We start from the raw sequence: 72,089 nt of genomic DNA on the forward strand, positions 1-72,089 counted from the left end.
TGGGATTCCATTTGAAAGCATAGACGTCTAAATGCTGGTGTCTCTAAGCGAGGTAGGTATCTGTATTCACATTGTAGTCAATGGAGATTAACAATACAATCAATGGAGCTCAATACATTGCTTACTCAGTACGCTTTGACATAGTTGCTGATCACCCATATGGGTGGTCACACACCAGTTGCCATTCCAGGATCGCATGGATCTCCCAGAGGTCTTGTGTTACCTCTTGTGTTACCAACTGGATGTTTTGGGTACTCTAATGCATCTTAAGTGTCACAAGGCACCTAAGTTTGGGTTCAAAGCATTTTAGAAGGCAATTCAAGTAATGAGAAATAGGAGTCCAGTTCAGGGTGAGCATTAGCACTGTATGTGGAAGTCTCAAAAGAAATTCCCTTTTGGTGGCCAAACTTGATTCTTATTCTCAACTAAATTTAAAAATTTCCTTGAAGCATTTCTGGAGAACAGGATTTGGGTGCCTATATGTTGTTCCTCGATACGATATGAGACACCATTGAGTATTCAAGATATCTTCCTGGAACTAGCAAATATCCATCTGAACCAATGAAGACCACTGCTAAAAGATAAAGGGCACAATAGGTGGAGGCATAAGTAGCAAGAAGTAGAGAGGTTCTTTCTTGGAACATTGGGTTTGGATCAGAGATGTCCCACATTAGTCCACACCTGGGCAGCTCGGTTCACCTCAAATAATTGTGTAAATGTAGACTGGATTTTGATTTAGAACTTATTTTAGAAATATTCATTTCAAGGTGGTAACTTAAAGGAAGAGAAGACAAATTGCATTCAAAGTATCTATCCACTGTGGAAAGTGTCTGTCTCAGATTTGAAATGAGTGTTCTTCCTCTCCATGTCTCCATACCCTTCTTTTCACTAAATTCATTTAACAAAATACTATAATTCACATCAGAAAGCAGGAAATTTTAAAAAATTTATTTTAACTGGAGCTTGGAATCCTGTGACTTTACAACATTCCTATTTGTAAAAGCTATGCTTAACTAAGAAATCAAACAGATAGCAAGTGCCTAGAGCTCTGTAAACACTACTGATTCAAGCAAACCTCCAAAGGAATTTTCATTTACTCCTTTACCAGAAATATATTAAAAGGAATTTATCCTGTCCCTTACCTTTTTACACTACCAGCCTCCGAGTTTTTTTTTCTTTCCTGTACTAAGACTAATGTACTGCATCACAGAAACCTTGTATTAGATTAGCAATCATCCATATGGAAAAAAGATATATAACCCTCATATCTTTTGTAGGGTACTGGAGAGGCACCAAATGGAAAAGATATGATCAGAGAGAATATACACATAAAATACTACAAAAGTGCTCAGTGTTCATGTTGCTTAAAACATATAGCATGACACCAGAATTGTGATATGTTCATGCATTTTATAATCTGCACTGTGCCACGAAATACGTTAAAGCATAACAGAAACACAAAGTAATCTTACAATATTTTAAATGCATCTGCATAATGTCACATGTACTTTAGCATATGTGCAACACATGTTTTCCTATATTAAATATATGGAAAATATGTTACTTTCAGTGTAGGAGGATAGGTGATGAATAACGAGTTTTGCTGAGTTCAGTGCCTGAAATACAACCAGTGCATTAAACTGCTTCTTACTTACAATAGATAGATCTGACCTTTAAAACTTAAATACTGGAGGGTCACTGATCCTGAAATTAAATGAGAAAAAGCAACATATTCTGATAGCTTTCACAATATTCCGCAAATATTTTTAGGTCATGATATGAAAGACCACAAAGGCTTTTAATTTGTGCCTTTGGCCCAACTCCTTTAGAAATCATCTGACTTAAGATCATCTAGGACAATAAAAATAAGTCTTTATATTTAGATTATGTGAACGGTGTCTTCAAAGTTACAAGAGTGAGCTGGACATCAAATTTCCAGTATTTTGTCACTGAAATCTTGCAGTGCGATCAAAGCCTAGAACATTTATAACAAAGGCTCACATCCTTTCCTGTTTGAACACAGTCTGATTTAGTTCATTTCCAGGATACTGCACTGGCTCCTGTGCTGGTATTAACAGTCTTATGTTCTAAGCTGATCAATAACCATTGCAGCACCAGCTGAGGATCTGACACTTTCATTAGCTTTTTTCTTGAGCATGCTCATTTTGAGGAGAAAAAGACTCACAGACCTAATCCTACTCTGATAAATTTTACTGGGAATTATGCCACTTAGGTAAAGGGGAACGGTGTCCTTTTCAAAGATTCAGTGCCCTTTGTAAGAAAAACATGGATAATTCTTTGAGGGTGTACACTTAAATTTTTCAGTTTTACACATGGAGGTTGGTATGGAAATGTAATTGAAAACATAAATAATAAATGTATTACTGGCACAGGAGGTAGGTGTAGTTTTTTTGAGCTGTTGGCTCACGCCTGTGGGAACAGCAGGGTGGCATATTTTTCATGTGGTTTAAAATCCAAGCTGTTTTAAATATTACTGAGCACCAAACAAATTAGTAACTGAAGTCCATTAGGCTTCCTAAGAATTTCCTTCATGGATTTTACCTGAGACTAGCCAACTAAAACCACACTAGCCTACTCATTCTTCTGGAATTACTTAGTACATTTCTAGGCTTTCTGATGTGCTCACTTCCATGTAAGCTGACAAATAACAGGTTTATTCTTGTAACATAGACATCTCCATTTAACTACACAGCACGGAGGTTCAGAGTGGCTTATTTAAATCACATACAGTCGGTAGCAGGATCTGGAACAAAGTCTGGAACAAAGATCTTCTTAGGCCTAGGTCTGTATCTGAACCACAAAACAACTCCTACTTTTCAGTGATGAATCTAATCATAAGAAATACTTTTCCCTTGTAATGGCCAGTGCAACCCAAAAGACAGACTTACGACTTCTCTAACTAGATTCTACTAACCACCTGGCAAATATTTTCAGTGTCAAGGGCATGAGAAAGCAAAATGAGTCCAACCTCACAGCAGCACAAAAGTGGCTAGCTGCCTATAAGCCTAGGAAAGTTCAGAGGTTCAATTTGGAGACCTACCAAAAAGTTCAGATACTTATACAAAGTTTATCCAAACGATCTGAGCCCTCAAGAATGCAGACATGGGCCTCCTGAGAACAGAGCTTTTAGTTAGATTTCTATTCATCCCTGTTTCCTTTTATGTCAGATATGCAACAAAAACAGCTTTTGTTTTGGTATTTTTTTACTTCAGAGTTCTAAGTGGAGCCAGAAGCACCACACAGGAGCACAGATTTACATTGAAGCAAAGTGCAATGGGGAATTTATTGAAACTCACCAGAGTTTAGTTGGAATTTGTGAGTGTACATATGTTTGCGTGTATGTCTGTGTGTGTGTGTGTTTGTGTGTGTGTGTGTATGTATACCTCTTATTTTGTCTACTGGTTGGTCCAATCAGAGGGGATGCTATCACAACTACCTCCACCCATTAAAAAAAAATGAGAAAGTCACCACTTTATGTCCCAACAGGTTGCTATTGGAACATTTTTCATTAACATCTAAGAATCCAGCCCATTCAGAAATTACTTCTAAAATCTGATTGCCTGTATAAATAAAGGAAATCATAGTTATTGGGTTTGATGTCAGCAGGTCAATGCTACTCACTTATTCACATAGTTCTGAGGATCTCTGCTGAATGCTGAAGGAGGAGTTTCTGACACAGTTCTTAGAATTATTATCCCTAAATCATAGTACTACAAATAGCCACTGCATTGGCATCATTCATTCACTGTATATGAGCATAGGATACCATGGACATGCCTACGCTGAATGACAAATTAGGACTGGTTCATTACTTTTTCAGTTTATTTGGTAGTATAGAATCGTAAAATGCCATCTACTGTAGAGAGCACCAACTGGCCAACTGTTGTTGAATACTTGTATAAAATACAAGTCTTTATTTTTCTTTGCTTGTTCTTTTATTTTTGGTACTTGCTCTCCTCTGCCACATCCTCAGTAATAAAGGCTGTTTTTACAAAAAGACCTAGAAAAAAATCCTATCTTTGGTTACTGAGACATTTGAGAATCCCTCTTCCACAATCACAAAAGTGAGTTCACAAATGAACATTTTCTAGTGCGCTCAAGCAGCAGCTGGAATCCTCCTAACCAACAATAAAAGAGGAAGTAAAATGCACCATCACATTTGTAGCTTCTGTGATCTATAAAAAAAAAGAAAGAACTAAATTTTTCTTCAGGGTTTGGAGCAAAGAAAGCCCAAGAGGTACTAGATTAGCTATAACTTCTGACAGTATTGCCCATGGACATGTGACTAGCAGATCGGCACTATAAACAGTTTTCTTAGCATTTCTCTCATTTTTAATAAAATTTTTCAGTAAATATCACAACCTTTTAGCACGAAAAGGGTATAAGTTCTTGAAAGTGACAAAACTAAGCATAGAATAAATTTTAGAAATGTGCATTATCCTGTTTTGTAGATATGCAGCCTAATCTTTCTCTTCTTAGATTTTCTAAATTTAGCTGGTTTTATTCAAAATTTTGAACTTAATAGCCTTAACACATTGTACAAAAATATTTGCTAAGGTTCATTGTTCACATGCATTTTCCTTTCTCCCATCCCTCCTGCCCCACACTTTCCCTGCTTAACTAAACACATAGGAAATTAACAGAGTCTGTGACCTAACAAGTGGCAATTCATAAATTCATTAGATTAAAACAGACTAGTAACATAGCAATTCCTTTAATAGGCTTCCTTCCAATCTCTAATTTACATTTCTGTCTGCCCTGGCAAAGATATTACTTCGTTAAGACTTTACTTTTTTTTTTTTTTTTTTTTCCTAAATCAGAGAAATTTTAATGACTTCTCTTATTTATTGCTTCCATATGCAAGTAGTTATCTTTCTTGCAAATGGAAATGAGACCCAAAATTGCAACAAATGGGGCCAAGCCGCTGAGTGCATATGTTCCTTTTTGGAGAAAGTACACATGCCTGATTGAATTAACTTTAACCTCTCTGTCCATTGAACAGACATCCTCTAATGTGGGGGCTTTTAAAACTGTTCTCGTTAAATTTATTTTGAATCGCTGAGAACACTCTATCACAGTTTCAGCAAATAACCTCTGATAATATTAAACACCTGGTAAGCACAGTACCCAAGGGACCCTGTGCTGCCGTGTTTGACCTGTGACCTCCTGCAGTGAAGTTCGGCCCTTGTGATCCACTTGGATTCAGACAAGAAAGCTATTCTGAGGGAAAACACCTGCTTGCAAGGGCTGACCCCAAGCCAGTGCATAGTTGAAAAAAGTCAGCTGAGTAGAAAGAGACCAGAGCCCCATGCAGGTGTTTCCTACAGCGCCGTACAGCTAAAAAACAAGAGAAAATAAAGGATAATGTGGATAACAGTTAGGTGCTCCCTCAGCTGTTTATTTGGGTTTGCATAGCTGGAGCTTCTCCGGATAGAAGCTGAGGAAATGAAGAAGAACCTACTGGTTCTGAACTTCCAGGACTGCAGAGGCAGCCTAAGCAGGTCCCCAGCCTGCAGGACTCCAGTGGGATTTATGGCCATGGGAAAAACCGAATGTGGAAAGAAGGCCGAATCCCTTCTTTCCTTCCCACTGCCTCTGCTGCTGTTTATATCCAGAAAAACAATAAGTGGATGGTTTCTTCCTCAGGAGAGTCTTTTGAGTCTTATTTCCTTACTGAGATGTCTTGTAATCTACCCTTACATAAGAAATGTGTTGTAAGCAAGGACTTGAAAGAAGCAACAACAAAACCTCCTGCTAGGAAAGAGGAAGAGGTAAATCCTTCCCTAGCTACAGTAAGGTTTTTATGGTGTTTTATTTTATGCAGTACGATAATGATTCTTTTTAAGTACAGTGGGCCCCACTTTCATTCAGCATTTTCTAGTCAAATGTCACATTACTCATTTTTGTCAACAGGTCTGCACAATGACAGGGTAGTGAGAGGAAAATATTTAATCTGTCTCTTTATTTATTAAGCGAGTATCATGAAATAAGATGACAGGGATGGAAACCAAGCCCTTTTGAAATTTTTCCATTAATTTCTTCATACACTTTTTCCCAAGGTCAGTGTTGGATGCAGGACTTGAATGTCACTCACTCTCACACTCAAGGGCTGTCAACACACCTCCATTCACCTGATGAGAGCACCTTCAGCTAGCACCCATAAAACCCTTCCATTTCTGACAGTTTCAGGTTCTGGAGCTCCCAGATATTAAACGGCCAATTTTGGCCCATTTAAAAAGAGAAGGGCGAAGGAGATAGGGGACAAGGAATGACTGCTTCTGTGCTAGAAGAATTCAGCTACGACTTGTCAGAATTCATTTCAGCTTTACTTTTTATAGCCTTCAGATCTGAATTGCTTTCCATCACTCTGGCTGAGGCAGGATTCATATGCCTGTCCTAGACGTGAAAGGTCAGTGCAGTGTGCATTGTGCAAATGGTCTCATTAATACAACCAGATTCCAACAAAAAGGAAGAAGGGAAGAAGAAAGGAAAAAAGAAAGACAGAATTATTGGCAAGCAGAGTGGCACTAACAATTTGCCTTCATCTTTTGCCCAGCATCTTGGGCTTGATAAAGACCAACATCTGAAAACAATCATTGGAGCATATTAGGTTTTTTTCCAAGCCATATCAAACTACAGCGTAATAACAAGACATTTATTCTGCAGCATTTTAAGATTTAAACAATTTGCAATCTACTTCCAAGATGACTGAGATGGAAGCAGGAAGAACACAAGTTCTTTAAGTAACTTCCTCACTGTTCCCTAGTCATACACTGGGAACACTTGACACCCAATTGCATTTATCCTGCTGGAAGTAAATGCAAGTCATCACTTCGCATAAGGCTGTTGGTATGATTTCTGCCAGGGCTGATAACAATGTCCTATTGTTGATGAGCCTCTGTCAGTTCCACTTAGCAGTGAGAATGTCAAATTGTCAAGTGTTTTTAAGACTGGAAGGCGAGAGACAACCAGTACCAATTTCACTTGGAGCCAGAGGGTTGAATCCCCCCCCAGATGTCCTCACTATACAGGGTAACACAATGTGATGGGAGGCTATAGCCACTAGAAAAACAGTGAAGACATTTTTTAAGATTACACTCCTGGAAGCGTAAAAGGACAATACTTTTGCTTATTCTTTAGAGCAACTCCAAGCTGTCTCTAACAGCAGCATAAAAATTAAATTAAATCCAGGCATTAGGCCTGAAAATTTTCAGCCCATCTATAAGTCTTCTTTTCTTAGGGGACTTCCTTCTAGCTACCTATAGCATTGCTGCCACTAAAACTTCATTAGTGTTCTTCAAGTAGCAGTTCCGTAAGTTATTCTGCATATAGGGAAATCCAACTCATAAAGAATCACAACAGGTAATCAGATTGCTTACTCAGTGGACATGCAAAAATGTACTGACAGTCCAAGTCCAGGTCCTAACAGACAAAAGTCTACATTACAGTGCTGCCTAAACCATGACTACTTATTAGAGACTCTGGGCTGGATGAATGTGGAGACGTAAGGCTGGATTAACCCGCCTGAATTCCACACAAGTCCACCATGCTTCCTGCCAGTGGAGAAAGTAAAGTGCCTCTCAGGTTTCTGATCATTCAAGGAGTGAGAGAAAGGACCTAAACAGGGAGGTCACACAGAGAAAACATTTGGCAAAAGGACTGGAGCAGAATTTAGGACTGCTGAAAATAGCCTGTATCCTTCTCCATATCTTTGGTAGTTCTTTTGGGCTGAGTCAAGAAGGAAACCAGCTCACTAAGAGCTACCCTCTGACTGCTCTGCAGATAAAAGGGATGTCAGTTTTCAGGACATTTGGCTTTGGCACATTTCACAGGCACAACATTAACTATGAAGAAGAAACACTGAAAAAATAAATTTCCTTTATGCTTTATTAAACCTTGTCTTCTGGTTTAATCTCAGGTAACCAGCTTTCAGCACTACCTGTTTTAATAGTCCAATATTCTGCTCTCCACTGTGAGCTGTCTGTTTCAAACTGCTTCTGCATGAGCACTAGCCAATTACAGCACACAAGACAGCTAACCTGATTCAGTCCCAGGGCTCTCCCTTTACTTCCCATGTCCTTGATCTTTGTTTAGTTTCCTCACTTTTGTGCCTTGGTCGTCTGTGTTATGCCATGGCATTTTCCACGTGGCATTCTCTGTTTCCAGCTGAGCTCTAATCCTACCAGCATGTATTCTATAAAGTTTTATTCACTGTTTTGCAATCTGAAATGATTATTATTGTCTCCCAATTTTTCAGGTGTTAATGAGAATTATGGGGGTCAGGGGAAAGAGTAAATCATAAAGAAGTTGTGTTTTCCTCTTTTTCTATTTCTTTCTCAAGTGCTGTGATTAAAGTGTTCTGCTGCATTTAAGAAGTTTTTTTTTTAATTTACTTTAAATGATTTTTTTCCTGTTGTTTTGTTCTCCTGAGAAAGAAAAGAGAAACAGCTGCTTTAGATAAAATCATCCTCCACAACAGCCACCTGGTAATGAGACTATTCAAATTTTTAATGGTAAGGATAAATGGCAACTAAGAGTTTCAGAAAATATATCAATTCTCTTGCTCTTGGACATACACCTAATGAACTACCTCTAACTAATGGAGGTTAAGTTTGGGGCAGGGGGAGGGAGTCCTCCTAAAGGTAAATTATTCCAAACCTGATTACTGCAGAGTTTCAGCCATGTTCTTGTGAAGCAACAGGTTCCAGATACTGAACAGCAGAACAGTGGGGCATTTGGTCTGATACAATATGGTTACACTTGCATTACTAGGATTTTGTCCAAGGCTGATTTTAGGGGTTAAAAATGTTTATTGAGCAACATTTTGTTGTCCTGCTGCACTGTCTGGAGCTGGCTAGAAAAAGACAAAATAGTGCTCTTATAATACTTAAAAAGGCATTCTGTATTTCTGTTTTTCTGTATGTCTCAAGGGATTCCCACTGGGATCTCATTTATCATGTCCTTTGATGCACCATCCCAATTTTCCAGTAACACTGGGATTTCTTATCTCTTCTCACTGCCAAGAAAACTGTACTTGTACAAATGAAGAGTGGGAGCCAACCACAAGAAGATGGGACAGTCTTAATTTTACTGGTAAAATATGTGTTCATAGCCAAAAAGGAAAAAAAGAAGAAGAAAAAGAAGAAAAAGTAAAACTCATTGGTAGGCCTTGAAAAGAAAAGCAGCACCTCTTCAGTTGTTCTCTAATCAATCCCAGGTACAGATTTACTATGGGCTAAGCAGGGAAGCAGGGTTTCTTTTACTATTGGCTGCCAAATGCGTAATTGTTGCTGTTTAGGAAAGAATGTTCTCCTTTTTCCCAGCTTGTTTAAACAGTAAATTACCCTTTCCTTAGTTTTGTGGAAAAACACATTCTCTTTGGAAAGCAAACCTGAGAGTATACACACTTTGATTTTTATGCTCTTTCTATTAAACAAGTTTGACTGAGTAAAATGTGATCTCTACACATGTGTATAATCAAGTAGTAAAGAACCATGGTTCTCCACATATCAACATGCAGTATTTTCAAATATTGCCTTATTCAAACTATTAGTGATGAATTTACAAAAGCTCTTAGTTGTCATGCTGGAAAAGTTCACTCAAGCAACTCTGAAAAGACAAAGAAAAAAAGAAGGAAAAAGAAGGTGTAAGGAGGTGCATAAATTATTGCAGCCCTGCGGCAGTGTGTGAGTTTTACAGGGCTATTTATTTTGCTTTTCAATAAAAATGTGTAATAGACCCACTGGACCTATTACTTGCCCACTGGACCCATTACCTCTATTGAACAAGGGTAGTGTAGCTTAAAGAGAGGACTGATTGGCAGCCCAGCCTCCTCCAACCTAGCCCGGGCTGTACCATGGCTGTGGCCCTGCTGAGTCTGGTTCACACCTTCCCTGAAGTGAGAAAATGCAAAGACGGATAGATAGGCTGCAGGAAGCCCTGGCGCCAGAGTGGCAGCATGGAAGTACATTACCGCCACGAAGAAAAGCAGGTGTGAGCTTTTTGTTGTTCAGCCAACTGTCTTCATAGCCTGAAATCGTTTAGCAGGCCAGGTTTGGCCAGGCAAAGTATGTCGTTCAGACACAGCTGGGACAGGGTGTCCTCAAGTAGGAAGGGATTAAATGGTAATCTGTGCTTCTTGAACTCTTGATCTAGCAAGGCGCTGAGCACCGGGATCACAGTCCTGCAGAGCACAGAAGTACAGGCTTGCACTTTTAAGGTTAAGTACATACATAAGTGCTCTGCAGCAGCTAAATTCTGATTATATTCTCAGCATAGTGTCCAATATCTTTAAAGTTAAATACTTCTCATCTAAAGAACATATCGTTTTGTCATTTTATGCAAATACTTATACTTCCTTAAATAATTAATCACCATAAACACAAAATGTAGATAAACACTTTTAATATAGATAATTATAAACAAAATATTTCATATTAATTAAGTCTCATATCACTGATGTCCAGTTTGTGGTGGAGTACACTGATGTACTCCAAGACAATAACACATTTTGCTCATACTCCCAAGTGTGGTATGTGACAGGAGAGGGAAAGAACCCAGCAGTTTCCAGCAGAAGGTATCAAGGACTATAGCCTCCTTATCAAAAATAACATAAAATTAAGCTTATGACATCCCCGGTAGCGTGTCCACAGAAAACATTCCACTCAAAATCTCTCTGGCACTTCATGAGGTCAGAATGTTCAGGTGGGTTTCTCCCAGAAGGAAGCGGGGAGAATTTGATTATAACAACATAAATTCTTAATGTAAAATGAATAAATAAAAGGGCGGATTTTTTCATTTTCTTCAATTTCTTTATTTTTATTTTTAAAGTTAGCCTATTTTATCAAATATGTATTTTACTTAAACACCATACCAAAATTTAGCAGAATAGTTAAATGTTCATCTGTGATCATAACAATATTACTGCACAATACAACACCACCATTTATGAAATTCTTATCATGTGTAGACCTTAAAAACATTTCCTAGGAAGATAAATATCATTATGTATCTTTTTCAAATGGGGAAAGAATGAGGAGAAGTGGTTTGCTTATCCAAGGATATATTTATTAGAAAACATAAGAATGAAAATGTTTGTTTGAAAATTTTATTCCTTCAGAACATGGAGAAAGCACTTTACTGTTGCAAACGGCTTTTTCAGAAGATTCACAATGCCAAATCCTGCCAAAAAGTTCCTCTGATTAACTTATGTTTAGGACTCACCAAGGAGTTCATGGTAGTTATGTATGTAGATATCTCAGGATATCCTGATACGCAGAGCTGTTTCAAGACACCCTGGTGTCTTCACCATAACTTGGCCACTCTCCCTGATACCAGTTCCTTCACAGACACTGCGTAGTTTGATCTGCACCAAAATCAGACACTTATGGTGTCAAGCTTGAAGCCTCTACTGTACCAAATCCCACAATCAAGCCAGAAGCAGTGAAGCTGCACCTCAGGCCCAGTACTCATACACAGGGAGAGAAGCTACATACTCTCATATATTTGGCATCTTCTTCAAAAGGAGATCTGCTCACTACATCCCTACTACAGCATTTTTAAAAGTAAAATTAATGGTCTTGAGCTGCCAGAACTTGAGTTGCTTAGCTTTCTCCTGTGGTAATTGATGTCACAAGAAACAAAAACTCTTGAACTTCCGTCCTAGCCTAGCATATGCCCGTGTAGGATTCTTTTTCTTTTTCTGCTTTAATTCAGCTTTTAATTCTTTTTTTTTTTTAAAAAAAAAAAAAAAAAAAAAAAACATTTTTCATTAGTGCTGTGCAATTTGTTATAGGTCCTTCCCATCGTGGCTCACCTGTAACAAAATCTCATTGGTATTTTTTTCTGATGCTACTGAAGCAAGTTGGAGGAAGAGAGAGTGCTGGTGTTGCTCTTTGAGTTCTGGTGTGTATTTATGCTAGAACTCTATAATTTTCACAGAAAAAACAAGCTGATTTTTTTCTAGAGTGTTCTTGGGCAGCTTATGAACTGCAACAACTGAAGTCTGGAATTCATTTTGAAATTACATCTTATTTACACACTATTTCTTTTTTTGTTGCATAAAACAATCAAAGAGGGGAGAGTGCTATTTAAGTGCTAAGTAGGCTGCCAATAGTGATTTGTAGTTTAATCTTTTTAAATATTTCTGGATGTTTTTGTCTCTATAAAAAAAGATTGTAAAAATTGGATGTAATGTGAGCATGAAACAGAGGATAAACTGGAAAGAAATTCAGCCCCTAGGCCAGATTCTAAAGCTGTAAAACAATCCTTCCTGGCCACTGTCTTGGCCCATAGATTGGGAAGGAAGCCACTGAACTTTATATTCCTTCTTAGGGCAGTGAGAATCATTCACACGCAACTGCCAAACCAAAGTTTTTTTTTTTTTTTTTTTTTTTAATTGGCTCAGCTTGAACTAAATTAAACAGGTTTTGTTTGTTCTTGAAGAAATGAAAAACGAAAAAGTGTTTGGGTCAATTGAGAACAGAACACTTCATTTAGGGGCATTGGATAAAAAAAACAAATGAAGCGAAGAGCCAGACCCCAGAAGAAAGTAGATTCCCTCCTTTTATCCAAGAGTCTAGTAGTTAAAGCACCATATAGGACACAGGAGACCTGCATTCCACACTGCTTCTGACAATTTAATGTATACTCTAACTCCTAGACTATAGCTACTTCTGCCATATGTTACTCTCATTTTCTCAACTGAAGAATATTGCATGGAACTGCATCCCCATCCAGTGATGCAAGGTCATGGGCAACATGGGGATGAAAGGACTTGGTCAATGAATCAGGCCATAACACAACCATATATGTTGGAAAGGATCTCAAGAGCTGTCTAGGCCAACCTCCCACTCAAAGCAGGACTATTCATATCACAGAATCACAGAATGGTTGAGGTTGGAAGGGAGATCTCTGGAGATCATGTAGTCCAGCTCCTCTGCTCAAGCAGGGCCACCTAGAGCACATTGCACAGGATTGTTTCTAGATGGCTTTTGAATGTCTCCAAAGAAGGAGACTCCACAATCTCTCTGGGCAACCTATGCCAGTGCCCAGTCAAGTTTTTCCTCATGTTCAAACGGAACTTCCTGTGTTTCACTTTGTGCCCATTACCTCTCGTCCTGTCATGGGACACCACTGAGAAAACTCTGGCTCCATCCTCTCTACACTCTTTTTTCAGACACTTATACACATTGATAAGATCCCTCCTGAGCCTTCTCTTCTCCAGGCTGAACAGCCCCAGCTCTCGCAGCCTTTCCTGATATGAGAGATGCTCCAGTCCTCTAATCACCTTGGTAGCCCTGCGCTGGACTCTCTCCAGTAGCTCCATGTCTCTCTTGTCCTGGGGAGCCCAGAGCTGGCTCCAGCCATGGCCTCACCAGGCTGAAGAGAGTGGGAGGATCACCTCCATCCACCTGCTGATGACATTCTCCCCAATGCACCCCAGCATACCATTGGCCTTCTTGGCCACAGAGGCACATGGCTGGCTCATGGTCAACTTGTCCACCAGCACTCCCAGGTCTTTCTCTGCAGAGCTGCTTTCCAGCAGGTCAGCCCTCAGCCTGTACTGGTGCATGGGGTTATTCCTCCCCAGGTGCAGAACCCTGCACTTGCCTTTGTTGAACTTCATGAGGTTCCTCTCCTCTCATCTCTCCAGTCTGTCCAGGTCTCTCTGAATGGCAGCACAGCCCTCAGGTGTATCAGCTACTCCTTCTAGTTTTGTAGTAATTATTGAATGTCTAGGTATTCAAAAGTACTAGACAAATAGCTACTCTCTGCTTAATAAGTCTGTGTATAAGTGGCAATTCAAATCAAAAGTAAATCCCCTAGTCTCCTCATACAACTTTTACTTTTTTGTAGTGAATTATTAAAGTATTTATGTGGTCAGTGAGCTTTGTCCTCCACCTTATTCTACTCTGTTATATATAACTGCTTAATATAATCATATCAATGGACAAGTAAGAACAGTATGGCAAACAGCAAAAAGGGATTTTTAGTTTGCTGAGAAGCTGGGGTAGGAGGGAGGGGCAGAATATTTTGGATTAATTGAGATTAACAAAACGTTAATACTTCTCAGAACAGCAGAATGTTATAATCTTTAGGAATAAATCATGAATTCATGTCAGAGCAAGCAAAAAGCAAAGCAAATTGTGTGGCACCTAATGACATGCATTCAGTCAGCATCCCCTGAGGAGTTACTGACACTACTACAAATTGCTTCATCATTTCAGTTCAGTTACAAATGCAGCCATGCAAAGATGGCTGGAAACCTCTCTCTTTCACACACTCATACATGAACGTACATGCACATCTCTCCCCTCTCGCACACACAGACATCAATGTATACTATTAATTTCCATAATGTGCTTAAGGATATGAGGAATTATTTTAAAAGGCTAATTACTATCACTGCCTTTTTTGTACTATCCTACAGATTGCAGAGACTCTTTGAAAGCTGAGTTACTCTTTCATACCTTGCCTTCTGATAAAAGACAGAATCACAACTTGCAGAACTGTGTCATGTTTTTGTCCTCATTTAAAAGCACTATACAAAGTCACTGTGCACTTTTGTTGGGGAGACGGAAAAACAAATACTGCACCAATATCCATGTGTTATATGTTGTATTTCAATAAACAGCATACTAATGAAAGAGGTGGTATGGTTGATCATATCATAGAAATCTTATTAAGTGAAATACGGCTCATATAAAGAAACACAGCATATCAGATGGGCACTGAGAAATTCATTATTTCTTTTCCACTGAACTCTATTAAATTGCTATCAAATACAAAACAAAAGTCAAAGCATTGGAACAATAATACTCTAAATGATAATAACTTGCTCTTTATATGAGAATTTTCACTAAAGCTGGATCTATGAATAATGTGCATATAAGCAGTATACATATGGGTGCATGTATGTTACATAATAAGTACGTGTATATATATTTATACATACTTACTTCCAATAAAATTGAAATTAGTCTGTTCTAATTTATGTAAGTATTGAAATACGACAGAAAACAGGATACAAAGCATATGGGTCAGATATTCATAAAGTTAAGGGAATACTAAAAATATATCTGTCTCGTCTGGAATCTCAGCAGCATCATTAGCCTTAACAACCCTAAACCTCAAATATTTTAACACTGCAGAGGTACAATTCGGGAGGACAGCATGCACGGATATAGACCCGTCAGCTCTCTTTCACAAATTGATTTGTGTGGACACTGACTTCACCTTATGCTCGTGAACAATAGATGATTTTCAGTAGTTGAAAGACAAACTTTGCTGTGACTGGGCTGTGCTGAGAGGATCTGATAAACAAAGTCATCAGACCCAGCAAATCTCCCCAGCACCTTGTCTTTTGGCTATAATTTGGGGCTTGCCTCTGAGCTGCTGACTGGTTTACCTGTTGAAGCCATTGTACTGACTGCTGCATCACCTGTGACTAGCATTAGGCAGAAGGTTGACAAATACAGTATCTGAGGCTGTATCTCTGCTTCTCTCAAAGAGGAGTTCTTTTTGCCTCCTGTATACATAAAGCATCCCTGCCAGCAGCCCCCATCATGCAAGCAGCCTGTTGACATTTTGTCTGGACATGTTTAAGTAAGGTGTGCAAAATATACAAAGTTTGCAGAAAGCCATCTTATGGCATATTAGGATGCGCTTGGGCACACAGAACCCTACCTGCTCCAGGTGGTAGGTTATAGTAATATTGAGGATTGTATCTGTAGGCTTGCTTGCCAAGGTAATGTCGACTTGGGTTAAGACACTCAGAATGCTATGCAGGCTTAGCTGCAATGTAAGCAGTCATACTTGACAGAAGCAGTGATCTAAGGGTTTAAAAAGGAGAGCCTTCCATTCAAAACTAGCTTGTTATCTTTCCTTTTTCTTAGATAAATTTCTATTCCAGTTTTCATTAACTGTTTTCTCACCTCTTTCCACGCTATTGTGGAATTAAGGAAAAATAGAACAAAGAAGTTCTACATAAGATGTGTAAGTCATATATTAAGTCTATAGATTCTTTTCAGGCTGTCTTTAAATGTTTTAAAAGGCTTAATGTATAACCATTCACTGATCTTGATGTTCATAAAACACTGGCAACTTACTCATGACCAGACTAATTCTTTGTAAGTGTTCTATGGTTGTAATTTGTTGTGACCATCAATGGTATTCACTGAGTTTAAGGCAAACTAATATTTGATTGGTAAAGTTTGATGGCTCTATGGCCCTCATTTCTTTCCACTAAGCTGTTCATTTACTTTTAGTGACACTGCACAAATACATTTAACCTACAACAGTATCTGCAAAACTGGGCTATGACTCTGTGCAAGTGTGTGTGTGTGTGTTTGTGTGTAACATTATATGCCAGTGTACATGTATACATATAACACACACACTGGGCCATGTCTCACATTTCCTTGGTCTGTCACTTATCTAGAACTAATAACTTGTTTTATCTGAATTTCAAGCACTTATGGGAGGACTAATTAAGAATCTTAAGGTTAACTTTGGACTGGCAGGTCAAATTTTGCCCACAATTGCATAAGTGTAATGAGAAATACAGAATTGACCCTAGACCTTAATTCAGAACACTGTCTAATAGGCTGTCAAGAAAAAAAAAAAAAAAAAAAGAAAAAAAAAAGAAAAAGAAAAAAAGAAAAGTTCAGTTCCACAACTGTTCAGCATCCAGTGTAAGCTGGACACTTAGGCTGCATCTGTTGCACAGGAGGGAGCAATGAACCTTCAGAGGGCACATCATCCAAAAAAACAAGCATCTAATATAGGTAAAAGCTTCAAAGGGCACTTCATCCAAAAAATAAGCATCTAATATATGTAAAATGGACTGACTCCAGGCCTTTGCCCATGTATGTGTGTATCTCTCGCTATGGTGACTACAAATGGAGCCTACATGACCAGTTGAGATTGGATGCCCAACCTTTTAGATGGCTAAAATTAGGCTGAGATGTATCCTACCTTAAAAGAGAATTTGCTGCCAAGGTAATATAATTCACCAATGTCATGACATGTGTCTTTAAAGATAACATACATCATCCTGACATCTTAGGAACCTCTGTTGTGCAGAGATTGGTCTTAAGAAATTCCAAGACTGGGCTGTAAGAAGTAAGGAAAGTAGTTAGAAACCCTTTAAAATGAACCTATTAATGTCTCTCTCATTGTTTCTAAGACTAACCCATAACAATCTAAGTTACTGAAATTTAATAATTTTCTGAGCAACTTATGAAAATCACAGATAGAAGATAGCATTACCATTTAACAATTGCCCCTTAATAGAATTTTCAGTATTCATGTATTACTGGAGGTGATAAGAAATGCCAGTCGGAAGGCAACATGACAAATGAAGATCCGGACATTGCAGCACACATTGCTAATACAGAGCAGTGAGCTGCAGGCTTCAGGAAACCTGTCTCTAGAGGGAAAAAATTGCAGACTTAAAGACATAGGGCTAGAAATGACCGATGACATTCAATATGATCTTTTGACGCTCCTGGCAACAATGTACACTGAAAATCCAGTCTGGACTAATTTCAAAATACTTTCCAGTGTTAAAGAACTGTAGTAAAAAAAGACCTTAAGTCAGAAAAGTTATGAATGGCAAAAAAACAGGAAAAAAACAGAAGACAAATCAAGGTCATTGTCAATGTGCTAAACCCTGGAGATCAAACGACCAATAAAGAGTTAAAAAGATTTAGGAGGGGCACAAGAAAGGGTCCCTGTCCAGAAACTGTATAGGCAACAGAGTATGTACATATGTATGTATAAGAGAGAGAAGGAGGAGGGAGTCCAAAGGCAGTCGAAAGATAGATTTGAACCTGAAATTCTGATTACTTTTTTTTCTAAATACCTAATGCTTTGCGATAAACAATCTGTTTATCATTGTTTTGAGGGAGTAGACACATTCCTGGTGCAAACATATTGTAAATGACAGAGTTTGGCAAACTACAGCCAAGTCCAGGGGGGACACAGAAAGCTGTGACCAGAAAGCTGCATGTCTGACAATACAGGGCGAGTCTAGTCCAATTAGTTTTGCAATTGGGAATTTCTAATGGAAATGAAATATTATATCGATTAAAAAGGCACTTAATAAGCATGAAGGCAAGAATATTCCAGAGTCAGAATCTTGGCTTGAACACAACAATAACTTATGCAATTACTTAATTTTGCACTCCAGTGACTTCAAAGGCGTAGTCAGTATGTCAGCTAAAGCACTTGTGTGAATCTTTGCAGGATCTAGAAACTCAGTTAGCACTGTCCTAACTATCAAACAGCATACGAAGTCCTCACTGAGTTTGGCAAAATACAGGAGGTTCATGCTCCAGGAAATTAGGCCATTTATATTTAGATGCTTATAGCTGCTTTAGATGCAAATACCTGACTAAGGAACGCAGATTTTAAAATTTTAGTCAGTGTTACACCTCTGGAACTCCTCTGGACCATGCTCAGATATCATATACCATACCTTAGGGTCAGACACCTAAGCAACATTTCTAGTGGTTGTTTTGATCAGTAATTTCCCAAAGTATTTAGGCTCCAGCAAATCTATTTTTCTTTGCTTCATTTCCACATTGTAAAAAGTGAAATGCTAATTACAACTTTGGAAAAATATATCTTAGGTCCACTGAATGAATATATTGTCATTCATGAGCTCAGATTTGTGTTCACATTATGATAAAGGAAGACAAAATAATTGGCCAGAAAAGTTATGAGGAATTAGATAAAGGTCAGATGCCAAATAACATCAAATTATAAAGAAAGGTACTTCCTGTGATTTAATGTATCAGTAAGAGAGAGATGCATATTTTACCATTTCTACTACTAACGTAGAAAAAAAAAATGAACAAAGATAATCCATGAAACTTAGCTTATTACCATGAGCATATATTTCAGTCAGGTTCATTCCAATTCAATCTGCTTTAGTAAACTATAGGGACAATTGCCTAATTACAGGCAATTAAAGTTTTTTCTCTATCAAAAGAGGTGACATGTGATATCTGATTTTTAATTATGAATAAATCCTGGTCTATTCATACCTGTAGTCTCCTAATTAACTTCTAAAATATTTATGAAGGGTTTAAGAAAACAGCTCGGAATGTAATTTTATGTTTCTTAAATCATTACAGTAGTACTGTTAATATAATAATAGATATTATATAGGGAACTATTCTAATTATGTAGTTATTTGGGTATAAAGCAGTGTGACTACTCAGGAAATGAAAAATGTCCTAGAGAGCAGAACCTCAGCTGGTATAAATCAGTATTTGATCTTATAAGCTTACTGACTGGTGAATTTCTCTCCATAAGTAGTTTTCATATCTGAATAATATTCTTGTTGCAAAGAAATTATAACACAAGTCATCTTTAGGTTAGATTTTTGTTTTTATTTATCATTAGAGGGATTAACAAAAGCATTTTATGATAAATATGCTAAACAATCTATTAAATTTTATTATATAAGTATATAAAATTCAAAAAAACAAATTTCTTTAAATGCTTATATACTTGTACACACATACAAATTAATAACAGACAGATTTATGTGTTTAAAAACTGTTCATGGATCTCCAATATATTGCAGCAGGTCAAATTATCAACAAATATTTTACTAGCCAATAGTAGAACATTTTGTAATCAAAAAGAGAAGACTTAGTTCGAAATCTACAGTACATCCTTATTGTACACATTTTTCAAGTATGGATATGATGACAGCACATATTCATTATTTGTGCAGACATACCATTTTCAGCAAGCTAAGTAAAAACATTTAGCAGCAATGTGTGGGAAATTATTTTACATACAAGAGTTCATTTTCATATGGGTTCATTTTTACGGTAATTTTTTTGGGGGACTAGCAGAAAAAAACGTCTGGATAAAGTTGATTTTAGCCGAGGTTACTTCTGGGGAAAAACAAATGCACAGACACCCAACTGCCAGTGAATAATATTGTTTGGTTTTGATCAACCAAATATGTGTGCTTGCAAAAACATACCATAAATTTTATTTGAAGAAAAAAAATGATCAATTTGGATACTATTTCAGATTTTTATTTTGTTCATAAAAACATTTCTCAGAGACTGCAGAGTTTTTAAGTCTGACAGTGTGTATTTGCACATAGAAAGCAAATGAAAGTCTGAAAGATGAATTCTACCATTCACAAACAATCTAGAGGGGAAGTATGGAAAAAAGATTATACTGTTTAATATATTTGCATATAGCACATACAAAGGACTATATAAGACTGTATTCCGATTTTATAGAAATATAACATCTCAGAAAATGATATTATAACTTAGATGAATCCACCATAATAATAAAAATGACTTCTCTGATTTCAGGGAAATACACCCAGAATAGCTGAATCACAGTAATTTTCAGTGGAAATACCAATAAACAACATGGTTTTACATGCATATGTAAAAACTAAATACCTGTTTAAGGCTAAAATGTGACTAAACCGTTTTAAATGCCTTCTCCATTTCACAAACCACAAGCACCTACAGGAAATTAGTCAGCTACGGCATTCAATGTTTCTTAAAATACCAGAACAATAACCATAAAACCTTAACCTCATTCTTAACCTCATCCTGCCATGCACTTAACCTTGCTATACATATATATGTATTTAGTATAACTAATTGTATTGATACTACTCTATCATTCCTCCTCTGTTCCTTGTTCTTGCTTTAATACAATATGTCTACTCTCAGACTTCACTCTAAACCCAAATCACAGTAACAATGTCAAGCAATGAATAGTGTTTTCCTACATTCATACATCTACAAAGAGCTCACCAATATTCTGTATCCTCAATGCTCAAGTTACATCTTCGGTTTAGGTGCAAGTTACTCAAAGGTTTATCTGCAAGCTTGACTTTACACAATGTGGCTATTTCTATTGAAACCCCTGAGCTTACCTGCCACCCGTAATGTTAAGCATGTGGCAGGTAAATGTCAGCAAGAGTAAGACTTCAATTCACATCTTAATGAAAAGGGCCCAAAGAGGTGGACGGAGGGAGAAGAAAGTAGATGGAAGGATGGTTTCTTTGCCACCTTCACCAGTGAATGCTAAAGCTCACCTATGGAAGCCAATAAACAGCTAACTTTTATATGCTTTCGCAATACAAATCCATAGCATTAACAGACAGTAACGCAAGGCCACGGACTTTGGTGGCACTCCACTTCAGCATAAGGGGGTCTGCATGTTTTAGCACATACTAGGGCAGAGTCAGGGCCTAATGCCAAGCCACTGAAACCCCTTCCATACCCCATTAGCTTTGCTTCCCTGAGCGCTTAGATGAGCAATTGCCAACTGCATGCCTGAAGGCTGGTGGGAGTGGGCTCTCTGCTTGCAAAGCTCACAAGGAAAGGAATTACAGGTAATATTTTCAAAAGCGCTTACAAGCTTTAGGAACATGCAATGGGAAGTTCCAAGCACACTAATGGTCTTAGTTAAGAATACCTACTAAATGCAGAATAGAGCTTGATTAAAGAGAAATGAGAAAAACATGGCATAATCTCAGGATTATTAATTGCAGGATAATGATGTAGCAACACTCAGAAAACCTTGGTGATGCACATATGAGTTAATGCAACTTAAAGTCAAATTAATATGCATATTTTTATTAAATTAATGTACATATATGTTAATATGTTATTAATGTACATAAAATAATGTAGCTATAAAGCCTCACAGACAAAAAGGAATATCCATCTGGATGTATGCACCTGTGTGCATATTTGTATGTGTATATATAAGGGTAGATATATATATGGAAAATTGTATGTGTCTGTCCACATGTGCTCGTATACGTACATAATAGCCGATGAAAAGATTCTGTTCAAAGATGTGAACAGTTTAATTTCCAAATGAGAACGTATTGTTTTTCTGGGTTGGCATGTATAATCTTTGATCACTGGTAACTGTAGTTAGATTAGAAGCAATTCTGAGACTGTATTTTTTTAAGTACCATATGTCTTTTTAGACCTCATGCTATGTGAATAATGAATGTGTCACTCACACTGCAAAGGATAAACCAAACTGCAAATATAAACTTTTTAAACCTCACTGTTTTTCTCTAAAGGAACTTTAATCTGTGTTTTGCCAGTCTATGCTCTTATTCCTAGGTGTTGAGTAATGCGGCTGTGCTTGTTTCAAGTGCTTAGCCAACGCTTACAACCTAAAAATCAATTATATGAAAACAATAAAAAATATTCTTATTGCATGCTATAAAAAAAAAAAAAAAAGATACAAAAGGTTAAGCAGAGCAGCCGGCATCTGCACACTAATGACATGATTGTTATGATAGGTGTTTGCTTTACCCTGGAGTGGTAACATTATAATTCATCCACCTCTGAATGAGTGGGGACAATTAATGCAGTCAATGTGTCCCACGTGTTCCCTGTAGCATTAACAAGGCAGCTCCAGGCCCCTCGGCAGACACTGGGCTGAAAATTGAGCCGGCTTCCCGGTTGAATGTGATCCTGATTACCTCAGCGGGGGCCACCTGCTGCTTCGCGCCTGCTCCTTTTTTGTGCGTGCTGGCTGCCTCCATTTGTAGCGCCTCGGGGGAGCGCAACCTTCGGGGCGCAGCCAGCTGACACCAATCTGGTGAGCACCGGCGAACAATCAGGGACGCGCCGGGCGGGCGGACGGACGGACGGACGGACGCGCGCACGCGACGGACGCTCTTCAGGCGCTGCCCCTGCTCGGCCGCTCCCGACAGCGGCCCCGTGCGTTTTCCCGCGCGGAGCCCCCCGCCGCGCAAGCCGTGATTTATGGGGGGAAATGCTGCTGCTCCTGCTTTTGTTCCTCAAAGCGGGCATGGTTCCTCTGGTTGGTGTGTCTTTGTGCGTGCGTTGAGTTGTTGGGGTTTTTTGTTCGTTTTCCCTCCTCCTCCTCACCCCCCCCCAAATGGTTCTGGCCCTCGAGATGCCTAATGCTTATGGGGCTGAAAATGGGTGACCCCCAGCGAGCAGATGGAGGCTGACTCTTCGAGCCCTGAAATTTGTCCGTGTTTCGTGGTAACGGAGATGTCGCTTTCGCAGTTATCCTGGTGCTAATTAAATTAAACCTAGGAAATAAAACGAGCCCCAGTTTGCCTCTCTGGGCCCGCACTGCTAAGGCTGAAGCACGTGAACAGGCCTGCACTGAATTCCCCATGTGCTTAGGTATTGACAGGTAGGGACTACACTTAGAGAAGCAGCAGCTTGGTGCTTTCATCCTCCCAGGCTGGCTCCTGGGGAAAAGGAGGGTTTCTGAGAGACCGCGATCTGTTATGCAGGTCTACGCTGCTGGAGTTGTGGTCAAAAGGGCAGTCTGCTGGCGGCGGGGATCCGCACTTAAAAATAGGAGGAGGAGTCAAAAGGGAAGACAAAGATGAAAGAGCTCAGAGGTGCCAGGTTAGGGCTGTACTGCAGAACGGCAAACGCAGGCTTCATTATTCTGTAGCTGGAGCTTCTTAAACAGGAAGTTTTAAGGGGTTTAGCAATCTGCTTTCCTTTGCCCTCTTCTAAGTGAAGGGCATTTGCTTCATGAATATTCCATTACCCTGCTGTTCCCTACAAGTCCTCAAGCAACTTTTGAAAATAAACAAGAATATGCACTTCTAGACAACATCAGCCAGGCCTCATTTTTTCTCTAAATAATAATAATAATAATAAAAAAAAAAAAAAAAAAGTTGGCTTTTGCATGTAATTCATAATCTCTCAGATACACCCTAAGGAACTTGCATCTTCCCATACTAGGTTACTCATCTTTGGTTTATGTATTTACTTTATTTTCCAAAACTCACTTCTTCCTTAAAACTTTCCAAGAGCCTTGGAACTTCTTTCAAAAGTATACCATGATTTCTGGAGAATGTACCATCGACCAGCGTTACGTGTTTGAACTCTTACTATCCATGTTACGTTCCAAACCAGTTGGAAGGTGGTTCGGATCATTTTCTTTATTTGTAGACCACACAGCACATAGCTAGCACTTCAGAAATGGGAACACTTAAATGTATTATTCGTATTATTTATTTGTATTCATCTAAGGCTAGACTTGCTGTGATACATATTATAGCAGATGTGTTGTTGGCATGAATATGCAAGAAGCAGAATTTCAGTTCTGCAGATATTTACTTTCCATTCAAGATGGGCACAATAGCCCCTTTCTGAAGATAACAGGGGAAAAATGCTAAAAATGTCACTTCTATGTGCCCAAACATAGTTTACGATTCTCAAACTCACTTAGACACCTAATTAACAGTAAGCATTGCTGAATCAACTAAATATCAAGGATCAGAGAATCTAGATTTCTGTCTCACCTTCCCTTCAGGAAAATAGGTAAGAGCACTGCTTGCCTCAGAGAGAGAGTTGGAAGATGGACATATAAATTCAACGTGAAGGGCTCAGATAATGGCATGTCTGTGTATTTGTATGCAGACAAAGAATATTTGATGGAAAGTCTCCAAAAGAAGCAAGAACATGTGACAACATTCAAAACTTAAGTGAATAAGAGGAGCAGGGAAAGGAAGATGATTCCTCCAACAGTAATAAAAAGAAACTGATAAGTAAAATACCAGCTTTGAAAAATAAAACTTTTCTTTTTCCTTTTATTTACAGTGTAATGATTTTTTTTGATGGAAAAAAATGATTTCAAAGGAAACAAAACTGTGCTCTGAGAATTGCCGCTTATAAAAACTACTTCTCAACTGGTTCTGCGAGTGCCAAATGCCCTAATTCCCAGACCAGAGCCCACCCACTAAGTCATCTGCCTCCCCAGTGGAAACGGATCATTTTGATGCCATGAAAACAATTTTAGTGAAAGAGACTGAGATTCCTATGGATATTAGTCTTTTCACTCCTGATTTGAAAATCAAATTTAGATCTGAATAGCAACGAGCAAAATTTTTTACTATGTGATGGCTGTTTAATAACCTACTAGAAATGAATTTATTGGCTTCAGTCTGGCTGTTACTAGCTGTTATGACAAGTACCATCTTTGCTAAAATTAGAGATTTTGGCAGGGAAACCTGAAAGCAGGAGCCACTGAACTTTGTGTTATAAGCTATGCTTGGTAGCTGGAGGCTATAACTGATTCACTTCCTCTAAGGATTGAACAAAAAGTTGAACATACAGGGCTGTGATCAACTCATTATACCACCATCACAGCTACCAGTCTGGTCAAGAGGCCCAGAGAAAAGGTTAAGGTAGACTTGTCAAGGCACATAGTCCTAGTCAGTGCTAGAGCCTGGTCAATTTGTTTTGAAGATTGCATCACAGCTTGGACAAGTACACAGTACCAATAACCATGCCGTGGCAGCTTTCTAATATCTAGAAATGTTCTAGTCAGGCTTCTCAGTCTAGGAAACAAAACTTGAGTGTGAATAAGATTCAGACTTTTCTTTTCAATCAAACCCTGGGATATTTGAGGTTTTCCCCAAGCTGCGTCAATTTGCATTGAGTTCAACAGGAGCAGAACTGAGCTGAACAGTGCTCAGCTTCAAAAGCAGGTCCTAGGAAATGGGAATATCAAATGTTCAATAACCAAAAGATATATAAAAAGTGTCTAAAATGTATCACTAACAAGAAGAAAAGTTAATCAATCTTATACTGTGCCATTGTGAGATATTGTGCCTTCTGAGTACTAACATTACAAAAAGGCAATATTAATTTATTATAAAGGTCATTTTTTTTCCCAGACGTTTATGGGATCGGTGAGAACAGCAGCTTGAGAAAGTAGAAATGCATTGATCTATTCAGCATTCATTAGTACTTTTTCTTTCCTTAATTTTGATTTGGATACATTTTGAATATGTTCCATAATTTTTTGTCAAATACAATCCTGGATCCTAACTTGAGTTCAAATTGGCATTTGCACAACTTTCCTCTAAAAATGTGTCTTCCTCCATTTTTTCTCCATATCGAAACCTATATCCAAATCTTGTGGAAAATGTCAAATTGGATTCAAAACACTAAAGATCAGGAAATATTTTCTTGCTGTTCAGCTTTACTTCTTGGTATACTGAGCTTGTTGAGAAAATTTTCTTTGTTATAATTAAGTGAATGTTGGCTATTGGATTTTTCCCTGTGTGGTTATACTAGACACTCGTACAGAGGTAACCTTTGTCAGGCATATTCCTGCCTCCATAATGCCCATTTGATAAATTATACATGGGTACTTAATGTACTCTCATAAATTATTATATGCTCTTATATCCCTGTGTTTTATGGTGATGTGTCACAGCATAGAAGTAGACAATATATTGTCCCAGAAGATGCCATGGACTCTGAGATGGCATTAAAAATTCTGCCAGTATAAAATAACAAATTAAAATCTCTAGAAGAAGAATACTTGACAACGCCTCCCTTAATTGAATAAAACGTTACTAATGAAAACGAGTCATTGCAGCAATCGGTGCAGTGTGAGTGAGAGACAGGGTTTGATTTAGGATCCCCTCTGGTTCTCTTGTTCCCGGAGCAATCAGGAGCTTTGAGTGCTCAGTCCCTGGAGAGGAGGAATGTCTTACATCACTTACCAACCACGCCTTGCATGATTAAGGGAAGAAGTAGAAGCCTTCTAAAGGATTTTTGTCTGGTCTTCCTCACTAGGAGGATGCTGAATGATAGCATCAGACTGTGGGTTAAAAAAAAAAAAAAAAAAATGAAAAGAAAAAAAAAGAAATGTGGGATGAAGAGATGAAGAAGAAGGGGGAGGGGGTCTGAGAACTACAAGATACAATAGCTATATCCTGTCCCATGGGCAAAATGCAATGAGAAAACTGAGGATGACTTTAAATGGGTCTATTTTTTTACCTCAAGATTAATTTTCATCATTTAGGATGCAATTCTCAAATTATGTTACATCTCTACCTAGAAAGGATTGTTGACTAGACTCAGGAACAGATCCTATGCAGTGTCAGGAGGACTGACAGAACTCAGCTGTAGTTGTCTTTCTTCACCCAAGTACAAAAATAATAACTGACAGAAAGGCGTCACATTTAATTTTAAAAGTCGTAATTATCTGAAGTTCAGAGGATGATGGAAATATGGAAATATCTCTTTTAAATGTTGACATATCTTAAGATTTGGAGGGTTTTTACGGATTTTTAAAATTTTAAGTCACAGGCAGATTGATCTTCATCCAATTTTTCTCAAACACATTTTAACTGTTCAGTAGAACTTCACTATGGGCTGAGGAAGACTTGAGGTCAGGAATTGTAAAACAACAGTGGCTAAAATAGTTCCCACACATTTTAATGGACAGCGCTTATTCTTTTTCTTTTTCTTTCTTTTTTTTTCAAAAAGCTTTTCCTTACAAGGGATTATTTTTTTTCCTTGAAAAAGAAATCAAGGTAGTTGATTTACAGGAGAAAATTAGAAGTTGTAGGGAAGATCAGCCGTTTCCAGAGTAAAATGGAAAAAAATAACCCTACATTTTTTTTTACTACCTACATAAATCACAGCATGTCAAGTCAGCTATAGGAAAAAGAATTCACTCGTCTGACCTAAACATTTATTACTGCGGCTCTAGAATCCTAGTGTCAATTACAGTATGCTCGGGACAAGGTGTGTGATGTAACCAAAAATGCCATATATAGGATGCTGAGGAAATTTTTTACCACCAAAAATTAAGAATCACATGTCATGTCTTCCTGGGCGGTTGTAGAGGTCTGCAGATTTTTAAAATATATTGTGTTAATTGAACTCTAGTTGACCGTGTGCTTTGTTTTCTAACAAAAAAACAGTTCTCTTGACAGTATGTGGCTGCACTGTAGTCTTTATTTAAAAACCCTAGTGCTTTAAAACTTGGGTTGCAGATCCTATCTTACAATATGCCAGTGGATATCTGACTTTTATAACAGGGATGTATGTATTATTTGGGTTGTTTGTGTGTTAAAATCCTGCTGCAGTTAGCACTATAATCAGGGACATCACTTTTTCATAGGAGCAGGTATACAAAGGAAGTTCAGTCATTAGAAATGAAGTGGTTACTAAGGCAAGGTTATCTGGTAAACGTGGAAATTAATACAATAGCAAGTAAAGTTGATATAACTATGGATAAGAAGCATTATGTGTTTTTAAATGTTATCCAAGAAATAAGCATTAATCATTTACTTCTACATCTGTAAATAAAAGAAATTGAGACACAGGAAGAGGTGACTTGCATAAATGCAGTGATAATAAATGCAATGTCATTTCCTGACTGTCTTCTGTGGATTAGCCGATATGATTAGTTGACAGTCAGACATCAGGAGAAAGAAATGGCCAAATAAAAAGAATCAGTTGATTAAAAATAAATGCACTGGAGGTACATACTACACCATGCTTAACAACATGTTAACAACAGTGCTTCATACACCAGAGTAGGTGATACAGGAAAAAATAGTTAGGTGAGTAGAATCATCCTTTCAATACCATCTGCTGATTTTTTAGCAGGCATAGATGGCCCTTCTTTGAAGATGTGAATTTCCGTTTAACTTACAATCTGTTGCAATAGTGCCATTAATGCAAACAGATATACCTAAGTCAATGTGAAGCAGTAGGCATGATGCAACCAGGCACTCACCTGCAGCCTTAGTGGTAACATAGACCGATTATGGTTAGATAGCTATTTATAATGGTGAGGGTAAAATTGTTTCAACAATGCAGTTTGTAAAGGTGGGAAAGTTAACATTATGCAACAAACTGTAAAAGAAAGAGACAAGCTCAGGAAGTGCAGAACACCAGAGGGCTATGGTGAGAGAGACCTGGACAGGCTGGAGAGTTGGGTCTTTCTGGACATTCAGAGAGAGCTGGACAGGCTGGAGAGTGGGGCTGAGGGGAACTTCATGAGGTTCAACAAGGGCAAGTGCAGAGTCCTGCACCTGGGGAGGAATAACCCCATGCACCAGTACAGGTTGGGGTTGGGGGCTGACCTACTGGAAAGCAGCTCTGCAGAGAAGGATCTGGGAGTGCTGGTGGATGACAGGTTGACCATGAGCCAGCAATGTGCCCTTGTGGCCAAGAAGGCCAATGGTCTCCTGGGGTGCATTAGGAAGAGTGTTGCCAGCAGGTGGAGGGAGGTGACCTTCCCCGTCTACCCTGCCCTGGTTAGGCCTCATCTCGAGCAGTGTGTCCAATTCTGGGCTCCCTGATACAAGAGAGATGTGGAGCTCCTGCAGAGAGTCCAGCACAGGGCTACGAAGAGAAGGGACTGGAGCATCTCTCATATCAAGAAAGGCTGCGAGATTGGGAATGTTCAGCCTGGAGAAGAGAAGGCTGAGGAGGGGGTCTATCTTATCAATGTGTATAAGTAGCTGAAGAGAGGCTGTAGAGAGAATGAAGCCAGACTATTTTCAGTGGTGCCCAGCAATAGCATGAGAGGCAATGGGAACAAACTGAAGCACAGAAAGTTCTATCTGAACATGAGAAAAAACTTCTTTACTGTGAGGATGACAGAGCACTGGAACAGATTGCCCGCAGAGATTGCAGAGTCTCATTCCTTAGAGATATTCAAAAGCTGTCAAGACACAATGCTTGGAAATATGCTCTAGGTGACCCTGCTTGAGCAAGCAGATTGGACTAGATCTCCAGAACTCCCTTTCAACCTCAACCTTTCCGTGATTCTGTGATTGTATGAGTGAAGGGGAACAAGAAAGCTGAGGTACAGCTAAGAGGCAGCAGTACATAATACCAATAACAACTTTTACTATGTCATCAGTTACTGGTGACAGTTTTGCAGACCAGCACCTTCCAGGTGAGTGGAAGGCTGAGATACAGTCAGGGGAAGTACTTCTTAGTTGCGAAACTGTTTCTTTCTTATGAGCACAAAAATGTACAACCAAACTTTCTCTGATGCATGCTTATAAAGCCAGGGACAAGTTTCCAAATGGACAAAGACATAGTTTAATTACATCTGGAGTCTTCTTCAGAAGAAATTTATCAAGAGCTGACACGGGAACATTCGAAATAGTATTTCTCGGGGGAGGTTCTGTTTTTTCCCAAGTGGAGAAATTAGCTATAATTGCCCCCATATAGATCCCACTAAAGTTAGGCCTTTCCACAATTTCATTGGAAATTGGATCAGGCCCAACCAATCTAGAAATAAAATAGTATATGGGGAAAAAAAAGAAAAAGAAAAAGATGAAATAGCAAGTGTCCTGACTGTGTACTGTAGAAACAAAGACTAACAAAGGAAGGCTGGTTGGGTTCCCTTTAAAAGATGATGTATGAAGAATAGATTCCTTCACTGCTTCTAAATACTCCTTATTTTATCTGAATATAAAACAAAAGCCTAATGTGAGATCTACAAAGAGACAGAGGTTTTTTGTTTTCTTTTGTTTTGTTTTTAATGGTGAGCTGGAATAGTTCCAGGAACATTAGTCAAATTAAACTGATTTCTTGAAGTTAAAGAGCTGGCTGGCTCATGGTATCTGTAGGGCAATTGCTTTATGTGACTACAGTCCCTCTGCTATCAATTTTATCAAAATATACTGACATCATGGCAACAGAAATTTCATTCACTAGTATATTTTTAGTCTTGAAGAATGAGCTAGGCAAACCAAGATTAGTAACTTTATCCAACTGACTCTTTATATCTGTCCATGTAAACATGATGTTTCCAATTTTTTCATTTCTACTCACTAAAAATGTTGATGACTTTTGCAGAGTTGTTGTCCTCTGAGTGATCTCTCTCTGTAGTAGAAAGGAATCAGCTATTTCTTCTTCTTTGAATGGCGGGTACATTTCAATAAACCAAAACTCATGCAACTGCTTTATACCAGCAATTACTGAAAAATAAAATAAAAATAAAAATAAAAAAAGACTATAGTGGTATTTACAGCTTCCTATGAGCACTGTTAAATACGAGTTCAACAAATCTAAATTCCAGTCACAGGTGGAAAGCAACTGGAAGGGTTGGAAGATGGCTGGTAAAGACTTCACATTCCTTTTGGCTGTAACAATGCTACCCACAAGCAGATGGGTGCCATTGCAAATGCAGGAGGTACCAAGAAATACTCTGTTCTGTAAGGAAATTCAGAACAAAAAGATAGTTAAAAATTGCTAGAGACATGGTACAACATTATTCACAACACCCAGCACAAATTACTTTGTGCCAAACTTTCTGTTGCTTGCTTGTAGCTCTGCAATATTTAACTTTTTGAAAAATTTCAGAATTCAGTTATTTTATTTCTTAAATATGGTTTAGAGCTTTAACACATCTAATAACAGTGGATCAATAGGCTCATTGCCCTTCAGTGTATCGCAGCACCAACAAATACCTATGTTATGAAACTAAGTGAATTTACTGGAGCATAAACCCCCAGTGAGTTGTCTGTAATCAGCCAGCAGGCCTTCAGGGCAAGAGAATTAATGTATTTTAATATTTTAGGTTATCTTCCATACGGCATAATGCTATACCCAATCTGTGTGTGTGACAGTGCAAGTAAGTGCGGGAGTTTTTCCAGCAGTAAGTTTCCCTTAGTGAAAGCTTTCCTGCCTTTTAATGTCTTTTATTGTCTACTATGTGGAACAAACTCAGATCAAATCTTAGTCAGAATGTGAATCCATAGTGTTAATATCTGTAAAGTCACATTAGACACTTTATCTCATATTTATTTTCTTCCCTGTGTTGAAATGCATATTCTATTCTATTTGAAACACTGAAAGAGCAAGGTATCCTTAAAAGAAACTTCCACATTTTTTTAATTTATTGCTGTATCAAAAAAAAAAAAAAAACAAACAAAAAAAAATCAAAAAAAAAAAAACATGCTGAGCATGTTCAAGGTTCTATATAGCCATTGTCATATAACAGTGCTGTGAAAGTTTACCTCTGAAGTATCCCTTCATGGAAATAATGGCACTGCAGCCATCAGCCATAGAGTCTCTAGCTGACTTAACATACTCAGGAATAGTGGGTCTTGGTAGGAGCACATGAAGGATGACAACAAAAGAGGAAAACAAATATACATTCATATTTATGTATCATACTGTTTTCTGTGGAACATGACAGGGAATTTTTAATAACTGTTCCAGTCTAGAAGAATGAATATGGGGAGGCAGCAGAGGAGAAGGAGCATCCTTCATCCTTTTAACCTGGACAATGGCTGGGATTTCAGCTGTAGTAGCTGTAGGTGCCTTGCTCTTAGCTTATGCAGGGCTCAGCCTGGTGCTCAATGAGCTCAGAGGTAGAGGTACCACTGCCAGCTCTGGCAGGGGATCACACAGGTTTCCCATATTTGACCGCATAAAGCTTGAGTGGATTTCACCTAGAGTCATATTAGAAACTCAAATTAAAGAAGTATTTTGGACATAACCATTAGATAATGGACACAATTAAAAAAAAGGTAGAGTAGAAATGCTAATGATTTAAATCCAGGCTTACTGCATGCTTTTTATAGACTAGGAGAGCAAGACTCTGTAGTTGTGCTCTAGCAAAATATTTTTAAAAGATTAACTTGTTTAAGTGAAAGGAAAGGCTCCCACACTATCAGCACTATCAGTGATTCAGCAAGATAGACTGCAACCTGAAGATCACACATGAGCAGTTGTGTGCCTTTGTAAAAAAGGTATTATTTACTACTTGAGGAAAAATAAACAGTACTACGTTTGATCTATGTCTCAGAGGAATAAAAAAAACTAGAGAGTTAAGGACTGGCTACTGAAACAATATCACTGTTGAATAAATGCATTTTCATAGAATCATAGAATCAGTAAGGTTGGAAGGGACCTCTGGAGATCATCTAGTCCAACCCCCCTGCTCAGCAGGGTCACCTAGAGCATGTTAGACAGGGTTGCATCCAAGAGGGCCTTGAAGATCTCCAGAGAAGAAGACTCCACAACCTCTCTGGGCAACCTGGTCCAGGGCTCTGTCACTCTCACAGTGAAAAAATTTTCCCTTACGTTCAGGCGGAACTTCCCGTGCTTCAGTTTCTGCCCATTGCCTCTTGTCCTGTCACATGGGACAACTGAAAAGAGTTTGCCCCCATCCCCTTGACACCCTCCCTTCAGGTACTTATACACATTGATAAGATCCCCCCTCAGTCTTCTCTTCCCCTGAGGAACTTCTTCACAGCTTGATACTGACAGTTTTAGCTTTTTTTTTTTTTTTCTTTCTTTGACCTGAAAATTTGTTTTTAATTTTGCCTGTTCCGTGGAGTAGTAGTGCTCTTTGTTGAGCTACTTTTCAGTTAAATAGGTTTAATCCTGCAAGCAGATGATCCTTAGTGATACAAAGTACTATAAGATAGCTCTTTCTTAGAGCAATCTCATTCACCTCAGTGCTAGGAGATTTAATTTAAGCTTCGTATAACTATATCTATTTAAACATAAGTTCAAATATAATCTTTTATGAGGATGGCACATGTATACATATATATGTATTTTTTTGTCCCTAACTGGTCCTCCTTCAGAATTTTACTTCCAGGGATTCAGCCAGAAAGAAAAGGGCAATATATAACATCCTATTTTCCTTAAAAAAAAATTTGAACGTATGATAGGCTCCATAATGCACAGTGTTACAACAACTGATAATGAATATGTATATTGGGACCTGAGAAAAAGGACCCCCTCATAGGGATTCTAAAATAAACTGAGATTAAAAATGGAAAGTGATCCAAAAATTAACATTAAGCAGCATACTACTACTATTAAGGGTTTCTGCTGCATTGTATGTTAATTTATATTCATTAATTTGTATTCACAGCTTCTCTACATATCTCTATATATATTACTAGGGAAATCATGGCAGTGGAAGGAGACTTCACAAGATTTAACCCCCAAAAAAGAAAAAAGCAATGTTCAAGTAAAGATTCTAGTCTAGGAGCTCCTGGCTTCACAACCACACATGACTTGTATCTAGGTCAGTGCAAATGAATTGAAACAGTGCTGGTGTAACCTAAAAGCAGTAAGAGAAGTGCTGCTGCCTACACAAACTGCTGACCTCAGAGGAACAGTATACTGTCCTGATGACTGCCAACTGAAAAGGTATGCCACCAGGATGGAAGTAACATGTCTGGCTCTCATTTTAGTCTAGGTTGTACCTCTCTTCTGCACAAATCTCATATTTTCTCCTTTTTATTACTGCAAAAGTAAAGACAATAATACCTGGTTTTATGATTAAGACTGTAGACTTCTGAATTATGTTTCATTGGCGCTGACATCAACGTGCTTGCTGACCTGGAGAAAGTTAATCAAACACCCTGGGTAGCATTTTCAAGTGTATGGGGCTTGATTTTATGAAGTTATTTAGAAACCTGAAAATGCAAAGAAACATCAAGTTCAATGAAAGACACATATCTTGCCAGTTCAGGTACTTTTCAAAATCCACCTAGGCAACTCGTTTTCATCTCTGAGGACCTAAATGCTAAAAATAGTTATAAACTTCAGATTAAATAGTTTTCCATCTGAAAATGCATACTTGTCAGAATCAAAACATTTCACAGGGATTTGCCAAGTGTTAAGACATTTTCTACAATTAAACATCAAATCAAATTGGTTTTATTTCCTTACTTCCTTGATATAGTAGCCAATATTCAATTCAAACAGTGAAAAATGCAACATTATTGCTTTCTTATATTTCATTCCAACAATTTAATACATACTCAACTGAATAAAAAAGCTAGATAAGAAGTATATCTATACTAAATATTATCAAAATAATCTGACAATTAAATGTTTTGATACTTCCAAGCTGAAATTTCAGTTCCAGGGAAAATTTGGAATCCATTTCCCAGTTTGATATGAAAAATAATCTTTAGCGTTATCTAAGGAAATGCTAAACATTTTTTTTTTCTTTTTAGGCAGCGCTAATAAGACCTGTGAAAATCTAATACTTAAAGCTGGCTTAACTCTTTCAACTTTTTTATTCTTTGTGATATTCCTTCAGGCTTCAAAAGAATCAATTAGCCTAATGCTAAGTATTTTTTAAGATCTCATTCTCTTTCTATTCACAATGTGTGTTTGGGGACAGTGATTAGAATATCTCTACTACAGAGGTGTTCTGAAGTTTTAATTAAGTTCTAGAAAATAATTTGGGATTCTAAGATCAGAAAATGGAAAGAAATAATATCCTACTATACACTGGAACCTTTTGCTGAAACCTGAGAAGCTGTAGCCGCTTGAATAACTCAAAAATCTAGAACTTTTAACTCCCGTTCATCTGATCCAAAAGTGAATGTGTCTCTTTTTGAGCGGTAAAATGTTGAAAAGTCCCTGTGTATCTGGACATTTCTTTGCTTGTGTTCTGTAATGGTATGTGCAATAGTCTCAACCTTCAGTCTTTAAGTGTTATTCCTCACTAGGTTTCTTTCTGTCAGCCCCTCATACATGTTCCTCTAACTGCTCCATTATGCCAGACCTTCTTGTTTCACTGTTAACACATCCCAGACATGATTGGTATTTTTGTAGCTTTTACTGATGCCTTTAGAAATACTGTTCCTCCCCAAATCTGGTCAAGACTGACATAAATACACATTTGGGGGATGGATGTGCATTCTGGGATGTATCTCTAGAGCAAAAATGATTTAATCTTTCCCTCATCCACTGAAAAAAAAAATGAAAAAGCTCTGTCATGATACTTTCAGCCTCTGTAGAATCCCTTAGGTGCAAAACCAAGAATCACTCAGGAGTGATTGGATGGAGTGGGAAAAGGCTGTTATTCCTCCTTTGCTCCAAGCTACAAAAGAGATAGCACACATCCCCTGGCTTCTCTGAAGGCATCACTTGCATGTATTTACCATATGACAGATATAGGTCAAATTTGCTGCCTCCTTCTACCTGGAATTGAGGGAGCAAGCTCCCTCAGAAGTAGGATGCTTCTGGAGGGACTCTCTGAACGGCTGCCCAGGTGGCATGGGTGAGTAACCATCGTTAGACATGGGACTCCGTCAGGAGGTTTTCAGCCAGAGCCAGACATGTGGCAGCTCTCAACTAAAAATAAATCAGGCGGGTGGCATCTGCAAACTGAAAATACATGCCTTCAGGACACACATGCAGGGAAATACCAGCATTGCCATCTCACTCAGCTGGGACTGGAAGGCTTCTAAACCTCTGGGGCACTATCTGTAATACACAAAGCTGGACAACTCATGTATTCATTTCCAAAGGATCTGAATATTTTCTTCATTTCCACTGACAACATGCACTGAAACTCACTGTTTAGAGTGAAGATGCTTCTGTAACTGCTCAGAGCTCATACCCTCTGAGCGTGTCCTTGCTGTTGTGTTGGTGAAGCTCCTGTTGCAAATAGTGTTTCAGGAACCACTCCTCCTGCCTCTTCCCTGGCTCCCTTTCCTACTCAGAAGTATATTCCTCTTTGACTTGCCACAGCCGTGCCTTTCCCTAGCAAAAACTAGAGCTACCAACCAACAGCATCCCCTGTATCCCCTGTGTAACACCTCTGAGAGTGGCCTGTTAATGTTGGATGGGGCTAGTAGGACATAGGGTCGGGAGCGTGGGCAGCCCCGTTCCCCCATGGGGCAGGGCCGTGGCACAAGCCTCACGCAGCTGCAGCCAAGCCATGCAACAGGGGAGTGAGTCCACCTCTGCAGACATTAATGGGAAAGGAAAAGGGTCATAACTTCTGGTTAACCCCCCACCTTGCTCCTTTGGTGAATCTGCATCTGTAGCATCTCTGTAATCATGCAGGGTGGAAACCAGTCAGGCTTTAAACGGATTTCATCAGTCTGAGTGAAAAGCACAAGGCACAGCACCACAATTATACTGTTGAGTTTTGAACTTAGTCGGATCCCAGTCTAGCAATTTTCTACCCAGAAAACACTCTGTCAGAATTTAAACAATTGAGCCACTTGATTAGTTGCATTCTCAATAAATGGTATCTGACAGTTTTCAAATTTAGATGTTGAAAACTAGAAAAAAACTCATCCAAAGGATTATTTTCTTATTCTTACAGTACATTCAGCACCTGTGAAAATAAAACAGTACAGGCAAACACAGTAGAGGACCTGACACCATTCTAGAAATGCAGCAGCAAATATAAAATCTCAAGTTTCTTGTGCTTCTGACTTTAAAATACCTAATATAACTGACTTTCATATGTGCTTGTATATGTGTGTTTCTTCTCACTGAGATGGGAAAATTTCTGTTTTGCAACTGAATTCCCATTTGGATATTATCTTGTTCATGTTTAAAATATCTTTTTCTTAGAACAAGTATTTTCTTCATCTCTTGTCCTAATATTGTATAATATCTCAATTTCACACACAAAGCAGCTGCACTAGGAAAATATGTAAAACAAACCCTCCCCACATAACTGTATGGTATGGTGTCATGCTTTAGGGTTTACCGAGGTAAAAGTATGTCACAAGTGTCAGATGCCTCCATGACTCATGAGTTTTTCTCACTGAATGAGATCTTTTCATGATTCAGGCACTCTGATTATGTAATGTAAATAGATGCTAAGAAGGAGCAACAAGTTTCTTTGAGCTGTACTTCATTGCTGCAGTGTAAGACACGATTTCAGCATTTTATAGGCCCTAGTCTACAGGCATTCCTCTCTATTTCTTTCTCATGTGGCACTTAGTTACTGTCTCCAGAATGGAAAAAAAACCCAAACCTCTCAGCCTAGAAAATTTAACCAAAAACAGCAATTTAGAATCCAAAGAGTAGATCGCTCCTATGTACAACGTAACTGGGAAAACTTTGAGGTTTTTCTTGTCTGTTCCCTCCCTTCTTTCTTTGCCCAACAATCTCCCAACCAAGCATTTATAGTTATTCAGTTGACAGCCAATAAATAGCAAAGTGTTTGGGGGAACTCTGTAGGTTTTTTGGAAAGAAACCTATAAAAGAAAGAGTCGTGGAAAGGGAGAGAAAGAGAGCGAGAGAGAGCGTAATCTGTACACCATCTGTTGCCTAGTGCAATTCATGCTGACACAGGGCTTTTTGACATTTTATACCCTGAATGCAAGCACATAGATCATTTCTACCTTGTACTTTTCCCGTCTCATTATCGGAATTTATTCCCTCGCTTTGTTGTTGGTAGAGTCCCTATTCTAATTGTTTCTTACATGTGCTGTAAATCTGTCCACCAATCAGTAAAGCCCTGGAACATGAAACTGAGACCTAGCAATTTCCTTTGCTTACCATTGCATCTGCTGGAGCGTAGTGTTGAAATAAAATGAAACATGTTTGCACTCTTTTTCTATCATACTGTAATGCGCCTTTCATTTCGCTCAAGGAATTTTTAATATTCAAGCCATACCTTGCACATGAAGTCATTTCCCTTCGATATAATTGTAATGGTAATATGCATGGCCTAACTGGCAGTGGCACAGCTGGCTGCTTGCCACAGCTGAGCCTCTGACTCAAAGACTTTAATTCTGTCATGCCTCATCTGGTTTTATGTACTCTTTTGTAGTTAGTTCACAAATTTATTCTAGGGTATCCATTGAGATGGGCAGGCCATTGACTTTTCTCTAAAGATAGCACGCTACACTAATGAAGGGTACCAAATATGTTCATTGATATCCTGTGCGCATACTGAGTAGAAGTCAGACTCTAAGTCAGTGTGTCTGTGTGGTCAGGACTTATTGACAGATGCTTAGGCCCTGATTTTACAAAGATTTAGTGGTGACGCATAAAGGTAAGCATGGGCAAAAGTCTTGCCACATCACTGCCTGCAGTACCTGCCAGCACAAGTGGCAGGTGGCACAGAGTCTGCATATGCTATATTAGCAACCTGTTAGCCTGCAGGAGCATTTAATGAATTAATAGCAGTGTTTTGCAGATTTTAATTAACTGAGTTTTTCTGCAAAATCATGACATGACTTAAGACACATGGAGCATTTTAAAGTCTCTCTTCACATTTATTTCGACTTGTGGCATCAGAATAAAGCTCCTTAGCCTTACCTATGGTGGCCCGCTCTTTACACCCTTTTCATCCTACCTCATTCCTTGCATCTCTCATTGAGCCCAAATCACATACCCTCCATAGCAAAATGCTGTGTTTATCTTTCTGCTTTCATCCATTTCTGCTTTCAGTAAGACCCTCCATCTTTCTCCCTCTAACCCTCCTAAAAAGTGATTGTTTCAAGAAGTCAGAATATCTGACCCCTGCTTCCAATTACTCACTGGAAATATACCTCAGTTGATGGTTACCATCTTCATCCATCCTCACCTTTCCAAATCTGCTGTTTGTTTCTTCTCTATTTGTTCATAATAACTTAGAGAGGAGATTTGCTTTGGTCTATAAAGCTCAATGCACATCTACTGAGTTACAAGAGCAATAAAGTGTTATTTACCAAGTTTATGGATCACTCACTTTCCGTCTATCGTTCAAATGTAAGCCCCCTCTGAAAGTTAAAAGCTGTTGGTGTGAATCGATTCAGACTTCATTTTATGCTAGCTGAAATCAATGGCCAAGCTTGTTTCTTGATGTAGGAGAAAGATCTTAGTGCATGCACACACTGCAGTTTTTCTTGATTTGATGGTCAAGCCAAAATGCTAAAAAAAATGTTATTTGAACAAAAAAAAAGTTGTTTAACTCAAAGTGAAAATTCTTGTTTAATTTTGAAGTAATTTTAAACATCTTAAAAGTTAATTAAAATCATGAAGTGAAATCCGAAACAAAATGCTGTTATAAAATGGAAAAAAATCTGAATTTTAGGGGGGATTTTTTTTTTCCTTTCCTTGAAAAAAAAATGTCATATTTGATCCTTATTTACAAACAGTCTGGGCTTCCCTCAAATTCATTTCCGGTTTTGGCCTTTTTCAAAACCAAAAAATATTTACACTAGGTCTTTTTATTAGGACTAATGAAAGTGCTGAACATACAGAGAAGCCAAAGAGTCCTATGAACCCCATATTTAGTACTATCTTTGAGTCCTTCAGCAAATCTGCTGGATGCATCAGCTCTGATGTGACCTACAGAGTAAAGAAGACAAGAGGGACTGTTGGGTTCCTAGTCAGGTCTAGCCCTGGTAAGAAGCATAAAGACAGTTGTAGTATACATCTAAACCAAAGTTCACAGATGTCCTCAGTTTTGATGTTGCATAAAAGAACAGAGCTAGAAAAAAACATCTTTGCTCTCTCCAGAAAAAAAATCTGCTTTTTTTCTTTTAAAGAGGAATATCAGCTGTCATAAACCAGCAAATGGGTTTCCTGATTTGAAACCTAGGGAGTGAATGGGGCAGACCTAAGAAAACCCCCCAAAACAAGGGCTTAAATTCTCAAAAATCAATACCAAATTTCATTTGAAAGATCTATGGGTTTATTTACTCACTTCAAAAATTAGACCACTTATTCACATCCTCCAACTAATAGGGACTTAAATATAAGCATTTAGTTTATAAACTCTTGCTCTTTCTTTCTACACCAACTCTTTCCCTCTCCTTAATCTCAAGAGTCCAAGTGTGGAGTACATGCCAAATAGCCACTTTCCTAATCTTTCTGATAATCCAAGCAACTGATATGCTAATAAGATACAGGAGGCAATTACATTTGGTGGGGGCACAACAAAACTCATTAACTGCCCCCCCCATCACTGAAATACTACTCCTGACCATGTTGTTCGTGCCTGTGTCAAAGGTAGCCTAAGGAAAAAAAAAAAATTTAGAATTAGTTTAGAATTTTCAGCCCCTGTTTCTCTGTTCACGATTTATTTTCTTCATATCAGCTTTAAATATAAAGTAGGTTCCCACTATTTACTTAAATTTTTCAGTTTTTAAAAATAGTATTGCAAGCATATGATTCTCATAAAGCATCTTCTGCAGGGGGAAAAGTAAGCCTAGAGGCAAATCCTGTAACTCTCCAGACTGTAAAGACAGAATGATGACAAATTGTATAAATATGTGCAAATTGTCCAAATGATGTCATGGATCCAGGCTTGCAAAAGTCAGAAAAAATACTGGAATGTAAGGTCAACACAGACTCTTACTTTGAATAAAATTGAGCAATTACATTTAATTTGCTTAAATTTATCACCAAGAAAAATGTTTTGTTTAATCTTAATCTTCATTTTATTTTTCAAGTATTTTAGAACCTACTGTATTATTACATCAGTGAAGGCCTCCATTAAATTCAAGAATATTCTTATAGGTAGCAACATGCATTAAGCACACTGCCTATTGGAAAGGATTTGTGAAGCAGGGCAGTATATCTGTGACCTGCTGCATGAAACTCCTCAATGGAATTTAAATAGCAAATTACAGAGCCTTGCAATTTTTTTTTCTTAGAAAAAGCAGCATTTTAGATTACTTCAAAAAATTGCATATTGAAACATTCTGTGGCTAGAGGACAGGCACACATTCTCTGGGTTTCAAGTGGCCTGTAAACGCTTATACTGAAGTCTCTTTAATTTACATTACACAGGTCTTCATTCTTCTCTTCCTCCTTCTCTCCTTCTCTTCCTCCTCTCCCCTTTCAGTACCAGGGTCAACCTTCTCCAGTTATTTGTCTGCAAACCATTTCTCTCCTCAAGTTTTCCCATTTACATTACACAGATCAGTGTCTCCTTAGGTCAAGCTTCTTTAACTTCTACTGAACCTTTTTCTCACTTTTAGACTCTCCTTCTTCTTCTTTCCCACCCTCCACCCCCAGCAATTCCAGTTTCGGACACAGCAAATTAAAGTGAAAAGAAAAAGTAATCACTTCTGTTTTCCTGACAAACTTGTTCTAGCCACAGCCACTGGAATGCAAGGAGATGTTCACTGTTCCTACACATACACATGTATGGTGGTAGAGGTGACAAGCAATTCATCAGCTGTTGTTTGGGTTGTATACTTTGGTGGTGGGTGTGAAAGGCTCTGTAGGTACTCCTAAACCTATTGATGTCTGGACCCTTTGGAGTACCCCTGGCAGTATTTGATAGACTGCAAAATGGTAATTTCTGACAGTAGGCTTTTATATCCAGCATCATCTAGACTTCAGTTACTATCATTAAAAGAAATATAATTTTGTTTACTACTTTTTACAAATGTGTTATTTAGTGGCCAAAGACAAAAGGCTGACAAATGCAAAAACTTTAAAACACGTGGCTGTTCCGAACCTGCTTGTATGATTCTCAAGGTTCAATATATTAACAGTAATGCCCTCTGAATCTGAGAGGTCAAAGAGATTTGTTGTAAATATATAACACACACTCGCATCTATCTCAGGGCCAGACTGCCTGCACACTTTTGTGTGCCACAATTCACACAAGGAGTCGACATGAGCAAAGGGTTTTCATTCTAGCCTGCCTGTTTAGGCAAGAAATTAAGAACAGATGGAACCTTTTAGAAAAGCGTTTCTGAAGCACGAGCTTAAAAAATGGTGGTGGATTTTGGTTTTTGTTTTTAAGAAAAAGAAAAGCTCTTGCAACATTAGTGGAATGATATGTGGTGCACAGCCTATTTGGCATCATGCAATCCGATCTAACATCAAGTTAACGCTAAGGCAACTGAATGAGCCATTCCCTAAACATGATTCAGCTGCAAATGTTAAAGCCCCTGTAATTGTTACTTTTAAGAGTGCATTAAAAAGGTTGTGAAAACTACCCATTGTAATGATTTCTACAACAGGATCCCTGCAAACACACAGCTGGAGGCTGTCAAACACACACCTCCCTAATAGACAGGACTGTATACACAATTAACACATTAATTTATGGAGTAAACTGATCAGGGGAGACTAGAGCTTCAAAGTCAAATACTTGCCATTAAGGAAGAAGTGCAGTAACATTGTGGGAGCCACCTTGTTCACCACAGCCCTTCCTAACACAAAGGCTGTGCCTATATTACCGAACCCAGCAGTGCTTCCCAGCTCCCAGGCCCAGGTGCATGCCTCAGCCAGGTCCCAGGTCCAGCTGAGAATAAGAGCTGGGTGTGCTCCTCTCCACCCCTTCCTTCCTTCCTTCCCTTACTCCCCCCAGCAATAAAGGAAACCTCAAGACACAGACCAGACAGGATCAACAGCATGCTCCAACCAGATACTCAGTTTAACTGACTGGGGAGGATGTTGGTAACCCATATCCTAGTGCTTTTATGGTGTATGCAGCACAGAAAATGCAGAATCAGCCAAAGATACCATGACACATATATAACCATAATAATTTAATGTTAGGAACACCTAACACCTAGTTGTGTGGCTGTTGGAGAGGAGGGTAGATTCCTTGCCTGGGTTATGACCCTCTTTTACACAGAAAGGGAGAGAGTTAGTTGCAGAATTGGATCCAGGTAACTCCATGTTAAGTGTGGAGTCACCACAAGTCAGTCCTGTTCATCATACTGGGAGTCAGAATTAGTCTGTAGTACAGACAGACGTGTGACTAAGTTATCATCACTTCTCAGCACTGGAGATCTAGGTCCTAATTTAGGACCTAGTGTCTATAAACCATTAAAGTCTATAAATCTGTAAAACCTATGAAGGTAGATGTTTCAGCTTCTTCTCTCAAGATAGATTCCCCTTCTTTCTCTAAAATGCAGAGGTTTTAGGTTCCCTTCATATTATAGCTGGCTGATTAGAACATTCATGAGGAAATGGGAGACCTGTCATGAAGTCTCAGCCAAAAGTGTTCAGAATAGTAAGGTGTATTCTACCCATCTTGCTAAAAGCTAGTTTGGAGACCACCAATGTCCTTTGTCTTCCTCCTGCTCTCATCCTTCCCAGCTCCACCCAATTTTCATTATCATCTCCCCATGATGCCTTCTCCAGACATGCTTCTGTGCACTTGCAATTACCTCTGCTCTTGCAGTCAGAGGCTCCTTCCTTCTGTTCTGTGCAGGGATGACAACTAACATTTTCAAGCCCAGCACAAAGATTTTTTTTCTTATTCTCTTTGTTTCCTTACTCCAACACCAGCTCTATTCTACCTTTCTACCTTCTCCAGCTATAACCCCTCAGGAGAGAAAAAAGTTTAATAGTTCCTCCCATATCTAGTTTTCAAATGAGTCATGTAATTCTTCCCCTCCCCCCTCCAATGAGTTAAATGCAACAAGCATGGGTAGGATGTGTAAAGCACCAAAGGCTAACCAGATCCAGTGGCAGTGGGAAAAAAGCATGACCTGCAAGAAGGAAAAGAAGCTCAGTTTTGGATAATCAGAGAAGCAGTCTTTAAACGTTACTGCCTCTGCACAGATTATTAGTTGACTATTATGGCCACCATTTGTTTGTGTGATTGGTCATTAGATCAATTTTTGAGGTCAGAATAAAAGTATTGCTAAGGGAGATTCAGATATTTAGAAGTTAGGGGTTTGGGAGCTCTGCTTTCTTATTTCCTTCCTTCAGTCCCAGTCACAGTAGACATAGGCCAGGTGCCACCTTTATGACTGCTTTTTCTTTCTTTCTTTTTTCTTTTCCTCCCTTTTCCTTTTCCTTTTCCTTTTCCTTTTCCTTTTCCTTTTCCTTTCCTTTCCTTTCCTTTCCTTAGCAGAACTTGTGCTTGCCACCCCTGACACTCCTGGCCATAGATTTTTATTTTTGTGAGTCAGCTACCTCTTCTCCACTTCCCAGTGAAGTCCATTGACTTCTGGTGGAGAAAAAGGAATCTGGCCATTTGCTTAGGGTTTCTGAATCCACCAAGCTTCTAGGCATTTGCAAATCCTGGGCAAGTGTTCATGCGCCTAAGTAAACTTTTAACAACTCGTATTCATGCTGGGTTCACTAAGCTCACAGCAGAGATAAATTTCACAGTACAAATATAAAAAATCAGATGCATCCTGGGTGTGCTTGGAATCCTCATTTATAAACTTGTGTATAAATCTTGAATAGATAAATGGACCTACTGAACAAGTCTACCAGTTTTCTGTTTCGTATAGGATCAGACATAAGAATCTCTGTCCAACAGAGAGAAAAGTACCTGTTTAAGGCAAAGCAGGATTTTATATATATATATATATATGACCTTCCTCCATCAGAGAACTCCGATCTGGAATCAGTTCCACCTTCTTTCCTAGTTTGTTTCATGCCTAAAAGAGTTCCTCCTGTACTGTCTGGTTTATACACCACTTCCCTTTGTTAAACAACTTAATAATGGATCCATTAATTAATTCCCTTTATAACCCATCTTTCCACTGCTTTGTCTGGTGTTTCACTAAATTGTTCCTCACAATACCCTAACAATACACCTGCCAACTCTAGCGCTTTGGACAGTGCATTACCAACATGTTCTTTTTACAAAATTTCTCTTGGTGTTAAAATGAGAGAGACACAGTCACTGAAATAGGGTATCCTGCTCAGAGGACCAATGGTGTCTTGATTCTTCAAGCAATTGCAGCAGTAGAAGTCAAGCAGGGCATTTCTGGCCTTCGAGGAGGGAAAGCCAGCTTGCAAGAGCAAGACAAGAGGCATAGAGAGAGAAGGCAGGAGGCTCTGCAGGAACAGGCAGCTGTAGGAACCGGACTCAGATATATCTGCCAAGTCTACCACTTTGAGCATTTGAAATGTTGGCAGGTATGCAGCAAGAGCACAGTTTCAAGTGCACTTGTAACACCCTGGTCTTCTCTCACACCTCAGATGTTCACTGACAGCTCATATTAAATTAATCCCTATAAAGCAGTGGGGATTTGAACAATTTTGCCACTCTCTCAAAATGTGTTACACCACTACCTCACCACCATTGAGAAACTGGGCCACCCAGCCTCTTGTCCTAGCAAAAAATAAGTATTTGAATAAATTCTATCAACAGAATTCTAGGAAAAACAATGTTAGCCAGGAAAGTCTAATCCACAAACAGTTAACTCTCATGGCCCCAAAATAAATACAAAGACCTACAAGAAGCAATTAAAAATCAGCTATTTCCATGGGAACCGAGAGAGATGCGTTCTTATAAAATTTGAAACAGTTCCAGTCTTAGGTTATATCAGTGTCCCTAAAAATAAAGTTTCCAATACAATGATCTAAAGCTTTGTAGTTGAATTCTTCCCTATAAGTTTCTCACAGGTAATGTTTGGATTTGCACAGCCAGCTGTCCTTTGGACCGGACCCTTAGGCTATCAGTAGACATAAACGATGAACATGTTGTCTTGGTTAAACTATTTCTGCCTCCAGACAGAAATAAAAAGACTATTCACCACCATTTCCAAGCTAAAAATGTTTATACTCTGCCTCAACTCCAAAAATTACTTCATAAAAGTATTTTCTGCCAAGAGATCATGGGGTAAAATTAATGACATTATATTCTTTGTCTGTCTTCCTCTCTTGCCTCTTTTATGCCAAACTGTCTTTTCCTATAATAAACATCATCAAAAAATCTAGAAATAAACCTGTGAAAGACCTGCTCTGATAAACTGATGAGACACAAGGGATTCTGGAGAGCATGACTCGTTTGCAGTGATGGCAGAAAGATCCTACGTTCACTCTGCCAGCATCTTCTGCTAACCTTTTTTATTTTATACATTGAGACTCCACCACATCTGAGAAGTCTTATTAGCCACCAGGAACAAATCAAATACAGTCTTAAATTGTAATGTTCTCCGTCCAAGAACATGACCCCTTCAGACAAGTTGTCATGGAACATGGAGCTCGGACAGCTCACCAGATGAACTTCTGTGTGGCTGACCTCTGGAAAACCAAATGTAATTGAGAACATATGCAATCCCATCCAAAGGGTACTAAAGTCAATTTTCATAACTAGCCAAAGAGCAGAAGTCTCATTTTTAAGGATGCCCTTTACTGTAGACTACATCCTAGGTAAAGATTTTGGGGCTTTCTTACATATTTTTTAGGTTTTGATGCTTAACAGAAGACCTCACATGTGGACATTTTAGCCCTTAGCTTTTCTGATCTATACCTAGATTGTAGATTCACCGCCTAATGAGATAACAAAACAGCTAACATCAATAGCTTTCTAACTAAACACAGAACTTTTCTATTTGTCAACTTTTCAAAAGTGTACCTTGCACAGAAAAACTCAGAAGTCAAATCTTTCTTCTTCACCTGTGGGAGTAGAGAAGAAATTTTGATATTCAAGGTTAATTTTAGTTCTTGGAGTATCTCAGGAGCTTAGGTTTAAACCAATATACATGGAGAAGATTTAACCTACTTAGTCTGTGATTAAGCTCAGACTGGATCTGGGGCATTACATTTTGAATGTTTTGAACACTTCTGGCAGAGGTACTCAATCAGCCTATGAAGACCATAAATGTTCTTTGCTGACTGTCAAATTCAGACTGGTACATTTCTTTTTGGATTTGTCCATTTTATTTTTGACCCAAAACAAATCAAGATCAAAATTCTTTCTTGCATCAGGAAAAACCTGTTAAAAACATCTTAGCTTAAAGCACTACAGATAGAAACAGAATGTAACTCAAATTTCCAAAATTGATAGCACAGGTTATATGTAAGACAGAGCATTTTTAATGATGGACACTTATCAGCCCAAAGCTTCTTGAAATAGGGATGGTTTAAAAAAAAACTTTTTTATTTCATTTACTGTTGAATTTAATGATTGCTGCATTGAAGAGCAAACAGTGAAACGTGACAAACATTAATCATGTTAATGTTGATTCCCACTTAGACGGAAGAGAGTCTGTCAAAAATTTGGTAATCTTGCACCCCTGAGAACTAAACAAAAATGATAACATTTTCACTAGCCTCTGTAAGTGCAAAGTGTATTTCGGATGTAAAGGGACAAAGTCATCTGTGTTGGAATAAAGATAAGCAGCTCCAAAGGGTTTAGCAAACACTTAAATATGTGGGTGCTATTTCTTTCAAGACAAAAGTCTAGACCTTTTTTAAGCATCAGTCACCCACTTATTTGCATATTACTGTCAGAAATTACCTGAGACCAAGTCCCTCTAACTATGTTTTTTACTGGAAGTCTGAACCTAATAAAATATGTGAAAAACTAAGGAAAAAAATTCATGCTTTACCCCAGTGTGGATGATGACTTTCTAGACAGGTTCAAATCCCTGGCGGCAATTTTTGGGTGTTCTGATCCTTTAAACACCCCCACTTCAGAATACATGACTTTTTTTTTTTCATTTGGAAAAAAGATTATAGTGATGGAAAGACATCTACTCGTTGTTTGCTTTGCAGTACTGACGTGACATTTAACGTGCATGCAGCTTATCAACCACAAACATTATCATAGCTGGGAATGAAAAATCAAGTAAAGATTTCAGATTGCCAGAGCAACAACTAAAGAGAAAGGTTCTTGCTATAAAATGATAATGTTTTGTTTTTCTAGTAGTCGCCTGATATAGAGCAAGTTCCTCCTCTCAAACTTTCTTAGAGGCACCTGTGCCTGCATGCATGAGGAAGTTCTCGTGACGCGCCAAGGGATTCAGCGTAGGAAAGTTGGCTAAGGCAGGAAGTACTTTCTCCTAACCAATTTACTATTGTATAGAAGTTGCTTTTTGCCAACCTGATATCAAAGAGATTTTTAATTTTTTTATTGCTGGCACCCTCAGAATGATCAGTACAATCACAATTACTTTGACAGGCGTGCTGGAATTGGAGTAGGCAGAAAATGGCTTTAATGGGAATCTTTTACAAAGCAGCTGTTAGAGTGTGGTAACAAGACTCTGAATAAATGGCAGCTACATAACTTCCCCTAATCAGATTGGAGCAATCAGCTTGAAAAATTTTCCCATATGTTGAAGAGTGGAGCTTAGGCCTAGGGTTATGGCAAGGACACAGGCCATGGTAAGGTTACAAAGTCTGGCTACAATTAAACACTCACTGCAGAAATTGTGATGATGCTTCGGGGAGCTATTGCACTTTAGCCATTTGTAATTGCACATTCGGAAATTACTCACTCCAAAATTACTCGGGGCCCAGTTACATGGTTTACAAACATATGTTCTCAGAGAGAGAGGGAAAAACATTATCCTTCCAATGGGCACCATTTATAGATTTGTTTATGGTTATTAATGAAATGTAACTTTGTGAGATTGCTTATTAAAAGTTGCACGCGATTTGGGGTGGTTCTGTTTATCATTAATTTAATGATTAAGGCGCATTTCTGCCTAGCAGGGGCAAATCCGCAGTGCTCGCAGTCTGTTAATGCCCTGTTTTAATGCCTCTCCTGTCAGCACTCATTGAGTAATCCAGCCAGAGCATTTCTTCATAAAGGTATTTCTTTTTAATTCTTCACAGACTAGACTGTGCTTCTGTGGGTCACATTATCTGTGGCAGGATATGTGGGCAGGCACCTGATCTGTGTATCAGTACTGCCACTTCAAATATATTTTAGGACTGATAAAGTGTGAAAGTTATGTAGAAAATTAGCATGGCACAAGCTTTGTAATTATACGGCTTTTTATGAATTTAATGAAAAAAGACAAGGCCTTCAGGGTGTCTCTTTTTTCTGGTAGCTAAGACAAGGAAATTTTCCATTGTATCCAAAACCTATCCTTCATGAATTTCCTGAGTCTGGGAAACAGACAGAGAGCCCAATGTGCTTAGTAGATCTAGAGAACAAGATGTACTGGTGACTGACAGCACTAACAACTTTTCAGTTTATTGCATGTGAAAGGAGAAGCGTAGGGTGCCGAGTATATTCATCTGTGTAAAGGGGGATTATCAGTAAACCAACAGGACTGGGGAACCATCATTTTAGAATACAACCTACATACTCTTCCAAAATGCTTGGTTTTGCACACCCTTTCCAGGAGGTGGAAAGGTGCAATATTTAGTATGATATAGGGAGTCTTTTCTCTGTGCAGGAAGACCTCAAATAGCTTCTGCACAAGCAAAATTTTTTTCCAAAAAAAACAGGTTGGCACTATCTGTCTGATGGGATACCCTAAAAGAGAGAGAATTTTTCCAGTGCTAAGGGCTACTTTTAGGACCTACAACACTGTGTGATTATACGACTTCTTGAATGTAAAAACACATAATGAACTGCTATCTTGTTTACTATAACCTGAGTAAAAATGATTGCCCAAGGCTTTATTTATAGATTTATTTTAACTTCCAATATGGGTGCAAGATTCCTCTGGGACGAATAAGTTAAAAAATTTGCACATAGGTGACTGAAGTTAAATGACTCCCTCATCTTCACACACAGTTAAACAGAAATTGGTTCTTCAAAAAGGTAGCTCCAAGAGCTGAAACCTGCTGCTCTGGACAGGCACGCTTTGACACTGGAGCACATTTGGGGCTCGTCTCACAGCATGAGTGCTTTCCCCCGAGCAGATACTCCTTGTGAGTGCCTGCTTCTCCCTTGTTCCGTGGGTAAAATATGTTGCTCTCACTCTTAAAGTGTTCTGCCAAATGGTGTAAACTATTGTAGCCTATTTGACAATTTAAGATATTCAAGCCCCCTTTCTGCTTCTGTTCTGTACTGAGTAGAGTTAAATCTGCTAAAATTTGTAAATATAAATTGGTCAAATTCTGTTCAGAAAAGAATAGAGTTAAATCAGTACAGGGTGTTTGAATTCAGTCCTCAGGCCAAATGTTTATTTTCATTTTTTTCCCCAGAGGAATTTTTCAAAAGAATTTCACAATTCTTTTTTCACAAGAAGAAGTTCTCGTTCTCTGTGTTTCTCATATAGCAAAAGAAACAGCCTTTCTCTTTCTCAGCCTACAGGATGAGACATACTAACTAGGCCAGACACAGTTAAAAAGTCCGTCTATTAATGAGGTACTCATACCTATCACTACACTTTTTACTGGGGACCAAAGCTCCCAGCTTTGCATTTCAGCTTCATTTGGATGTGCACACTGGGTAATAGAGGATTGCTCATGATGTTTCCTGTGGAAATATCATTATGGTGCACTGTACTGTATCCTTTCAAAGAAGCATATCAAGTTAATGTGAAAAAAAGTAATTTTCTTTGGGGAAGAATCAAGAAAAAGTCCTACCATGATTATTTCTTCGATCGAAAATCTTAAAATAGAACATGATCTTTTTCTTCTTCTCAGTTTTTCTTTCCTTCCTTTTATTACTGTTAAAAAGATAGGAGGAAAAAGTAATTTAGACTTTGCCAAAGAGTATGAACATTTTAAAGCTCTTTTTGGTGACAACATTGAAACACAAGTATATTTTTGTCTTTCAAATTCACTTGCTTAATTTTCATCCCTTGCTAATGCTAACACAAGAAAAGGAGTTGCATAAATAGTGAGCACTTTAATGTAGACAGCTTCCTGGCTCAGCAGCCATTTTCAGGACACATCTCGCACCCAGAGCACTGCAAATGGCTTCTGGAGCCAGGCAGCTGTCTACATGAGGGCTCTCTCTGCTGTTAATACCAGGCTAGTGGAATCAATGCCTCCTCAGATTTTAATCAAAATTTTTGAAATGGTGCTGAATATTGTGTGAGATGGGGCAAAAGGGGACTTAAATTGTTTTCAGCACTGTTCAGCTGCAGTCATTGCTGACACCAGTTGTCAGCAGTGAGTACATTTCCTAGGGTACATGAGGCCATAATGTCCTTATGGCTTGAAAATCATTCATTCTCACAACGCCCACACATTCTTCTTCAAGTGGTACACTTTCTTGGGAAATAAAAAGATAGTCCAAATAAAACAGATTCTTGCATTAAAAAAACATTGCTATTCACAGGGGTTGTAGAAATGTACTCATCTGTAAATTGGTTGTAAAGATTTGAAAACTTAAAGAGACAGCCACAGCCTGTGGTTGTTAGACATATGGATTTCTCTCTCCCTCTTAGAGAAAAGAAAACATTTATTTTCAGTTTTAAAATTGTTTTTGGAACTAGGCTACGGTTGTGCGTACTCATTGAAAGAGGGCTGAAGCAGGATGGAATAGTAGTCTGTCATCCGAGAACCCCAAATGTAAATGAAAGACTCTCAGAAAGAAAGTGTAGTTATCCATTCTACTATCCATCACTGAAGTGTTAAGGTTGAAAATGTATCCCCCTTGGTACTGTGTCTAATATTTGTGTAATGTGAGGAAAGCACAGAGCTACACCAAAACCTGACCCTCCAGTGCCTGTCCGCAAAAGGTTTTCAACACTCTGGCTATGTGTCAGCATTAGAAAATGGGACTACTTCTCATGGAACAAGAGGTATTGAATGATATAAACAGAGCTACAGTGAGACATTTGGTTCTTGTCTTGGTCTCATTCCTCCTCCAGAGCTACTTTACCCTCTGGTTCTACCCAGCAGCTGAGATCTCCAGCTAGCTACCATGTACCTCCCAACTCCTCCAAGTAGGTCTCCAAACGCCTTTTAGCTGACACACTGATCTCCAGGCCACATGGTGTCCCTCAGAGGGGAACATACTGCTGCCACCCATCTTACTTATGGACCTCATACAGTGCCTAGTTACGGCTGGGACAGTAACTGTCCCTCCTGCTGCTTTGCACTCTGCACATAGACTAGGCAAATCTGTCATTTCATTCAGTCTTCAGGACATTGAAAGGCCAGAAATGACTTTCAGGCAAGTCGCAGAGTACAGGTCAATTACTTCTACCTGGCATTAAGACCATGCAGTTTTAATATATATGTCTCCATTAAGGCTCAACCAAATTTAATGTAAGCTGTAGAGAGAAAAAGAGAAAGAGAGAAAAAGAAAGAGAGAAAGAGACACTCAGGAATTTCTGGCTAAGTTAATAGTGAGGAAATTTACAACCGGTTAAAATTCCAAAGTTTCTACTCCAGTGCTGCTGAATGTGTTAAAACTAGTGGGAGCCACAACCACAGTTTTCATTAAATCTATTGGAAAAGCAAAGCAAAGCAAAATGGTGGTAAAAATAGCTACATTCATAGACGTCTTGTCTACCCTGTGGCTCCCACCAGTGGGAATTTTTTTTCCTTTCTACAAACTTCCACAAATCAAATTAAGCCTATAGGCATGAACATGAGGTATTTTACAACCACGTTAGAAGGGCCAACCACTTCTTAAAATGGTACATTTCCATAGTTTAGACAAGGCTTAAGGAGTTGAACTAGCAATGAAAATTAATCCCTGGCTGATCATAATACCTTCTGAAATGGTACCGAAAAGTTTTGTCCTATTTGCTTTATTCTTTACTTTTTTTCAAGTAGTTCAAAGGAACCTCTGGCTGCAATAAACTCATCCATCTTTCAGTTTCTTCATGTGATCCAGCTGAAGGTGGCTCAGTTTAGAGTTTTACCTAAGTAAAACCTGCAGGAACATGCTTTACTATTGCCATAGTGCTAGCCATGGCATTTGAAAAGTAGAAATATCAAAGATACACTGACATCTTATTGTTCATCCATAGGTCCTCCTTTGGCTGAACTACCTGTCACTCTGGTGAAATCTTGACAACCTAACTTGTAGAAAGCTGTGGCAACTATAGGTCAGTCTAATGATTAGTGTGCTTGGAACAAAATACCTTCCCCCACCTGCACAAGTAACTAAAATTCTTAAAGGAAAATCTATAGCTATGTTTCCTGGATTCCCACTTGCAAAAAGGCAAAATGCTGTTTAACTTTTCAGATGACATTAGCAACTTGGTGGACAGCATGTGATACATATATTCCTCTTGTTCCAATTTCTAAGAAACATAAGTTGAAACTGCTGTCTCTTTTACAGCAATTGGAAGTGATTTGGGGAGTGTTTCTTTTTTCCACTAGGTTTTCCAGAATCTTTAATGTGTTAGTGTATCCTGTCTGTTTATATAATGTACTGAACTATATTTCCCCTGGTGTCCTCTTCAAATGTCAGATTAGTTCTGTGCTGTACAATTCTGGTGGGAAAAGAAGGATTAAGAAGCAAAATCTTTCCATGAAAGAGAGCTAGATACCTGGACTCTCTGGTGAAGTTCATCTACTTCAAGCACTAGAAACATTATATTTCAGCAGCCAGAGGCCATGTAATGTGCTGTTTAGATCCCTCCACCAAAATTAAGAGCCGTTGCTCTTCTCACAAAGGGAAGACTTCTCACTGGAATCTTGCTTGGTCACTTTTATTCTCTTGATTTTCAGAGAGGGACAACATGAGTCAATGTTATTTTGGAAAAGTTTAAGAATTTTGCGTTTATGAACAATATAATAGAGTGTGCAAGGCTAGCAGCATAGGCTACTATTAGGCACTGTCAGTGCAGAGGAGTTTTTTTCATATGTTTTGAGAGCTGCAGTGGAGTTTTTGGCATCTGGCCCATACACAAACACTCCTTATATGCGTCCTCTCTTGTGCCCTTTTTCAGACACATGGCTCTTCCTGGCTGGGACCACCAGCAAGCTCCAGACTCTGCCTGCATCACTGGGGAGTCGTTGCTGAAATCAGAGTGGCTCAAGCTAGAGCTAGAAAAGTGCAGATTCTCAGCCAGTGGAAAGCTATGTAGCTCCACCAACATCAGTGAAGCCACACATTAATACAAGCTGACAGTCCAGCCCTCCATGGCAATCTGTGGAACTGTGCCATCTACCATGTAAGCTTTCACTCTGCTCCCACCTCCTCTCTAAGTAGAACTCATCTGCCAGTTGAATGAATATTTTCCCCCTTTAAAATGTTGGTTTCTCTCTTCACTTCAGAGCAGTACTAACTTCAAAGGATTTACACAAGAGACACCAATGATAGGCTCCAGTTGAAGCTGCTGACTTCAGCAAAGACACTGAAGGTCTTAGGGCTTAAGTTCTTAGTGCTAATATATTAATGATAATTCAATATTTACAACATGAGGGCTAGAGCTTTTTTTTTTTAAGGAAAACAACACGCACATTGTGCTCTGAAGGCTGGGGTCAAAATATTTCAAGGCCGATTGGAGCTACGTGTTATTAATCTAACTTTGCAAATATAGGTAATTTTTGTAATATTTTATCTTTGATAGAAGAAAGGGCCAAATTATGCTTGCTTTGCAGCAACCAATACCTTTCTTGAAGTTAGCAAAGCTATTCATTTGAGCTCAGGGAGCCAGACTTGTTCCCCAGACATAAAATCTTACAAATTAGCAAAATTCAAACAGTTGCAGCTCGGCAAAATAGCTCCTGTGCAAACTTTATGCCTACAGGAATGTTTGAGCTAACCTAGAAAAATGTGCATTGAAATGTCTGGTAATGGGAGTGCTCAGAGCTGTCTTGCTGCCCACAGAGCCAGTGTGACACAGATGCAGCAACGCACATTTCACCACATCGCCCACAAGTGCAACTCAATAGTTGTAGAGAAATAAATTTATTTCCTATCCCTTTGGTTGACAGCCTTTCTGTCACAGCTGCCAACAATAACTGGAAATGTGTACGGCAAGTTTACTTGTAGCCTCACAGTCCAAGTGCATATCAGTTTGAGTGAACTCATAAGATCAGCTAGCATCACCACATGCCCCCCTTTATGTACTAACGACAGCAACAACAACAACAACAATAATAATAAAAGACTTGGCCAGTGAGGAAGGAGGCTTTAGAGATGAGAGAGCTGCAGGGACATTCAGAAGGTCCTTGCTCAATCACTGTGTGATTTTACCTACCCATAGGCACTTAGCTAAAATACCCAAGAGCATCAGGGACAGGTCACCCTAGCATCTTTGTGTCTCTACAAAAGGACAGTTGCGTTCCCCTAGCTTAAGTGCTTCAGTTAAGCACATAAAATAGGTGAAATAAATTCAGACCTTAGTATATATACATAATTCTCTACCCCTCACTGTTTCTCATATTTAAAATGTAGAGAATAACACTATGCCACTTCAAAGGGAAATTATGTACAAAAAAAGATAGTGAAATGCTTAGCTATTGCCATAATAGCAACTGTATAAGCACCTTAAATTCAAGAGGGCAATTAAAGGGGTGCTTATCTTTAAGTGCATAAGCAATCCCATCGCAGTCAGCAGCAAAGCAAAAGAAAATCAGTAGTTCCCTCTTTTTTAATTTGCATTTTAATTCAGGCATTTTTCTTCCAACAATGAGCTTTCTTTTCCCCTTTTCTTTCAAAACTTCCTTAAGACAATAGCAATGTCACAGATCACACTGGGTAGAATTCAAATTGAGGTCTATGAGATGCTGCAAGCGATATTTAAACTTTGATCATCAGCTTGTCCAACTTTCTCTGTTTTTCTTGATTTCACAGTGGGTGAAATGAAACTAGCCTGAGTAAAAAGTGGTTTATGTAAAATATTTCACAAAGCTCCATATGCAATTAAATAATGACTTGCTTATATTAACTCTGGTTCTCACCATGCAATGACTGCTCTGCTGATGGACATTTCCAGTATTTGGGAGGAAGATGCTATTCACTCAGAGCTCCTTGCAAAAGGTTCATGTTAGAATTCTGTGTTTGGGAGCTAATTACTAGTCATATATTAATAATTCATTACAAAAATCATATTCACTGAATATAACTGTCTGTTCATGGATTGTTTCTGAACAAACTGATTTGGTCAAGTGTATTTATTATTTAAAAAGCAATCATTATTCTGCAAGTTCTTGATCAGCATGTAGATTATGTAGAGTTCACCTATATCTAATTCTCAATATATTTTGATATACACATGATATACATTCCTATGTTCTGGCCAGATGAGAATCAGTTTACTAAAGCAAATATTTGCAGTTACCAATTTCTCTCTCCTTCTGTAAATATTCTGTCATCTTTGTACCTGCCTGTCTGTAAATATATTTGCTAAATAACCATCAAGAGCAATTACAAAAAGTATGAACTTAATTGAACCCTCTCCAACCCAGAAGGCTGCACTTTTCTTGATTACTGCAGAGTTTAAAGAAGGATTCTAAAAGAAAGCCTTTCATAAGAAAGAGGATAGTGCCTAGCCAATATAAGTCAGAGGGTGAACAACGAATGTTATCTTGATCTGATTATGAATTTCACCACAGAGAGGAAAAACAGACAGAAAGCTTTTTTTTTTTTAATTTTCATCTGCATTTTTTGTGGTCTTGTCAAGATTTACTTCCAGCTCTAGCAAAATGAATTATAATCCCACTTACCCCTGTACAATTTGATATATAACTTCAAAGTGCTGGCCCTGTTTTCTTGCAGAAGTATGAGAGGAATAATTTTCCAATGTAGACATTCTATGATGTTTATTTAATCACTTAAAACCCAGTTTCTGAATAGGAATCTGAAGGTGCAAATTCAAGGTTTCCATACTGCAGAGATCTTTTAACTGTGCTTAATTTTAAGCTTTTAGAGACTCCTAGATAATTCATGTACCAATACTGAAGAATGAGCTTTTCTGAAATTGAGATTAAATACGAGACACTTACAATGCAAGTAAGACATCAGCCTGGGAAACTTTGCTAAAAATGAAGCAGTTGCAGAAATATCCTCTTTTCACTAAATGAAATTACCTATGTCTTTAGAAAAGGAAAACATATGCTACTTTTTGTGTAGAGCAGTTGATGATATACGCACATACGCAAGCCTAGCTTTTGCTCACTGAAAGAAATCAGAAAATTCTTCTCATTGGCTCACTTATATATCATGAATTTTATCATATTTGATATACAGAATTGTACAGTTCAGGGAAGGGACAAACAGTGAGACAAGTAAGGTAGGAAATGTTCCAAATAATCATTAGTTAGTCCCCAGGTAGAAAATTCTGAAATGAAAAAAAGTACCAGTAGCATAAGCTGAAACCTGTAGCCCAAACTGTGCCAGAGAACTCCTGCTATTTCATGAAAAGCTAGCAAACCATGTGGACTTAGAGCTATCAACACTTATGTTTATGTTCCTCACAAACACTGAACAATCTACAATTCTACAGAAAAATGGTAATGGTAAGCAAGTACAGGTATCATATAGCCCAGATATACCAGTCTGCAAACCATACTTTTCTAGAAGAAAAGATGCAAGTACATCTTCAAGGTGCTGTTAACCCAGAAGATCTTGCTCACACCTTGAGAGGTGTCAATCTCACCTTCAGGACTGAGTTGTAGGCAATGTAAATAAAAAGTCCATAGCTAAAATTTGCTCAATACTCTTTTCATTGCTTATTATGGGCAAATGTAAACCATTTCTAGCTAAATTGTTTCTTGTTGCCTGTTGGCCTCATTCTGAAATTCTTGCTCAGATGAAGTATGTAAAGATTTTGAGTGTACAAGTAAGCAGTGCTAAGCAGCAAGATTTAGATGCATGGGATCTAACTGCATTTTAACATGCACTTTATTGTGGAGAAAATGGAGAACATGGAATCATGGACCCCAAAGCTGCATAGTATCTGAGCAAATTATGTCTTTGTGCACAAGCAGATTCACTTGTAGCATACTGGTGAAGGAACTTTGATGACCCGGACATGAAGAGAGATGGTTTTCTTGGCTAAAAACAGATAAGAGAACTCTCAGCTCAAAACAGCTAAGAGAATTCTCAACCTAAAATATGAGGGCAACTAGGACAACAAATGCAATGTATATTCCAATGCTGCACATCACACAAAGAAAAAGATATTACAAAAAGTATAAAAGAAATAAACTTTTTGGTTGCTATATGCCAGCATTTGTTACAAGACAGAGGACTCAGAAGTTCTAGCTGCTGAGAAGAAATGCACTGTAACTAATGGGGGAGGAGGGAGAGCTCTGTATTAAGAACAACTTCACTTCTTTTTGAGTTATTCCCAACACAGAAGTAGAATCTGTTGAATGCATATGAGATCAATGGGTTAAGAAAGTTTGAGAGTAGAAGTAGTATGGGCCTCTTGGTGACCAATCAAAACAGAATACAGAATGAATTACTCTGCAATATATGGAAAGAAAAATTGGATTGTTAGAGGTTGTTAAAAACTCAAAATGTTTTGGAGGTAGATGCTGAAGGATGCATGCAACCACTATGAAAGAAATGTTAGAGTTTCCAAAAGATATTAATGATGATACTTCATCACAAACATTGCATCAGCATGAAGTCATAGCATATTAAATTTCATTGTACTCATTAAAAGTGAACGAGTCACTGAGCTGAAAATTGGTGGTCATCCAGGTATCTGATAAAGGTTACCTCCTTAAATCTGATTAAGATTATGAAGATTATGAAAGTTAAGGAAATTAAGTGAGAAGACAAATGTACACAAGCTATATAAATGAAAACTTGAACTTCTTCAAAAGGAGTTTGTTAGTTTAAGAGAAAACTTGTATTCTGTAGTCAAGAAAGAGGTCAATTTTATGAAAAAGTTCATCCTGAACCGGGAATGACAGTGACTTTACTTGATAATTCTATATAAATGTATATAACATACTAAGTATATATATGTGCATATAATTACTTTGTGATGTGTATGGAATACGTGTTTTCTGGCAAAGTAATATTATATTTTGTATAATTATATATATAAATATATATAATATGTTTATAAAATTTATATTTTGTAATGAAGTGTGTACATATATATATATCAGGGTGTAAGGTCATGTATCTAGAATCTTATAGGAAGAATTTCTACTGAGAATTAATCAGCTTCAAACAAGATAGAAGGCGAGAGAGATGCATCTCTGTCAGTGAGAACTGCAGTGAGATATTTTTCTGTCATTTTGTTTCCCGTTTGCCTCCAGACCACCCTGTAATGTAAATCCCCAGGAGCACCATAGTAGAAGTAATTTTGCTAGTTCACACAGGTACAACCAAACTTCTCTGTTAAACTCAAAAGCTAGACAGACTGGGAAAATAGTCTAAAAAAAGTTCAGGAGAGTTGGCAGATCTTTAAAGAAAATTATAAAAGGCAGAAGGTCAAACTATCCTTGGGTTGTGGAAAGCAAAGTTAGTAAGCTGTAGCGGAAGATCTTCAAGAGCATGGAAATGGAAAGAAAGCATGTGGAAACTGGAGGCACATTCAGTGAGGAAGAACAAATGTAAAAGAATAGAACAAAATACAGGAATAAAACCAACTAGACCAACATATAAAATGAAATATCAGTGGCAAGACACACAAACAAATTGTACCTGTAAGAGTAGTCAGAGGAAAAGGAAAGAGTTGAAGAGTTAGTAAGAAGGGAATGGTCCCAGCTGTTGACATTAAAACAAATGCTTAAAGATTTTTGTTGTCACTTTTTTGCATTCACCAAAAGAGTCACGTATGACCAAATGGTTAACAAAACTGGTGTCAACAACAGACTTGACAGTTCATGCTAGAAAGAACATGCTGGGAAATACTTTGATAAAATAGCTGTTTTCAGGTTATCTGAATCTTGTGAGATTCAGCAGAAGATGATTAGAGAACTGACTGGAGCAGTCTCAGAACCCCTTCTTCAAGAACTCACAAAAGTTTCTTGAAGGTTAGAGAATGAAAACTGTAATGCTTATTAAAAAGGAGGAGCCTAGGAATTACAGATTCCAGAAAAGTAATAGAGCAAGCAATCAAACAGCACCTAGAAGATAAGAATGAAACGAGTGAAAACTAACACTGATCAAAAATGATAGCAAAATGATCTTTTTATGACAGATTAACAGGTCTTCAGCATAGGGGAAAAGATTTCATCTCTCTTGACTTCAGGGGCACTTGGTTGTATACAATGCTTTCATAAACAATCTAAGGCGATATTAGGAGGTGCAACTGCTACTAGAAAGGAAACTGTATTGAAAGCACAATTACCAATCACCCACTATCAAATTCTGAAGCAGTCTGTCTGGAGTCTGGCACAGGTCAATATTTTTTATTTATGACTTCAGTGAAGGAACAGAAAATGCATTCATTGAATCTTCAGATTAAGCCATCTGGATAGGTAGGCAAACATGACAGAGGACACAATTAGAATTAATAAGATTGACAAATTGGAGAAATGTCCAAAAAAATGGTGAATGATTTAGTAAAAAAAAATGCATACATAGGAATAGAAGATAGAGATCAAACAGAAGATAGAGAATTATCTGTGTTTTTAGCGGATTATAAAATGACCAAGACTCAAATTGTAGAAATAAAGTGACATTAAATAAATTTAGGTGGGAGATAAGAAGGAGATAAGATTACCGTTTGAGTAATCAGGTTCTAAAACAGTTTCCTCAGTTTTAACAAGGAGACAAAAAATAACCTTCCACAATTCATTTAACCCATCCACCTCAGCTGACCTAAAAGTGAAACAGAGTTAGCAGTGTTAACTTAGCTTCTTAGAGTATCATGTGGTTTAATTAGACAGATCTTGTAACACACTTTCATTAAGAAAATTTTTAAGTATTCTGCCACTATATATGCTGTGTTTACATATATATGGATGTATATATTATACATTATTACAGATTTGTGGTCATCTGTCATAATGCTCAATTTGATGGTACAGTTCACTTCTGATATCCTGTGTAGGTCACTCATCATTGGTGTCTGCTTTAAGCTTCTTCTAAAATGCAGATTCATTCTTACTGCTAACTTCTTACTGCACCTTTTTTCCTTCATTAGAAAGTAGAGATTGAAAGCAGTTTCTTCATCACACGTTATGTATCTTGTCTGAGGCTTTGGGTCTGATTTTGGCATGCCTCTTCCACCTCAGAGTGATCTCTCAACTAAACTCTAAACAGGACTTTATATCTGAACATATGCATTAGCCACAGGGATTTTAAATACACTTTTTGACCTATGACTATAAAATTATATGTATTGTTATACACCTCTCTGTGGGACCATTTGATCACTTTATTATTTATAGATTAAAGAACACTGTTGCTAATTAATACTGTTCTAATTGTTGGCAGTGTATACGTGCTTGCTTTGATGTTTTTTGATCCTGTATTTTGGGGATTTCACTTACTACTTTTTTTGGATGGTTTGGGATTTTGGAACCTCTATTTTCAAGCCCTTGTTTCATTTTCTTATTACTGAAATCTCCTCTTTTTTAAACTTCTTTGCTTCTCATCACATTATTCCTTTTCCTTTTAATCAAGTCTTATGAAATAGGGCAGCCCCAATTAATTCCTTGATATTATACCAATAGATTCACTTTTTCATTGTCTTTTGAAACAACTGATTAGTATAAAGGTTAATACCGTATTACGTATATCACGTTAGCCTTGTACACTAGTTTGTTAGGAAGAATAGCTTCCTATTTAATGCAATACAGTCATTTCAGGTTTATCTTTATGGGCGAGCTAGCAGTCTGATAACATTTGAGTTTGTTCCTCTAATGAAGTAGTTCTCCTTCAGTCTCTTCACTCTCAGATGAGTGAGGAACAACACTCAGATGTTTCATAGCTAATACTGCCACATAATGAGAATTTCTCCCTCAGTATCTAATATATGAGCATCTGAGTACGTAAGGCTAGATCATGTAGTTGTACCAGTTTCTAATGATCTTAAAATCTACAAATGGTTCAATCCAAAATCCCAGTTTTTGAACACTTATATCAGAAATCTTTAGCTTTAGCATATTCTTAAGATAATAAAGTTACCTTAAAGAACTTTGCATCAGTGTTTACACACATTAAGTAATGTGTTTCACAGCTAACTGAAACACTTTTTGGTTCTGGTTTCTGCATTTTATTTAATAATCAGCAGAAATCTCAATGTTTTGTCAGAAGAAAAAAGAATTTCTATTTTTATGACAAAATTCTGTACCAGCCATCCAACATTTAAAATTCATGTTCATCACAAACACTTTCATTTATATACAGAAAATGATAGCACATTTTTAAAAGTATAAAAAATAATTGTACAGTGTCTTGCACACAAGAATATTATAAGGCATTAAGCAGACAACTGCAGTTAAGTTATAATTAGTTCCATTGTGAGTTTCAGCTTCAAAGAAACCCAAAACTTCTAAGAAAAAATTCAGCTGACTCTACCAAGCTTTGCCTAGATGCTATGGCCTAGATCCACTAAAGGAATTAGAGGCCTAACAGCCATTGTAAATATCTAAAAGTCCAAAATTTAGATCTTCAAAATCCCAGTTGAGCTGCTGTCTCACCCAAGAGGAAGATAGTTATCTTCCCATGGCACCTAAATTTCTGCTAATAATGTTCTCTAGATATGTAATAACACATCCAGAAAAACACTCTGTCAGGAGTTAGGAAAAAATGTATTTGTCTATATCCAAAAATTTAACACTGAAAAGCTCCATTCAGCTGCCACTTGACCCTGGAGGCACTAATCACACCCAGGCAGGAAACATACAACTTATATCTCTGCAAGTGCCCTGATATACCAGAGTTTTGATCTTAGTTTTGGCTCATGCGTAAGCTTAATTGGCATCTAGAAACTAGCTGTTTGCCAGTTAAATCTTCTGAGGATATGTCTGCACTACTGGCTAAGAGGAAGGAATGACATTGAGCATAATCAGTGCTGCTTTATTTGTTACTTGCTCCTTGGCTCTTCTTTGGACACTCCAAGTAACTCTCTAACTGGCAAAGCCCGTGTACAGTTCTGGAGTCAGCTTGCACCAGAAACCACTCTCAAAAGGCAGTATGAGCAAGCCTGCACCAGATTTGTCTTCTTCCAGTCCACACAAGATGAAACACTGTCTCCCTCAGGGCAGTCTTGGTAGGATTTGTACCCTCAAACATGCCCATATCCTTCTCATGACACTGTCCAGGGCATGCAACATGTGTGTTCAGATTCATGCCATAAAATCATGACTCACAAGAGGAACCAAAGAAGATTCATACTTCAGAGTAATAGAAGTATGCACAGATGTGATACATGAGGTCCAGCCCAAAGGCACTGCTTATAAGCGGGAAAGCTCCTGCTCCACACAGTGGTCTCAGTACAGTTTCAGCTTTGCTAAGAAACGTAACTAAAAGAGGACGTAGCTCACTCATTGTCTCTTCTATATTAAGTAGCTTAGGCTAGAGTTAAAAGTGCTTAGCAAGGCTGTGATAGACACTTTGCATCCAAGGAAAATTCAAACACTCATTCCCCATAAATGGGTGCATGCTCAACCCTTTTGTTCTTGGTGAGACACTGTGGCTTCACCACATCTTCTTCTAGAGCTGTTTGTGTATAAGAGATGGTGAAGACCTCTAAATTCAGGAGCAGACTGAAAGCTGAGACACATGCTTAAGCACAATTCCTCTAAATGGTTATCTTATGGGGCAGCCTATGCAGCACTGTGGCCTTCATAGAAAATATTTCTGGGTCCTATCTCATCTCACACTGCTGATGATGTTAAGGCATCTAACTCTGAGCTGGAAATGTCATAGTGCTCCATGCAACTATACACACATTTGATTTTGCATGTGGCTAAATGAGAGTCCTGTATTTTCTCATACTTCTCATCCTTTGAATCCCTGTGCACTTTCTACAAATGTCAGAAACAAGGCAGGGACAATTAAAAAAAATGTAATGACTCTCTAACAGAGGGAAAGACCATATGGGTTTGAGTTTTGTTTGCTTTGCACAGATCTGTGGATGATCTTCACTACCAGTAATGGTGCACTACTGGCAGAAGACAGGTATCACGGACAGGTATCATGAGTGATGTCATAGTCTCAGAGACAATAGTGTAAAAACTCTCATCTTCTTCAAAGATCCAAATTTTATCCAGTTTTCATAGGCCTTCCTTATCCAGGCCCAGCTTTCAACATGTCTGTCTGTTCACTATTTTTCCCTGCTAAACATCTGTGCTCAGGCTTTTTTTTTTTTTTTTTTTTTTTTTTTGGCCAGGTGTTTTGGTGGGGTGTGCATACTCAGACCAAAATTTCCAGAATCCTCTTTACCCCTCCATTTGATTTAGTCATTGAGGGAAATACAAAAGCTCTTACTGTTTCTAGGGAGTAGAAGTGTAGAACACAGTAAAGAGAAGAGTCTTGTGACAATGAACAGTATTCATGATTAATATCCTTGCCTTCAAAAATGGTCCCTAATTTCTACTCATTTCAGTCTAGAAAGATAATTCAAATACATACAAGAAAATCTTAAATCTTAAAATATCTTGCTTATCTTTTAGTAGGGAACTTTGATAGCTGGTTGTGCTCCAGCTGAAAAAGAATTTGATTTTTTTTTAAGTATTATTCATTAACTTACTGACACCAGCAGTTCCTCCAAAAAACAGCAAAAGTTTGATCCCTTTCCCAGACACCAGAGTTAATAAATGGAAGGACTCTGGCTGAACTCTGCTTCTATTGAAGTTTTTAAGAAAACTGTTAGAGAGGTTAATAAGAGCAAAGTTGGATCAGTGTTGAATATACATATATATTACCTGCACAACTTTCTCTTTTAGTTGATTTTGCCTATAAAAATGGAAAATTCTCTTAATATTTTGTACTTTCAGGAAGAAAGCTCCAATTTCTAATACAGCAAAAATCATACACCATTTATTCGTCTCTTCTGCTTACATAACTCTCCTGCTCATATTTATAGTCTTGCTATAATTTGGAGAATTCTCAGAATGGCTTAAATTAAAATCTTTCACATTTTAGTTTTTTTAAGTAAAAAGGAATGCATAGGCTTTTCTAGGCTAAACCTTGTAACTACTAAAACATCAAAGAAAGATGATGAAAGAGATACAAAGATAGTATATGTAAATGCTACCAAGCGATCGTAGGTTATAAGAGGAATTTAGTATAGCAAAGATTTGGAATTGCCAATTGAGGCTTAAAAACATGAATCACTAAAATCTTACCTCTGTATTCGCTAAGGAGTTTTAACTGTGTATATCCCTTTAGACTACATGGAGGCTGCCTAAATAAACCTCTGCCTCACATTCTAAATTTAGGGCTGCTGCGCATCTCCTGCAATTGCTATGCAGAAGGTAGCCAAGGCTCACCTCTGCGGGGTGCTCCTCCCACGCTTGGGCCCCCCAAAACCCTTCCCTGGTGGCGTTCTGTAGGGAGAGGGTTCTGCCGAGGGAGTCGGGTACCAAGAGCTGACTGTGTCTTGTGATTCTCCACCTGCCCCTACACTCACAGGGGAAATTGGTAGAAATCTGCTTAGGGTAAACTGAGTACCTTTCAGCTCCACTGCACGATTGCACTGATCCAACTCCTTTGCCATTAGACGGTCATCAATCATTTTTCCACCTCACTTATGGCCAAGATTCCACTCTCAGATGTGCATTCACAAATCCTGTTGACGTCAGCGGTTAGCGGTGTACCAAAGGAGAAGAATTTAACTCTTCATATAGTTTTCCCCACTCTCTGAAGGTTCTTTTTGCCTTTCCTGACACAAGGATTTTTTTTCCCTTAAGATTATATTAGGTTTAGGCATCTTAAAACATTTAAAATCCTGTCATCACCTCTCCCATGTATCTCCTCACCAAGCCCTCTGTTCTCAAACTTTCTAAAGCTGATGGCAATCCCTCTTCATTCCTATTCAGTGTGGAATGAGACGCTCTGACAGGGCACAAGGTACACTAACAGACATAGATTTATAGATGCTTCAGCAAAAAGAAGTTGGAATCTCATGTCTTGGGACTCTGTAAAAGAGAACCAGCGAAAAGAATTTTGTTTAAAGGAAAAGAAGCTACAGAAAAACATCCAGCATTTCTATGTACCTTGCAATAAAATCTCAAGTCAGCTAAGGGGCCATATCATTAGAGAGTAGGTTGATTTATGAAAATAAAAACATTATATGATTGGTATGTAGGCAAGGAGCCAGTGATTTTCCTGAGTATTTGGTGTATTTCTGAGGGCTCAGGGTGAATCCTGGTCAGTCCATAGGTGTTTTAGGGAGCCAGACATTTATATAAAGATACTATAGTCCTGAAAGCCCAAGTCTTGCTTTGTTGGAGCCTCTCCTAGCAAGCTTGAAGCAAAAATGTTCTTTAATTTCAAATGTGAAAGGTATCCTGGTCAGTTTTTATGCTCACTCTCAACAGCTCAATCTATCGCTGGTTCAACAATTTCAGTAAAATTAAGAGCTGACTCTAAGATGTGTAGCTGAAGTGGGAAGATGTTGGTAATCTTCAGACCTCAGCTATTGCTACTGAACAGTGATACAAAACTTAACGCTGTAGAACTGGTTCACCAGGACAAGTCAGCCTGTCATATCAATGGCCTTGTATATTCTCAGAAGTCACAAAATATTTCATGATACAGTGTCAAGCTCTGGGAGGAAGAAAGGGAAAGAAAGAAAAGGAAAAGAAAAATGAAAATTTGGTCATTCATGACTCCCTTCAAGAATCTGGATTTCTTCTCTTCCAACACAGCTTTCTATTAGGGCCTGATTCAGGGCCAACCACTGAATCCTCACACTGTAGGCTGCAGCTCAGCTGCACAGTAGTATCTTTACATCTGTGCCAGCTAGGGTTATTACTGAGTTTTATAACTTCTGCTATAAATAAAGGCTTGTCATCTAAGCATTCAATTTAAATACCTCTCAGTTTATTTTTGAACACTGGAAGTTAATAATAAATATCATCTTTGTTTTCTAATTTTTTTACTGAGTTGATTTAAATGCTCTTGACAGCTCCAATCCAATCCTCCCATCCAAGCTGACAAGCATGACATGCATCTCTGCATACAAGCTCTCAATTATGCATAATCCAATGTTTTCTAGGGTTTTAATTGAATCACTAGTCTCAAACTTGTTATTTTTAATTTACAACATTTGATTTCTGACACCGGCCCCTCTATGTCATAAATTATGCAGGCAAGAGCCTTAGTTGTGTGGGTGATTAAAAAAAACTAATTAGGCATGATTAAAAAAAAATAAAACAGAGACCTCTTAAATATGTGCATGTTACCATGTAAGAGAGACTTATTCCACTGGAAATGCCTGGGTAATTTTTTTTTAAGAGATTATGTTCAGTTCAGTACAATTTGATTGATTTTGACAGAAATGAAAGAAAATGTAAGATTTTTTCTTCCTGCATATATACCAGAAATTGCATTACATGGCCCGTTGATGTGAATTTCTCCCACAGCTCATTGAATGTAATTTTGTTAAGTGGGCAGGAAAATGAATATGAAGAAAACTGAATAGAATCCAACATTTTCCTTGGCACCAGCAGCAAAACTCAGACATGGCATATATAGATATAAGTGTATATATATATATATATACACATGTGAGGTACAATTAGAGATATTAACCTTTTATGTCTCAACTAATAACAGCAATAAGGAAAATATGCAGAATGTTAAACACTACAAAAAAAAAAAAAAAAAAAAAAAAAAGGAGATAGCAGAGGAATGATGTGCCTGCTAAGGCTGCAGCACTACAACCACAGATAAAAGGGAAAAAATGGTTTTCTCTTAAATAAATTTAAGAAGTTACAAGTGCACTTGCTACACAAACTTGCAGATGTTTATTGTTATTGTTCTCTAATGGCTGTAACGTGGCTATTTTAAATACACTATGTCAAAAAGAACATTATACCCTCTCCTTTTCACATCTTTTTTCTATAATCTGAGGGAAAAGGAAGAATCATTTCTTCCCTCCAGCTGTGTTACATGATCTCTGTGCTTTGAGTCTCAAGTCTGTGCAATATGAACATCCACAGTACAGCTGCACTGTCCCTCTAAAGTAAGCTGTGATAACGATATGAATGAACTAAGATGCTTCATCAAAAAATCCCAGTTCAGGAAATAATTTAGGCTTCTACTCAATGTTAAACCTATGTATAGTTCCAGCAATGGTACTCTTACAGTCACATATAACTATGTGCTTATATAGTTTGCAGGATTAGGACCAAGGACTCAGATGGAGGTGCCGAGGAGGAGCCGGCAGATCTGTGAGTCCTAATACTCTAAACAGCTTTAAAAATCATGGTGGTGCTGATTGAAAATCCAGGATGATCAGATGATCCTCAACAAAATTCACTGTGAATTCTGGAGCTCAGAGGATATTTCACATGCATCTATGGAGAAGAAGGCATTTCATCAGAAGAGCATTAATTTCAACTGCTGATGTCCACAGAACATGGAACTGGATAGCTATGTTCCTTTACACATGAGGAAACTCCTACAGCCCTTACCTGAAAGTGTGGAAACAAAGAAGGAACTTCTAGAAGGACTGAGAGCATGGATTCACCAAGGGGAAATCCTGCTTAACCAATCTGATAGCCTTCTATGATGGAATGACTGGCTGGGTAGATGAGGGGAGAGCAGTGAATGTTGTATACCTTGACTTCAGCAAGGCTTTCGACACTGTCTCGCATAACATCTTCATAGGCAAGCTCAGGAAGTGTGGGTTAGATGAGCAAACACTGAAGTGGATTGAGAACTGTCTGGAAGGGAGAGCTCAGAGGGTTGTTTTCAGTGACGTGGAGTCTAGCTGGAGGCCTGGGGCTAGTGGTGTCCCCCAGGGCTCAGTACTGGGTCCCATCCTGTTCAACTTTTTCATCAACGACCTGGATAAAAGGACAGAGTGCCTCCTCAGCAAGTTTGCTGAAGATACCAAGCTGGGAGGAGTGGCTGACACACCTGAGGGCTGTGCTGCCATTCAGAGAGACCTGGACAGACTGGAGAGCTGGGCAGAGAGGAACCTCCTGAGGTTCAACAAGGGCAAGTGCAGGGACCTGCACCTAGGGAAAAATAACCCTAGGCATCAGTACAAGCTGTGGTCTGACCTTGTGGAAAGCAGCTCTGCAGAGAAGGACCTGGGAGTGCTGGCGGATGACAGATTGACCATGAGCCAGCAATGTGCCCTTGTGGCCAGGAAGGCCAATGGTCTCCTGGGGTGCATTAGGAAGAGTGTTGCCAGCAGGTTGAGGGAGGTGATCCTGCCCCTCTCCTCAGCCCTGGGGAGGCCTCATCTCGAGTCCTGTGTCCAGTTCTGGGCTCCCCAGTACAAGAGAGACATGGAGCTACTGCAGAGAGTCCAGCATAGGGCTACAACGATGGTCAGAGGGCTGGAGCATCTGCCCTGTGAGGAACGGCTGCGGGAGCTGGGCCTGTTTAGCCTGGGGAAGAGAAGACTGAGGGGGGATCTGATCAATATGTACAAGTACCCGAAGGGATGGTGTCAAGGGGACAGGGACAAACTTTTTTCAGTTGTCCCATGCAACAAAACAAGAAGCAATGGGCACAAACTGAACCACAGGAAGTTCCACCCGAATGTGAGGGGGAATTTCTTCCCTGTGAGAGTGACGGAGCACTGGACCAGGTTGCCCAAAGAGGTTGTGGAGTCTCCTTCTCTGGAGATCTTCAAGGCCCGCCTGGATGCAACCCTGTCTAACATGCTAGGTGACCCTGCTGAGCAGGGGGGTTGGAGTAGATGATCTCCAGAGGTCCCTTCCAACCTTACTGATTCTATAATTCCATTAGAACAGAGGGCTGAGCCCATTTTCATACCTGCTGTCTAATTGTGAATTCTGTGGTCAGTTAAACAGAGTTTTAAAATCTCAAATAGAAATGCTGAATACTTCTGCAAATCCAAACCTGCTTAAAGGGGACTTTCTAACATAAATATGTTTAACCAAGAACTTTCTTTTTTTTTTTACAAAAAAAATCTAATTTTTTCCCTCAAAAGAGAGAGGGTATGTAGCTGACCAGTTAATTAGAGATGAAAGAGATGTCAAAAAGCTCTTCAACCTTTGTGGTCAAAGTGGCTATAAATCTCCTAAAGTCTGTATTATAGTTGGCCTTCATATTAGTGCACAGGGATCTGTGGAAGAGGCAAGGAAGAAAAAAATTCCTTCCCTTGGGTAGCCTTCTCTCAAAAACTTAACAAAACAAAAACAAAACAGCAGAAGTGTTATAAAAATAATGCAGTTTGTAGAGAATTTGGCTCTGGCCATAATTTTCTTACAACTTCCTTAAGCAAGAAAGCTCCCAAAATTGAGAAAAAAAAACCAACAACAACAAAAAAAACAAGATGTAAGATGGGACCAGCTTTAGTCTTCTTTCATAGTAGGCAAAACCATAAGGGTGTTAACAAATCTATCAGGATTTACCTTAAAACCAGCTAGATTTTTAATTCCAGGGACTCTTCCTCAGTTTAATTCTTGTAATAATTAGTAATCTTTTTCTTATTTCTTTTATACTCTTATACTGCTTATACTCATTTGTTCTTTTTCCTACTTTCCTACAGCATATATAATTCTTCTCTCCCTTGTCTTTACTATTTGGATGTGCCCTAAGACAATTGTCCTATCTCCTCTCCATTTTGAGTTTGGCAAATTTTATTAGTCTTTTCCTCTTTCTCCAAGCAGTCAAATGGCCTGCCTTGCATCTAAACCTCATCCTATAATATATGTCCTAATATACATTTATATACAAATAGATATGTACATATATTACTAAAAATATTTCTATTTTCTCTTTACACTTCATTTTCTAGCTGCGCTTTTAAATTTTATTTAATCTCTTTCACTATGATTCATGTCAATCAAATTGAGATGTCTGCAATGTCATTAACTGCATCTGAACTGGTTACCCTAGGACTCCTTTATACTTAATGGAGATAAATTAGTGCTTTTTTGATGTGATTCCTTTGACCTTTTCCAGACATTTACATGAGTAAAATTGAACAATGGCTGAGTAATGCTTATTTCTCTCTTTTTGTAAAAAAAGCCAACTAACTGCCAATTAACTCAGATATAAACATGTGTTGTAGACATTTATATTTGGTCAGAAGTATCTCTACATCTCGACCTTTCAGACGTAACTTTCTTTAGTGAATAATACCTTTGAGGCCTTCTTAAATTCTCTACTTATTGCCAATGATCTTTGGGGGTAGCTGTGTGGAGCTGTTCCCCACACTGATTCAAATTCAGTTGTCATTTCCTCAAAGCAAAACTACCTTTGAACATGAAAGAAGAAAATAATACTTTTCTTCAGTTAGCTTTTGTTTAGAACTGAAACCAAGAGTTCACTAAGTGCCTCCTGCTAAGAAAAATTATGCATTTGTATGAGAAGAAAATCTTCTTTTCAGAAGCCGGTAAATAGGAGTGGATGTTTGGTGAAGTTCCTAGGTCACAGAGCCATATTGCCTCTTCCTTTATGACTAAATGATAAGGATGCACATGTAAGATAAGCCACAGATAACATTATATCATTACTATCCTTACATTCTGATATGATTTCCAGGAGAACAAACTGCTTTGGGTTCATGACTCCTCACATGCAATATCTGACACCTGGCTCTACTGAGTGCTAGAATAATTACTCCTTAAGGTCAGGATTTCTACCCTTTCTTGTATGTGAGCTCAATATCAGGCAAGTTACTCATGGGACAATTCTGTAGAAACACATTTGTGTCTGAGAGGGCTAAATGAGATAGTGGATAGACTATCTCCATCAAAATCTGCCACCTGGAAGTTTCTGAGTGGAACTGGTTTATTCTATCAAATTAAATAGTCCATGCATGCAAATTTCTAGTTGTAGGACTGACATCCATTCTGTCCAACATCTAGTCCACATATTTTACCCACCTGTTTCATCAGGTCTATAGCTGTTGGCCTCCTATTGTATTATAGATAGGATCTATCATTCTGGAGTTTTTGATTTCTTTGTGCCTCTAGCCACACAGTAATATCAATAACAGG

This window comes from Rhea pennata, chromosome 1, assembly GCF_028389875.1.
Source record: "Rhea pennata isolate bPtePen1 chromosome 1, bPtePen1.pri, whole genome shotgun sequence".
In the NCBI taxonomy this organism is placed as follows: Eukaryota; Metazoa; Chordata; class Aves; order Rheiformes; family Rheidae; genus Rhea; species Rhea pennata.